Source organism: Punica granatum, chromosome 2 (assembly GCF_007655135.1).
Source record: "Punica granatum isolate Tunisia-2019 chromosome 2, ASM765513v2, whole genome shotgun sequence".
NCBI classification, from domain to species: domain Eukaryota; kingdom Viridiplantae; phylum Streptophyta; class Magnoliopsida; order Myrtales; family Lythraceae; genus Punica; species Punica granatum.
In genome coordinates, this window is record NC_045128.1 from 11397047 (window position 1) to 11469135 (window position 72089).

Below are 72089 nucleotides of genomic sequence, written 5' to 3' on the forward strand. Positions count from 1 at the left end.
TATACGGGTTGGGGCTCACCGAGGTGCTCTTGGAATAGGTTTGAATCGAAGTGTCGAGGATTTGGATTCGAGTGGAGCCTGGAAATTCGAGAGAGTTGTCTTAGAAAAAGAATTCATAACGCCGCGAAATAGAGAATAAAAGGAAGGGATGAAACGCATGGGAATTCAAAAAAAATGCGTGGGAGATTTCATTGATAAGGTAAGCATGAAGTCATAATAGAAACCCCTCTCCCGTCGTGTGGCGTATGACTTATGCCAACACGCGGGCACATCTTATACATGGATAAGCCTTACACATCGGCAATCACAGCCGAGTAGCGCGGGACTGAGGTCCAGTTGTCAAGCTCCTCATTTTCCTGCGGCAAGTGGATGTGAACCCCTGAAGGAAGCTCCTCGGTGACGGCGTACACGGCTGACGGAGCGGCAGGAGTGTCGTCGGAATCCGAGGAAGGGCCGTCAAGGGTGCCCCGATGGTGTGTGAAGGCCCGGGGAAGGAGTGCGATAGCGGGGGGACTGGAGAGCCCCTGTTGAGCCTCCCGTAGTGTGCGGCGAGGCGATGAAGGTGGTGGCCCCTGCGAGCTTCGATCATCTCATGACAGGAAGAGCGAAAGCCAAGTCCCCTCCTGTGCTTGTACTCTTCGACTTCGATAGGGCGGCTGATCCCTTGTCCGCGCGCCCTGAGGCCGGTGCCGGGGATGTAATGGTTGCGCAGGAGAACCTTTCCTATCATGCGTAGTCCCGGATGACGGAGATGGTTTCGAATGAGTAGAATGGGAGGTTTTCATCGTCCCCGACGCTAATATAGGGCACCGCCGTCTCCTTGTAGATGGCGTAGTCCTCTTCTCCCTTCACTGTAATGAGCCTCTCCTCGACGATGAACTTCAGCCTTTGGTGCAAAGAAGAGGAGACAGCGCCGGCCAAGTGGTCCAGGGCCTCCCGAGCAACAGGCTGAACGCATTCGGGATGTCGAGCACCTGGAATGTGATGCTGAACGAGCACGGGCCAACATCTATGAGGAGGTCGATCTCCCCGTTCACCTCCCTGCGTGAACCGTCGAAGGCTCGGACATCTGTTTTGCTTCGGCGGACTCGATTTAGGTCCACGTTCATCTGTTTCAGGGTGGTCATCGGGCAAACGTTCAGGGCAGGCCCATTGTCAATGATGTAGTTGTTGCACTTGCAGACAATGTGCAACGCCCGCGAATGTGACCAACCTTCGGACGGGAGCTCGTCGTCCGAGAACGAGATGGTGTTGGCGAAGATGGACCCGACAGTCTCCTCTATCCTGTTCGGGGACATCCCTTTGGGAACTTGTGCAGCAGTCAGGACCCGCAGGAGGGCTTCCCGATGAGGTTCCGAGCAGAGGAGGAGGGCGAGCAATGAGATATGGGCCGGGGACTTGGCTATTTGGTCGACCACTTTGTATTCGCTCGCCTTCACGATCTTCATGAAAGCTTCGGCTTCCTCCTCGGTCACCTTCTTAGACGGAAAAGGTTAGCTTTCGGGCGTTGCCCCAACTTCGGCGGCGGGCGCCTTCCCTTTGTCGTTGGCTACCGGGTTCTCATATATTCGCCCCGAACGTGTCACCCCCATGACACTGAATTGTTGTTCGACACTCCCGATACTCCTTTCATAGGTCCAGGGGACCTTGCTGTTGAGTACAGTTCCCGAGCAGGGATGTCTACGAAAAGTGGGGCCGGCGAGGGCACATGTCCTGTGAATTCGACTATGGGTTCCCCGGGAGTGTAGTCGATCACAAAGGGAAGGAGGTCATCCTGTGCATTTTCGTCCCTCCTTGAGACGCACACGGCGATCATGTTGATGGAAGGCCCCGAACTCGGCCTATGGTCCGGGAGGGGGTTGGCCTGCACATTCGGGGGCCTGACGGCGTTGAAGGTGAGCCTGTTGCTGTCAATCCTCCTCTGGATCTCGTCACGCAACCTCCAACAATTGTCGAGAGTATGCCCCGGCGCGCCCTGATGATACTCGCAGTGCTTAGACTGATCTTGAGTGGACGGGTCGAAATTCGAGCCTGGGGATATCGGCTGAATTTGGTTTCCCGCCAAGAGTTGCCGATATATATGAGAGAGAGGAGCAAGCAGTGGCGTGTATTGTTTGCGGGGTCGGCTCTGCGTGCCGCCGGCTTGCGGTCCCTGCGCAGTGGGGTTCTGTTGCGTCGGTGGAAGAGCTCTCGACACCGGGGGCCTAGGTTGAGAGGGTTGAGCTGTCGCGGGTGCGTAATGGTCGTATGATTATGAGGTTGCCGGCGGCGGGACCGGCGGGATCGGCAGGGTCGAGTAGTAAATCGGCTGAGGTTGGTGTTGCGGGCGGAGGGTAATAAGTAGGAGCGGCAGTTGGTGCGGTAGTAAGATTCACCGAATATGGCTGGGGTGTCTGATGTGCCGTATTGACGGCGTTAACGGAGACTTCCTTCCCTCTTTTTCCGCCGGAAGATGACAGCGTCGTAGGGGTCTTCTTTGACGACTCCTCTCCCTTGCTGGCGGGGTCTTCCATCCTTCCGAGCTTAATACCCAAATCCAGCTTTTTCCCGGCCTCAATGAGGTCGGAAAACGACGAAGTGTGGGCCAATAGGTGTGAATAGTACACTCCCCTCAATGTGGAGTGAAACAACTGGATCTGATGCGCTTCACTGATCGGAGGGATGTGTTTTGCCGCTTGGGCACGCCACTTGGTAGCGTATTTCTCGAACCTTTGACCCCACGCCATTTCTTTCGTGCTCAGTTCCAGGAGGGTGGGAGGTGCTTCCGCGCAATATCGGTATTGGTCGATAAACTTCCGGGAGAGGTCTTCCCATGTCGGGATGTCCTCGGCCTTCAGCGACATGAACCAATCGAGGGCCGATCCCGATAGGCTATCCTGGAAGGAGTGGATGACGAACTCCTCGTACTCCCAATACTATAGCATCTTCCCTCAGTAGTGGCGGAGGTGGTGGCGTGGATCCGTCGTGCCCTCATAGGTCTTGAACTCCGGGACCTTGAACTTCGGAGGTAGCCGCATGCCCGGGAATAGGCTGCAGTCGCCGTAGCGCGTGTCGGGTCGAGCATCACCCGCTTGTAGGGCTTGTATCGTCAGCCTACGTTCCTGTTCGGCATCGGCCTCGGGGAAGAAATGCGTCAGTGAGGCGAACGGGGCCGCATGAGTCGGCGTGCCTGGTTCATGGAAGGTGGTGTTTATAGGGGGCGGTTCCTGGTAAGAGAGGCCGACGTGGGGTTGTAGAGACGGGTATGGAGGAAGCTCCATGGCTTGAAGATGAGTCGGAACGGGCGCACTGGGCGCCGGGAAAACCATCTGTGGAGGTGTCATGTAGGCCGTCGCTAGGACCGGTATAGAGATAGGAGGAGGCGCGGGCAAGACCTGCTCCGAGGACAGGAATCTCGCCGGTGGGAGAGGGACGGCCGTGGGGGCCGGTGGTGGCGGATATGAGATGGTGAAAAGGTGAGCTACGGACGTATGCAGTGTTGGTGGCACGGGCACCTCCATGTTCTCCGGGGCTTGAGTCGGCCGGACCCAAGGAGTCGGGTCGGCTGTTGGTCCTTGTCCCGGCGGAGGCGTGGAGCTCGAGGATGTGCGGTTTGGTCCCTTGAGTAGGGCAAGCAGCTCCGCCATGTTGGTGGCCATTTGGTTGACCGTGCCCTCGAGTGCCGCGATGCGGGCTTGGTCGTCGGAGGCGGAGGACGTCTGTGAGGCCCGTGCAAGGGGTGCTCCTAAAGACGTCGGGGGCTAGAGATGCGTAGGAGGGGCACCCGAGTACGCCGAGAGCATGCCTGCAGGAGTCGGAGGCGGCGGAGCGTGCGTTGGAGGTGGTTGAGAAAGGGCCAGAGCCGGCGGGTTGACTTCCTCGGAGATGTCGACTTGATCTTCTTCCGCCATTCTGAGACGTTGACGAGTCGGATAACGGTGCGACGCCAGTTGTGATCACCTAAATTCCAAGAATGTGTAAGGGCAAACATCGACATCTCGGACGATAAGTAAGATGTATGAGATGCATGAGTTTTCAAAACACTAATGTCATTATATTGATTAGATTCAAGTTTCATAGTTTTACAAAATAGAACGTACGAAAAGAAAAGGAACATAAACGTAAAGCCGACATCCCTTTACACTCGGTGGCCGGTTGAGAACGGCGCAGGTCCGAGCGAGGGCAAAAAATGGGTTCGTCCGCTAATCCTAGGGGTGGGCAATCTCGCTCGCCCTTGCCCGAACTCGGTCCAACCTCGCGCTCAAACGAGCCATCTCCCTGTCTAGTTGCGCGACTCGAGCACGTGCTCAACCCAATTCCTTCTGAAGCTCCCTGTAGTCCGCGACCTCTGCGCGGGAATCAACAAGCTCGCAACGGAGCCTATCTCGTTCCTCCCTGATGGCCCGTAGCTCCGCATGCATGGCTGCTTGGATGGAGCTTTCGGCTTCGGGAGCGAGGCTAGATGTAGCTCGAGGAGTCTGGGTGGCCTGGGACCGTTGTGGTGGTGTCGACCCCTGCGGGTAGAACCGGGCCACGTATGCTGATGTGGCGGAGAATGCTCGCTCTTCGTCGGTGGGGTGCTCGGGGGAGTACAGACGCTGTATGGTGCTAACGTCTTGCTGGCGGCGGATCTCCCTAATCTGCAGGAATCTTGCGGGGGCCATGGATGTAGAGTCGGCCCATTGGATGCGGAAAGGTAGGCGGTCCGCCTCGGCGGGAATGTCCTGTAGGCTGCCGAGTTGTCTGATTACCCGGCCGGGGAATATGAGCGTGCTCCCCAAATGGCTAAGAAGGGGGACTCCCACAATCTCGGGACATCCTGTGATCATGGGGCCGCCGGGGTTCCATCGAGCGACCCATAGGAACCGTGAGGGCGTCAGCTCGCGCCAAAAACGCCTCTATTCCGAGAAGCTGTGCTCGGGAGGTAGGATAACCAGCGTTAGGCGCTCGATCAGTGAGCGCTCGTCGGTGATGTAGGAGAACGGATGTGATGAGCAAAAGGGGCGAACATGGGCGAGAAGCCAAATCTGCAGTAGGTACGGGGATCCCCTTATCCTGCCGTGTCGAACCTCTCTAACATAGTCTAGAGACCGAACGGTCTCGGCTAGTAAAGCCTCCACGTAACTATGGCTTCCCACCGCTTGGAGGACGACTTGGGCTATAGCCCCGTCAATGAGGTTCGGCGAATACGGGAACAGGAGAGTGCCAAAGACTAAGAGTAGGAATCCATGACATGCGTCGCGCTGATAGGATGCCAACGAGGGTGTCAATGCGCAGAGGAGCGTCTAATCGGAGAGCCACGCGATCCTGATGCCGTGATCCCATCCTTGGTGAAGCTCTTCGTGGATGTCTTGGGTAGGTATGCCGAGGAGGCTGGAGAGCTGACCCCGAATGGTTGCGAACGGGTTAGGCACGAAGATGCCTTGGGTGGTGGGCGTAGGCCTCTGGATGAGTGCCGTGTACTCCTCGATCGTAGGGGCTAACTCCGTCCCCTGGAAGCTGAATACTGCGTGCTCGGGGTCCCAAAACTCCGTGGCGGCCCTCAAGAAGATCCAATCCACCGGAGTTTCCGCGAACATAACCATATCTCCGATGATTCCCCGGATGAAAGCGTGATCCACCGGCCGGAGAGTCCTCCAAGTGCGCATGATATCTTGTCTTGGCGATGTGATTGCTTCGAGCTGAGACCGGGAGTCGGGCGGTCCATCCTTACCTAGATGAAGGAGATGTCGGCTTAACACCTTAAGAATCAAATCAGTGTATTGTCCTAAGTTTTTTCGAAAAATAATGCATGCAGTGCGGAAAGATAAGCTATAGTTAAGTTTTTTACAGTATAAATCACTCGTTCTTACAGAAAAACACAAAATGCCTGTCCTAAGGAAAAAAAACTACGGGCCGACTCAAAGACTCGACTTTTTGGGTCGGTTGTCGGCATGGAGGTAAGAATGGGTCCAGCATGACGGTCCCTGTGTATGCATGGTTTTCGGTGTTCCCGGGAGAACCACTAACTAGGGATGGGGGCCCCCGATACAAGGGTGTGAATTCCTTGAAATCGAGCGAGGATCTTTGGGGGCCGATTCGGTGGCATAGCCGACTCGATCCGTTCCCTTACTCGGAACCTCTGACTAACCTAGCTTCCTATCTTGGTGCCCGCGGGATTTCGGACAAGGTACCTAGAAACCCGCTAGAATGATGCGATGCAAATGCGCGAAGTAAATGCGAGAAATAAATGTGCTTAAAATAAATGTACGGAAAGCGATAAGTAAACATGCAAACAAGCAAACGGAATTGAGCCCGAACCCACTAAGTATGTCCCCAGTGGGGCGAAATGGCACGCGTAGAGGTCCGGCGTGACTCGGGTGACCCACGGGACCCGATCCTCCTTTTGGTTGGAATGTGACGTTGAAGGCTTCAAATCGAAAATCTAAGCCCGGAAATGGACTTAAGGGGTGGGAAATATGTAGGCTAGGGAGTTTGATGATTTTTGACTTAAGTCGGATCGGGTGGTTACCGGAATACCGGGTGGTTTCCCGGTGATTTTGGCCGGTTTTGGCCTTGGCACGGGCTGGACGAGGGTGTGGGGATGGGTTGGAGTTTGAGAGGATTTTGGAGAGAGATTGGCTTGAGAGAGAATGAGAATGAAGAAGTGATTAAGTCTAATGATGAATGGGAACTTATAGGGGGCTCTAATGGTTCGGTTAAGTGGAACTAATTGCGGTTTAAGGGCTTAAACATGGGCTGCCGAAAATTGATAGAGGTTAGGGAGGGGTTTGGGTCATGTTGAGTGTGGGGAAAGCAAAAGAGAAGTGATAGGAGTGATGGATGGATGATAGGAAGTGATGGATGTGTAGGAGAAATTTGAATTTGTGGTGGGAGAAGCCTTGAGCCGCCGGCCATGGGGGGAAAGCCGCGGCTAATTGCGGCCAGCCGAGCTTGAGGGGTTGAGCCGTGGCTCGGGGTTGAGCCGCGGCTTGACGGCTTGGCTTGGCTGAGCTGTGGGTCCCATTTGATTGAGAGAAAAGCCGGAAAAAGCTTGAGACTTGATTGAACGCGTGTCCGATCTCCAATGTCCGATTAATTTATATATTTGGAATGCTTGAACGAAGAGGATTTGAATGAGCCTAATATCGCCATGCGTCGTGTGAACGAATGTTCGGGTGACTCGGCGCCTCGAGAGTCGGTTTTGCCCTATTTGGACGTTCGGAGTGGAGTTGAATGCCCCCGGTCTCCGATTGCTCTTTGTGCATCTTGACATTCGTTTCGGTGACCCTTTTGCCCCGTGGGGGATCATTGGCTCGTCCCCTCCGACCGAAGACCGTTAGACCAAGAAGGCCTAGCTATTTGTGACTAGGGTTTTCTCAACGCTCGCTGGATGTCTCGAGGTGTGCGGGAATCGTTGCGATCTCTGTTTTCCGTTAATGTACCCCGAAGATTCACCGGGAGGCGTTGGCTACCACTGAAACGTCATTTGAGGAGCCCCGTAGAGTTCCAAAAGGTCGTTTGAGACTCGTTCCACGACCCTGGTGGTCCCCGAGTGCCTGTAGGTCAGTTTTGGGGTGCCGTTTACTTGTCAGTGGGTCGGGCCTCCCGGAGCCTCGTCAGAAAAGGCGTTCGTGAGAGATTGGAGGCGTCCCAACTTAAGCGGTATGCCCCCGAAATGGGCCCGGACGTGTCGTTGGTCACTTTGGCACTGAGAGGGATTTTTAGAGTCCCATATTGGGCACCTTTCGGTGCTTCAGTGATTCGGTGATGAATAGTGCCACAGTGCCAGCTCGCTGTTTTCGAGGTTCTTTGCCTATAAGTTCTTCCGACTGCTCTCTTCTGCTTTTCTAATGGACCCAGCTCTTCTCCTGTCGTTCATGACTCTGTGACCGCACGTTCGCCTTCGATTGCCGGGCGATGAATAGTAACCCGGGCCTTGATCGGGGATTCTCATATAGGAAGCCGGTGGGCCAAAATGGGGTGCTGACAAATAGGCTACCTATTCAGGTGCAGGTTCATCTGCAAAGCCTTTTCTTATCTAACTGATGAGTTTCTGTCATCCTATCATAGACTCGGGTAACTAGAACAATTATCTCTGTCACAAAACATTGAAAATGTTGATTAACCTTTCACTCGACTTAACCAAATACTAGATAATGATTAGGGGAACTCTAAATTCCAAATCTAGAGTCAAAACACAAGTTTGGCTAATTCAGTGGTGATTCAGTGTCACAATACATAATAATTTGTAAAAGCAATCCACATACAAAGGACTTGACTACAGACACCATGTCTGTCAAGTCCATGAAATAAAGCCGAATGCAAAATGTTTTACATGTGTTTGCTTGTTTAACATATGACATTTGCTTGCAAAGTTATCCATGGGTTAATAATCTGTTAATCCATGTACATTTGGCAATAACAAACACATTGCCTGCAATCTGCATGTTGTTTGTTACTTTTCTACTATTGTTTGTCCATGTGAGTCGAGCCCTACCCATAAGACACATTGCACTCAGGATTCAACGCCCTAACCATCAGTCACGGGGTTCAACGCCCTATTCACTGAGAGCGTATTTGAATTTCAGTTTTTGTATTTCCCTGAACTCACGGTGAGTTTAAGCGGAATAATAAATTAACAATAACTTACTGGGATTCAATCATTTGTAATTCGTATTTATTGTTTTTCTAAGAGTATTGTAAGGATTTTATAGGATTTTACTTTGTACATTTATTCTGTAAAAATCCCAGTCGGTGAGCGAACGGTTCGAGAGTCGAACTAATCGAATCGGTCCAATGCTTGCCCAAACAAGAGTAATCCTAAGATTTTGCGGTTCTAGTTCACACAGGAATTTAAACATCATAGTTTGATGAACTGTAACGCCAGATTGCGAACCAATTCCCCGACATACGAGTTTACTTCTCTCTCAGCTTCCCAACCGACACCGTTTAGTTCACCGAATTTACGGTGTCAAAACGTGTAAGCCGAGCGCAACCTAATTCACGCGGTAAATGAAATAAAACTGCAAGCCTAGTAAGCTAGAGTACTAAAAGGGCATGCGGGATATAGGCCCACACGTAACGTGAACCCCCGAACTCAAATTGTCTAGTTCCGCATAGACCAATGCCTTAGCAAAACTAGGTGTATCATTACGCCTAGACCCAGGTAACTTACCGGCCCTCGACCTTCAGGTCGTAAATAAGCAAATGGCGACTCATTCTCACGAGTATCCGTCACGCATCCCCAGGAAGGTGGACTTTCCCAAGCCGCGAGATCCAAAAGCGCGCATGCGGGCCCTGACGAGAGTCCACATTCGGGTCCGTACACTGACGTATGTCGCTTCTCTCTTCGTGTTGCCATCCAGTCGTCCAGGTTCTCCCCTATTGCCGTTGTGTTGAAGTTCTTGCTCAGCTCCTCCCGTTACCCTTCTTGATGAACTGCCCCCAAGCTTCCTAAGTTACTCACGTTTGCTGCCTCTCGGTTGAAGCTGCTGTGGAGGTTACTGCCGCTTGTTCCAATTTGTTGCTGTTGTTGAAGAGCTAGTGCATCCCGAGCTGTTGCTGTCCTTATTCTCGGGGACCCGCTTTTATTGTTTTGTTGTCTTCCCCGTCTTCCTTGGCTGCTGAACACTCCTGAGATCGCGGTGGCTGCTGTCCAGCCCTTTCCCGAGCTTCTCCAAGTCGCTATGACCATCCCGAGCTCCCTGAGCTCGCTGTGCTTGTTGCGAGATGCTTAGTCGCTTGTTCTTTTTAGACTTTTGCAAGTTGCTGCCCTTGGGCTCAGCCATCGATGCTGCCAGTCTCAAGCCTAGTCGCCGCTGTTATTGTTGGTCACTGCTATGCAAATCGCCGGTCACCGTCGGGCTGTTGCTCGTCACCGTCGTGCTGTGGCTGGTGACCATCATGCAAGTTACTGGTCACCGTCGGGCTACCTTTGGCTCTCAACATTCTAGCTGGTCACTGCTGCTGCTGACGCTCAACGTCCTGGCTGGTCACCGCTGCTGCCGGCACTCATGCTGTTGCTGGTCACCGCTGCTGCTGATCGTGGTTGCCATTGTCCAGCCCTTTCCTGGGCTTCTCCTAGTCCTCAAGACCTCAAATCATACCTTAGGGTGTAGGTATACCATCTATAAACTTAGAGAAGTTAGATCTTTTTAATATCGTTGCAAACCGAACATTAAAACACTTGTTAAAGAGCTATTTTTCAAACGAAATGCATGGATTCATGTATCGGTGACTTTTGCGAGCCCACTAGAATTCGAGGGTATTTCGGTCATTTTGACCGAATTTCTCTCGATCTTCGAGGACTTGTCTTGGCCGTCGTGTCACGGGTCGTTTTCATAGAATTAAGCTTTTTGGGTATTTAGCCTCTACTTAGGCAAGTAATCTATGATCTACTTGATTGTCTGAAACCTATTCATTTAATGTATTCGGCGATAACCTATAATCGCTAATTCCACCAACGGAGTAATTGGGACGTTCATGAGACTAATTAACTCACTCAACCCTAATAATTTTGCACAAATCGGTAATTAATCGGTAACACGCGTTGATGAGTTGCAAACATACGTTGGTCCCTTTTCAAAATTCGTAATTTGCAAAACTCGAGACGTGCGGTCCAATGTGGTAAGGACATCTCGGAAGGACTTGCGCGTCCCGGCTTGAGCTCTTACTTGATTTCAAGTAACTTAAGTCGGGGCACGAAAGTTCTTTCTAGATCACTTCCGATTAGATCGACTGGTCCTTTGACTCTTTCGGGGTTCTTACATAACCTTGGAAGATCCAGGGAATTGGCCGGCTTCGGCTACAGGCCGAGGTGGCCCGCATCTCGTAGTCTCTCTTTTCGGAAAATAATTTTCACTGTAAGGGCAAAATCGTCTGTTTGCAATTTAGCGACACCCCTAGGGTTAGGATAACAGAAACACTATGGTTCTTGGGTACGGACGGGCTACCTGTCTAGGCAAATATTCATTTGCATAGCCCTTCTTATCCGACTGATGAGTTTCTCTTATCCTAGCATAGCTTCGGGTATTTAGGTCGGGTATTCTGGTTCAAAATACAAATACCGGACTAATCGTGAACTTGGCTTAAAACATAAATGGGGCAGTAGCGGGTTAGGTTATTAGGTTTTAGGGTTTTCCGAGCAAGGAAGACATGTTTTGTAATAATATGTAAAAGCCACAGTATCACAATAGAGAACAATTCTAAAAGTAACCCACAAACATGAGACTTGACTACAGACATCATGTCTGTCAGTCCTTGAAAACAATGCCGAATACGAAACACCTTCCCGAGGCGATCCTCGATCGATTTACACCTTACGCGCATTTGTCTGTTTAGGGTAGGATTTGCATGCCAAGATACCCGGTTAATAATCAGTTAACTCATGTAAACTTGGCAATAACAAACCCCTTGCGTGCTTATCTGTATTTGTTTGTTACTTTTCTGCACATGTTTGTTATACAGGTTGAGCCCTAGTCCTTAGGTCATAATGCACACGGGGTCCAATGCCACTAACCATCGATTATGGGGTCCAACGGCCCACACATCGAGCTTGCATCTTATCAACTTTCGATCTTTCCAAATACACGGTGAGCCCTGAGTGAAATAATAACCGAATGCAAACTGACTGGGATTTAGGCAATGTAATTTGTATATTTATTATTTGAGAGAACAGTGCAAGGCTTTTATTCTGTACATTCATTCATGTAAGAATCCCGGTCGGTGAGTGAACGATTTGAGCGTTGAACCATTTGACTCGGTCTTTGCTACCTAGAGAAGAGTAAACCCGAGGCTTCGCGGTCTTGGTTAGCGGGGAGTCAACCATCACGGTCCGATGAACTGTAATGCAAAGATAGCAAGCCGATTCCTCGATGAGTTGGCCTACTCTTCTCTCGGGTTCTTGGCCCACATCAGTTAGTTCATCGACTTTACAGTGTCAAATCGTGTGAGATGAGCAAAGCCTAATTCACTTGGTAAGTAAATAAAATGGCAAGCATAGCAAGTTAGAGTACCAAAAGGGCGTGCGAGATATAAGCCCGCACATAACAGAACCCTCTAATCAGAATCTTCGGTTCCGCAAAGACCATTGCCTTAGCAAACTGGGTATATCCCATACCCCTAGACCCGGGCAACTTACTGGCCTTCGACGTTCGGGTCGTAAATAAGTAAGTGGCGACTACTTCTCACGCGTGTTCGTCACGTGTCCCTGGGAAGGTGGACACTCTCAAGCTGCTCCCGGCGCATGCATACAGGCCCCGACGAGAGTACATTTGGGTCCGCACAGGGATCATATGACTAGTTTATTCAAAAAAACAAGCAGGGCTTTTATGTCGTACATTGTTGAAGTGCTTTATGACTTATGGTTTAGTGTTTTGTCTAAAAATTCTATGATATACACACTACAGCGAGTTGAATTTTGCCAACATTTTTTTTGTTTTTTTTACATTAGTCAAAGCAAAAAAAAGTTTGAGAAAAACTGTCCCGACATTTCTCTTAATGTTTCAAACAATGTTGGCCTTGATGCACCCTTAGGCCTCGACGTTTTTCAAAAAACATAGGGAAAACACACTCCTAGGCCGACGTTTTAGAAACGTTAGTTAAAAATCAAGTCTAGGCGGACGTTTCAAATGTCAGCAAAAACCTTACCTAGGCTGACATTTGTTGCATTGGGCAGCAGCTGTTTTAAGCCGACCTTTGAAACGTCGGCCAAAATCAGGCCTATGCCAACGATTTTAGAGTTGGCCAAAAAAAATGCCTACGCCGACACAAAAGACATTGCCTTAAACATGCCAAGGCAGATGCTAGAAACTTGACATAGACCATTTTCAATCAAAAAAATAAAAAAGGCAACAGGTTGTCCACAAATTTGACAACCAATTCTCAGTTGTCAAATTTGTTGACAAACCCATTGTCAATAATTGATACTCAAAGAAATGAAGTATTGCCACTTGATATCAAATAAATATCACTCTCTAACATCATCCATAACTCAGCCACATGTACATATCCAAACATAATTACAAGTTATGATAATAATAACCATTAACGAACTGACAACATGTTTTCGATTTTATGACAACCTGTTGCCATGCCCTAGAAATTTCAAAAACTCTCATTACACTCAAGTATAACTCATAATCATCATAAAAGTATGAAAAAAAGAATCAGATACGATGATAATAGATTATCTCCAGAACAAAAGAAGGAAAACCCATTCACTCGGTGTCAATACTTCTAACACTCTTAGAGGTAGTTCTGGCCGATTTGGAGATGATGGGATGCAGAAGCGAGCAGCAGCGTGCAATAGTGAGCAGTAGAGTGCATCGGTAGTAGTTGTGGTAGGTGTGAGCACCAGCAGCGGTAGCAAGGCGAAGCAACAAAGGGAGCAACAAGAGAAGAATCTAGCAGTAGAGGAGAACGATGGATAGGGTGAGGATGATCGAAGAAATGGAAGAAGAGCCGATGCGAAGGAAGAGGATGAGGGCAAAGGAGGAGAGGAGATGGAGGACGAAAGTAGAAGTGACGACAGAAGTAAATGAGGAGTGGACTGAAGGAAGGAGACGAGAGATGATAGGAATAGGAGGGAACAAGATGGGAGGGGGCATTTAAGAAGAAGAAGAAGAAGAAGGGAGGTAGAATTTTGAATTTTTGAAATATTTTACTTTTTTAAAATTTTAATGAAAATTTTTTAAATGCCGACGCTTTTGAAACGTCGGCATAAAAAACTTTGGTTGACATTTTGAGAAGCGTCGGCCCATACAACCTTTAGTCAACATTTAAAGTGTTGGCCCATGTCGATCTCAGGTGACAACATATTATCCCCTAAAATCTACATGGTGCTTTAAATGTCGGCCCAAGGTTATTTGGATTGAGAAAGTAGATAGGACAATGAGTTGCCTTATCTGTTGTCATATATGGAGATCAAGTTTCTGAGAGCTCTCGTTCTAAAATTATTATAGAATCATATGGAACTCATCAAAAGTTTTTTAGGGTCTTGTTTCCTAAGTTATTAGAAGAGATGTTATTATCATAATTTTCAATTAAATAAAAGTACATCATAGCTTGAAAGAGCAGCTAGTATGGATATTCGCCCGAGATTCGGAACTAAAGAGATACTAGATTCAAATCTTACCAGTAATAACTCTGTACATCACGTTTTTTTTTTCGGTAGAATTACGTCACGTTTTCTCTTCCTCCATATATTAGCATTAATTCTAAATCTATATACATTGCACGGTTTTAATGTCATAAATTAAGGGTTGACTCGTAAGAACACTACATAGGCCTTTCAATTGAAACCAAGTTGTGTGTTTAAGTCCCTTTCATGAAATCAAGTTGTGTGTTTCAAGTAAGGTATTAATATAACATGCACATTCAATTGTTTAATTGGTCTCTTATAATATATAGTCATGCTTTTGAGAATGTTAGTTTGGTTTCGAGGAAATCCATGCAACAAGGAATTTAAAAATTATTTTGTATAATCGAAATGCTGCCAATGAATACTTTGCCCTGCTTTTAATTTTAGGTGCGATCTAGTCAAGCTTAGGAGAAACAAGTATCTTATAAATCAATTCTAATTATTGAAAATTGGGTTTCGATTAGTTTCATACTTTCTAAACAAGTCTCTTGAAGCTTGTACTCCAATAGTCCAAATTGTGATCCCATAAAAGGTTCAAAACCATATATTTTCCTCAATATAGCATATTCAAAATTTATTTGAAAGAGTTTTCATAAGTAAATCTGTCTTTTGATAAAGAGCGACTATGAATTTGGGTCGATCAATGTCTATTGAAGGCCATCGTAAATTTAATCTCAAAAGATTTGTTTCATCAACATTATCTTTGATAACATCTTGTATTATATGGAACATATTTTCATAAGAAAACAACACGTTACTGTTTCTATTATGAGTTATGAATACCAATACTAATAGATTGTCATAAGGTGATAACGTTTTACCCCTTACACTTTCGACAACATCCAGTATCAAAATGATAATATGTGTCAACAATTTAACAACATTAATGACAAAGGTTGATGTTTCAAAAGCTAGAAAAAGTTCCAAAAGCGTCGGAATAGCGTAAAAAAGAGACAACGTTTTTTTCTTTTCCGTCTGCTTAACAAAAGTCGACATTTTCCAAAAAGTCAACTAAAAGTTGCTCAATCCCAATGTTCTCCAAAACATCGAGATTGACCAGTTCCAGTCAAATTTTCCCGACATTTTGCATCGCGTCGAGCCAAATACATCGGGATTGGCCATTTTTTCTGTAGTGACAAACACCTATGTGTGATACATGCAAGCATTTACCTAAAAATGTTCAAGTAAATTATTGACCAAAAATTTTCAAGTAAATCACTTATAGCTTTGTTTTACTTGCAATTTGCAATCCACTCTCCGCCTGTCGCGCGACAGTTAGGTTGCTAGGCATGCCAAGGCGCAGTTCCAAGATGTGAGAGAGGGTGAAATCACCATCCATCCTCAACAGGCTAAAGCATTGCACCACAGTCCGATAGTCCATATGGTTAGCCGGTGACTGGGCTTTTGATGTGATGATGTATGATGATGTCGGTCAGTAGGTTGTAGAAGTGTTACAGATGATGTCACGGCTTCAAGGGTTAAGTCGTTTAAGTTCTCCCAGACGTGTGCATGATGTTTAACCCAATTATTGTATGAGATGGCCTGGAAGATGGTCTCAATGAATAAGGGTCACGGCCTAAGGAAGGCTTGTGGAGGGGAGTCTCGGCTAGAGGCAACCGAAATGGACGGGTATTGGCTAGGAGCCTTGACTCGAATGGATTAACTCCTTGTAGGTGGGTGTCAACACCCCATTTAGGTCCACTGACTCAAGGAGAGGACATCAATTGGGCGCCCAGCTACAACTCCTAGAACTCTAATAGTAGATGGCCTAGTAGACCACGGGTTACTATTAATAGTCGGGTCAACTGGGTCGACCGGACAACCTTGAAGCATAAAGACAAAGAAGAACTCAGGGTTCCTCCGCAGATCACAGAGAGAAGTCAGAGAGCCCAGACGACGTGAGATCTCGGGCTAGAAAAATCGACTCTTGCAGCACTATTCACCATTCGCTCACCGGGCCATCAGAAGGTATCCAGTATGGAGCTCTAAAAATCCCTCATTGTGTCAAACTGATGAAGATCGCCTCTGAGCACACTCTGCAAATCATCTGCTTGAGCTGGAGCGCTCTTAGTAATCGCAAACAGATCTTCCAGTGAGACTCCCGAGTCACCGATTCGTCAGGCAAATCGTGGACGCCCGAGGACAGGTCTAGCCAGATCTAGGGGTTCTTAGGTCCATGGAGCACTCTTCAAACTGCTCTCTGAAAATCATTTTCCCCTCCTGAGTGGAAAAAAGGGCCATTTCGATGAGATTCTCAAGCCGGTGGCTCGTTTGGCGAAATGTTAACACCCGAGATCAAGCCCGGCCTGTTCTAGTGACCCCAAGGGCCTGGGAGAACATTTTAGTTCGGACTGCACAAATCATACAGGCTTCCCGGGTAGCTCTAGAAAGGTCTCAAACGCCACCCGGCAAATCTTTGGGATCTGTTTCCGACAAGCGAAGAACACAGTAGTCTCCGGGCACTTTGAGACACTTGGAAATAGTTAGAGAAGTTTGACTACAAATCCTCGGGTCGTCTTCGGTTTGCCGTTTGCAGCGAAGGCCGCGTTGTCAATTGTTCAGCCCCCAACGACAAAGCATATCAAAACAACCGATGTCGAACGCAGACACACAAAAGGTCAACAGAAATAGTTAATTTTTCTCGAATCGCTCGAATCAAGCAAAAGCGACTTTCGAGCCTTCGGGTCCTCAAGTTATTGGTCTACGCGAAACATGTCGATATTAGGCTCGTTGGAATACTCTCATTTCCAATATCGACAATATGCCATCCATTCAGGTTAAAAAACTCGAACGCACAATCGACTGAGACCCGAGCTTCTCCGACTTCCCTCAATGGCCGACCACCTTCTCATCTCTCTTTCCCTTGATTTGAGGAGCCTTGTTCCCTATCTTGAACACAAGAGGACTACTTCACATCCATCTCTTCTCCTTTCTAATCTTGCCCCACCTCTAATCCTCTCAATTCAGTAACCACCCTCCCTAATCCTTTTCTAATCTTAATTTGCTTTGCTTCTTAACACCTATATATAAGCATAAATGCAAAACAAGTACTTTACTCTTTACAATTCCTTCTCTCTCTAAGCCTTTAGCTTTCAAAAATCCTCTCAAGCATTCTTACTTCCTCCCAATCTCCATAATTCGGCCAGCCCCACTCCAAGGCCAAAATCGGCCTCACTTTATCAAGAAACTATCTGATTTACTAGCGACTGCTCCCTGACCTGGCCCAAACTCGAAACAAACCACACATCCTACATGCATTCGACCTCCTGAATCCATTGGCAAGGTCCGTCTTTCCATTTGAAGTCTCAATCAACCCCCCCAACCTAGGTCAGTAGCGGTCTTCTTTGAGTTTTCCCACTTTCAGCGAGTTTCCTTCTTCCATGACTAAGGTGAGTCGTGCCTACATCCTTGGACGGGCCACCCACGGCCTTCTCTCTTCCCCATGACAAGGAGGTCATGGTCCAAGAGCCGTTCTACCAAGTACAACCACCGCTCGAGCCTTCCTCTTCTTTTCAAGTCACTCTTCCTCTATCTCGGGTTTCTACCCATGAGGGTCAACCCACTGCCCAACGACCCAGGCGCCAACCCTAGTCCTCATCAGGGACCTCTCAGCCACCATGAACCACTGAACACAGCCATGACAATAGTCCCGACTCAGCCTTCCAACCAAACAACCCTAGGGTGTCCTTCTTGCACTTCTTAGGTCACCCAACTCCACCAAGGGCAACGCCCTTCCTCCCTCTCTTTATCTCTTTATTTTATCTTGTTTTGTAGGTCGGGAACCTCTCGGAAGACCCCTGACCAGTCACAACATCCCAGCAACGGTTCCAGCCCCTTCCAGCCCTTCCCTCCACTTATTTCCACCCCCATGGCCTAGATATTATCATCAAGCCTTTTAGAGAAGCTAGGACTTCGAGATTTGCATGTGTATGGGGTAATAAGGCGGTCCCCGACCAACTTAATGCATGTTTTGGTTTAAAACGTCCTAAGTTTGTTTGCATGACCGTTTAATGATATATTTTGTGCTAGCATGACGGGAAAGGTTGAGAATCGGGCCTAAGGAAACTTATCTCGACCCGAGGCGGTCCATGGGGGCCTCTCGGCCGCTTCCTCGTGGAGGAGGCCGAGAGCTCCCTTAGACTTGCTTGGGCCCTTGGAAGGTTCCTTCTCTCCGATTTTAATAGTTTCCCGTTTTGCTCTGTTTTCTCGTTTTCCGTACTAGTGTCGTTTTATCAATTCCATTTAATATCATGTTTTATGTATGTTTGTGTCGTTGCATGTATTTTTCGCTATCATGGCGGCATCGACCTTGTATATGTTTGCTATTATCGTATTTAATGAGTGATGCATGCAGAAAACGGTCAAAATTGGGGTTGAGGACACCTCGACCCAAGTCAGGTCAAAGGACCTCTCGGTCACACCCGTGAGGGTGGGGTTGAGAGCCCCTTGACCCATCTCGGGTCTATGATGCCCTCCCCCTCCTTGATTTAGCTTATTTCCGGATTTTTGTGCAATCTTGTTTCCCATACCGATGTTAATTTGATGGTTAATCACTCTTTTAGCGCGTTAAATATGAGGACCGTCGTGGGCCCACAAGTGCCCAAGGGGCTCTTGGCCATCCCTGGCCAAGCCTCCTTAGCCCATGATAACCCGTCACGGTTCTCGTGTCGCGAGTCGTTCTCAAAGCTTAAAACGATCGGAGATTAGAATTCCATTCGGACAGTCCACCCATGATCGACTCGATAATTTGAAACCCAAAAATTCAAAGCATTCGGCAAATTCACTCAATTTAATTGATCTCACTCGAGTAGTAATTGGGACGATCAATTCAGCAAATTAATTCACACGATACTTTTAATATATTGCACAAACCGGCTAATAATCTGTAATTGCGTCGATAGATCCTGAACCGATAGCCATGCCCTTTTCAAAACCCATAATTTTCAACAAAATACCGAGACACGTAGTACGCATAGCATGGAAATCTAGGGAGGACTTGAGCGTCCTGACTCGAGTTTGGGCCAGATTTGAGGCGGCTCGAGCCGGAATGTCGGAGTTCTTCTTAGACCACTTTCGGACGGAGCGACTAGTCTCCGACTCCTTCGAGGTCCACATGACCTTGATGAGTCCAAGGGTTTGGTCGACACCGGCTACTAACCTCAACAATCCGTATTATACAGTCTCGGCTTTCTCTTCACATAGACACATTTTTCGACTTAAGGACACGACGATCGGTTCATGACTTGCCGACAATCCTAGGGTTAGAGTAGTCGAAACACTCTGAGCCACAGGAAAAGGTAGGCAGCCCGTGCGGGAGTAAGTTTCACTGCACAGCCCTCTTTTTCTGACCGAAGTGTTTTGAGCATTCTAGCATAGATCGGACACTTATGAACGTGGACCAGAGATGCGAGTGGGGGAGGCCCGTGAAAGGTTGTCCGGTCCTTCGTAGGACATGAGCAGAAATCTTAGCAACCCCATAGTGTTTCACATTCCCATTTTTCTAAGTTTGTGTTTAGACCTGGTTTATCCATCATAAAACACAAAACTGGGCTAATCACACACCCGACATAATCAAACACAGGGAAATGGTTAGGCAAAACCTTAGGTTTTAGGATCTCGACAAAACATACTTTGTCATAATCTGTTAACTTGTCAGTGTCACAAAATAGAAGGATATAAAGCAAACACACACATTCGAGATTTGACAACATACATCATGTCTATCAAGTCTTTTCTTAATCAAAGCCAAATGCTACATGCCATTTCAGGGCGACCGGAAGCCCTGACTTGACGAAACCATGCTTAGCCCGGAAGCGTTGGAACGGGTATAAAGGATAAAACCGATGGGATCGGCAGGGTGCTCCGGAAAGCTATTGGATTATAGGCAAAGGTGTGTGAAAGATAAAGTATGTACGTGCACGACGGAAAAGGTAAGTACGGTAAGGACAGATATTGAGGTGCGGGAGTGGGTAAAGATACACATAGAGTGCGTGAGTGGAATTGAAGGTAAGAAAAGAAGTAAAGATAGATTGGCATTGAGCCGTTAAAAATGCTTAAATGTATTCATATTGAAAGGTAAAGATATATCGACGTAGAATCGAGGCATTAAGTCGGCTGTGTGTTTGTTGCGGGGAGAGCTTACAGTGAATGCCCTTGTTTACTCTTATAGGGCCGGACCTAGGAGACCTCGAACAGAGCAAGTTTCAGCCTTATTGGAACAAAGTAAAGATAATAAGCAACAATTTAAGAGTTTCCCAACTTAATAGCTAAAACTAGGAAACTATATCTTTCTAGCTAGAGAGAGGGAAATTGCCTAACATGAACAAATACTCTTGTCAATCTTCAAGTAATCTCCAAAACTGTGACATCTAACCAAGGAAATGTTCGTTGGTTGCCCAAATCAAGACACCAATTGTATCCCTTGCCTTTGGACGCACATATCAGCTCGCATAGTAAAGAAATCAACGCAAAGTCCTTACGTGAGCTCCATTCTCTTGCGTGTCCGGTTATTCCCATGTTCAGTGTGATTCGCTAAGGAAATGATCCCTAGCAGCCATGTAAAAATGCCAAATTTCCTGCGTGTATGTCCAGGTTCGCGTGTCATTGTTATCTTGGAAAGAAACGAAATTCTTCCATAATGAGAGTTGTTCAGCTGATATCCTCAGCTAATCCAAACAAATCAGCCTAACTAGAAGTTGCCATAACCTCTCGAATACCTAACCCATCAATGGTTGTCCGAATTGGGTAGTGCCGTGGATCTTTGAATTGGGTCATCGAGTGCTTGATCATGGACCACTCCTTCACACGGGCCTCCTTGAGCGTCCAATGTCTTGTGCCACGGGCCTCAAATTATACCCAAATTCAACCAATTAAGTTGGATCTTGATCACATACCTCATGGGCTCTGTAAGGTCCGCTAGATGCAAAAAATGAGTGTAAACAACTCAAATAAATTATTTGACATCAGGTAATTTACTTGTAAAAATACAAGTAATTTATTATTAGGATAGGTTCGATCGGGTCTACGAGTTTTGTTCAGGGAATTGCGTAAAACTTTTCCTCTAATCGGTTTTTTTATATTTATTTTTTGGGTTAATTTTATACTTATTATTTAGGAAGTATATTCTTGGGGGCCAAACATACAATAATTTTTTAAATGAATAATGCAGAATAGTATTTTAATATAGCTGACAACTTATAGGTAAATTACATGCGTAAAACATGGAACAGAAAAGTCAGAGATTCCTCTCAGGCACAAGACAGAAAAAAACGACGACTCTCTCATCAGCACACAGGTTGTGAATTTATGACATAATTAATCTTACAAACAATGTATATTAGCGTTTTAAGAATTATGTGAGAATCGGGGAAGGCTCTTCCGATTGATTTAGAAGGTGAAATGAAGATCGAAGTTCATGCTGTTTAATTGACAAAGTATGGTATGGAAAAGAGGTAAGTGTGGGGACAAATTAAAGAGAACTAGAATAATTCTAATCATCGGGTAGTAAGATCCTCGGGATCATGCAACACAAAGCTGGTCAAGATATCGGGGCTATTCCACTATTGGATCTGATCCAAAGAGCGGTCGTTGAAGACTCTATATAGTCCAGATTAGGGAAGCCTTGAGATGAGGATTTACAGGGCCATGGGATCGGGTTTCGGCTTTGTCGTGTTAATTACGTCCAGGGGGCCCTGACGCGAGCTAGAGCTTTGCTCCCTATTAGCAAACCACTGAACTGTTCTTCTTGCAATTGGGAGCCAAAGCTTCCTCCTCCTCTCCTCCTTCCTATTCCCTTTACTGTATCTCCCGCTCCTCCCAATATTCAAATCTCTGAACCTCGAGACTGCCGTGATCTCAGACTGCGACCTCGTTTCCACATCCAAAACGATATTTGAGCCATTTGTTTGCGATAATTGGTTCTCGGTGTTAGCTACTGGCCTTATGGAAGGACCCGAGACCAGGCCGGTTTTATTGATTGAGCTCAGCTTGCTCTCAAACAGCCTCTTCCTGTCCATCCGCTCCTTAATAATCATCCCTATTTGGTCGTTATCAACCCTGCAATGGGCTGCCATGGTACTTCCCTTGTACGGTTCCAGGGCCGAGAACCGGTCGCTCAAGAGTGCATTAAGCATCTCAGAGTTTAAGAACATCAAGTCAGAGGAGCTCACGTTGCTCCATCGATTCTGGAACACGACATTGGACACAACAATCCTATGATTCAACTTGTGCAACATCTTTTGATTGCCTTCTTCTTGGATGATCAAGCTCTCCTCATCCTTGCCATTGCTACTGCTGTTGTTGTTTGAACCCCTGAAGACTTTCCGGAAGCTGCTACCTATCCCGATGTTGAATCTTGATGATGACCCATTACCGTCAGAGCTTTCCTCCTCCCGTTCAATGAAGATCTCAAGGCTGTTAGGATCCTGAATCCTCTCCGACACGCTCGAGTTAAGCAGTCGCATGCTATTGGAGTAACCAAAGATGCTTGGGTCATCGGTGCTGACCCGATGGCGGCAGAGCGGGCAGGTAGAGTGCCGCTTGAGCCAATGGTCGATGCAGTCAATGTGAAATGCATGCTTGCACTTGGGCAGGAGCCGGAGGATCTCTATGTCCTCGAACTTTGACAGGCAGACGGAGCACTCAAGCCCGGCACGGGAACCCCGGAGGGAGGAGTACCGGAAGAAAGGAAGGGACTCGATCACGGTCCTGTCAATCCCCGAAAATTGCCGGGACCTTGTGACAGCGTTGTTGTTGTTGTTGTTAACTGTCCCGCTCCAGTGGCAGTACTTGAGGCACATGAGGAGGATCAAGGTGAGGGCGAACATGATGGTGAGAATCCCTATAACAACCACCAAGCTCGGTTGGAAGTTGGACACTGCATCGTTCGACGTCAGATCATACCCGTACTGAGCTTGAACAAGAACACCATTATCAAGTAAACCAAGACTAAGGATGATCAATAGAACTAGAGGAGTGAGAGGGAGAATATGTGTAATTTGCTCCATCTCTTGAGACAGCATAGAAACCTTAAAATGTGGGTCTTGTTGGGAAGGCGACAGTAACTCAGTTTTCAAAGGGAGGTTAGTTAAATGGATGTACTCTTTATATATAGAAGAAGCATGAGAGAACTTCACAACATGTCTTTGTTTTATTCCTTATTCGTCAAGTTACGAGCTATTCTCATCTTATTGATCAAGATAATCACCTTTAGGGACTTGAAAATAACTATGAAGTGCTTTACAATAGGTTTTGAATTCCGACATTAAAAGTAAAATCCGTCAATTGATAACTTAATTTGCAATTGAACCACATTATCGTGATTATCACATATTTTTCTTTCCGTGAAAGATCTTGAAAATTATTGGCACTAAAAATAATCTTCAAAGCTTATCGCCTGTTTATTCTTTGGGGTTTTTGTGTCCACAGACAAAGGATTAATCAAAGAAATTAATTACATTTAAAAATGTTTTTCTATTGTCTAATTGCATTGTTTTTCTCTTTCTTGTGTCATGGTTTATATTCTTTAGATTAATTTGGAGGTGAGGAGTGGCGTAGAGGTGGAGCCGTGGAGGTGCTTAATTGAGTTTTGGAACTCAATTTTCTGAGTATTATTAGAAAAATTTTCGTTTTTATTTGATGATAATAATAATAATGTTGTCACTTTGAATTATGGTAGACCTATCAAAAGGTTTTGAATTCCTACATTAAAAGTAAAATCCATCAACCGATAACTTAATTTACTGTTGAACCACATTGTCGTGATTATCACATACTTTTCTTTCCGTGAAAGATTTTGAAAATTATTGGCACTAAAAAATAATCTTCAAAGGTTTTCGCCTGTTTATTCTTTGGGGTTTTTGTGTCCACAGACAAAGGATTAATCAAAGAAATTAATTACATTTAAAAATGTTTTTCTATTGTCTAATTGCATTGTTTTTCTCTTTCTTGTGTCATGGTTTATATTATTTAGATTAATTTCGAGGTAAGGAGTGGCGTAGAGGTGGAGCCGTGGAGGTGCTTAATTGAGTTTTGGACGTCAATTTTCTGAGTATTATTAGAAAAATTTCGATTTTATTTGATGATGATAATAATGTCATCATTCTGAATTATGGTAGACCTATCAAAAAAAAATGATAGACCCAAAATATTAAAAAGCAGCTCTATCATCATGTCCTCTCGTCTTTGCCAGTTGCTATATAAATATATATCCTTTTCCTGAGGTCATGAACATTATTAGCTTTCTTTCGGTGAACCATGAAGACAAGCTTTGTTAATATGCAAAATCAGATGTTTCATGGAACCGCCCCCTAATGAAAACTTAATTAATTCAACACATATAAGTTATTAAAAAAATAAATGAAGCTCCATCACCATCGTTAGAGAAAATATGAATTACCCGATTTAGACGTGTATTTGAACTTCTTTTATATCATTCAGTGTGATTAAAGAGTCGGTAATTTTTGATGGACTATTGAAGGTTCCGACTAAGATTCTCATGTTAGAAAATTAATAGAAGAATCCAAAAATTATTAGTCAACTTAACTTTTTCGATTGGACATGGATCCTTCTAATTGCAAGTCCAGAAGAATCATAGAAAGATAAGAGAGCAAGATCTATGAGTTCGTATAGTATCGAACCGTACCCTAAATCCAGACTCCAGAACTACAAAGATAAGCACGCCATGTTGGTTAGTCGACCTAGTTTGAGAGAGTGGGAGGTTTGGTTCACTCCACTTACATGATTAAACTTTTGGAATTCGATACAGTCTCATTCATGTGTAGACGGAGCGATAATTTTAGAAATTTATGTTATATGAATTCTCGACTGGTTTTAATATAATTTATGGTAGTCTCCTAGCAAAAGTAGTTCAACTTCAGAGTAGTATTATCGTCCTGCAAGAAAATGAAAAACTATGCGACTATTTGCCGTTGTATTTTAAAATTTCTCTTATCACTTTCGTCATGTTATTAAATACGGAACATCAAAGAATCAGAACTAATTGTGAACTGTCAAAACCTTAATAATTGACAAGGCAATTAAAAAGTCAAACTTTGATGTCATTTAAATTAAGCAAAAAGAAAGTCAAAGCTTGGATCAATTCTAGCTTTGGCACGAAGGTGATCCTGCTCCACAACCCATTTGAGGAATTATATGATACCTGTTCGGAAGTCTGTTTTTTATTTTTTATGAATAATTATATACGAGTCAGACTTCTCTACCTTTCCTCCAGTTTGGTCGCTAATAGATAACAATCAAATCAACATCTACTAACAATAATTTTAACCTATGTCTACTATCCAACTTGCATCATCTGCGCGATACATGATTTCGAACAATAAGATATACGAGTTAAGAGTCTGACCTCATGGTTAAGTAAAAGTGACACTTCATGCACCACAACTAAAACTACAGGAATGGCCTCAGTGATGCGGGAATCGACCATGGCCAACTGCAGCTAATTTCTCGACCCGGGCGATCTCTGAGCATTACATGGTTGGATTGGCTTCCCATAAAATCCACTAAATGATCAGCTTCAATTAGGAAAGATTTTGCGCAAAAAGAAAATTGTAAAGGCACTCGGAAAGTCATATTGGAGAGAATCGAGTTTGAAACCTCTTGATTTCATAAATGAGAGTGTATTATTGTATTACAAATTTATAGCAAGTTATAACGAAAGATTAAGAAGATTCCTATAATTAAAAAAATGGCACCCTAATCAAATTATTAATTGCATATTCTATCTTTCGTTGGTTCTTTCTCACGTAACACAGTAAGCAAAGATTTTCTAAGTAAATATTGCCCATTCTACTGTAATTAATATTATAGCTAAATAGCTTACGGATCCCTCTTATAACCCCTAAAAAATATATTATAGCTAAATAAGTTAATTAATGTATGAATTTATAGACCTCTCTTATAATAAAAAAAAAACGTTGCCTGATTTTGCAGTAAATATAATGGGATTATATTAGGGCGTTGTCCTATGCCTTTTTTTTTTTTTAGTTTTCCTGATTGCGAGATTTAGCTCCTAATGTTAGGATTTAACTAGGGTAGCAATTCGTGTCATGTCAGGTTTATATTGTCGTGTGTCAGCACCCCATTTTGGTCCACAAGTCAAACAATGCCCATCAATAGCAAACAATTCCACGACTTGAGTGTTATCACATAAAAAAGGCTCGACATAGCGAAAAATCCCTATTCATCCTCAAGTTAGCAAAAACAAGCAGATGACATGTTCATACGACAGAAGAACTTCATTGGTCATCAAAAGCCAACAGAGAAACTAGAGAGGTCAACAACTTCCAAAACCGGCGTTTTTAGAGTACACTGCGAACAATGCTATTTTCTGATGGTTCACTCAACCATAAGAAAATATCCAATATTAGACTTCAAAAATCCACATCAGTGCCAAACAGATGAAAAGTGTCTTCAAACACATTTTGCAGATCATCTGCTCTATACAGAACAACTTTCTGTATATAGACAACTTTTCAATGGAAGTCCAAAAATGCCGGGTTATCAGAGAAAAGTTAATTCCTAATGTCAGCTGCAGCCACGTCCCCCAAGCATACAGAGCATTAGCATTGCTTTAGACTGTCTCCCGAAAGCCATACAGACACCTCGAATGACTTCCGAGCGATGGAACAAGCATACCCTTATTTGGAAAGGGATAACCGGAGATTGGTCTGACAGAATAACGGAAAACCAAGTAGACCCTGCATTGCCCTGAAAACTCCAACAGACAGATGCAATTAGGCAAAACAGACAGCAAAACCCTTTTCAGTTTCCCGAGTAATCTCCGAAGAGTAGAAAATGTCATTTTCAGTGGAAATCCATATCCGGAGGTCCTTTTTGCGGAAACTTGACACCGGACGATTAGCCTACACTGTGCTAGCCATCCTAAAGCTCAGTGTGGAATCATCAAACTGAACTGCACAACTCATCTTGACCTCCCAAACAATGCCTTAAAGGTCTCAGATGCGTTTTTCAAGTCCTTAGAGGTTTGTTTTTGACAAACAGAGATCACAGTGATCTCCGGATCGCTCGAGCAACTCAGAAAGCAATATGAGAAATCCAGTTTCGGCCTCCTAGGACGTCTCCGGCTTCACATTTTCAATACTGGCTTAAGGGTCAACTATTCATTCCAACTGACAATGCATATTAAAATGACCAACGCAGAACACAGATGCGAGATATGCCATCAGAAATGGTTAACTTCGCTCTGATTACTTAAAATGAGCAAAACCGGCTTTCGAATCTCATGACCACACAAGGCATTTTTTCATGGAAAATGGCAATCTTGGGCTCATTTGAACCGTTTTATCGCGTACATCACCGATTCGATGTTCAATTTGAAACAAGGGCCTCGAACGCACGATCAATCAAGACTCGAGCTTTCTCCTGAATCAACTCCAACCCAAGTAGGACCCACGGCATCTTCTTCCCCTTTTGCTCAAGACAAAGCTAGCCAAATTGCATACAAAATATCTAGCTTTCTTCTTCATGAAGAATAGTTGGTGGAGATTCATCCATATCTTCATTAAGCTAACCGAATTTTGCTAAGCTAGCCTCTAATTGCACTTTGCTTTCACTAATTGCTCATTAACTTTGCCTATATATTGCTCAAGGATCATTAAGCTAATCACTTTTGCTCTTGCATACTCTCACTAGCTTTCTCCTTCTAAGAATGCTCTCAATTCTCCCTTAGCTCCAGTAGCAATACAACAACCCAATCCAAGCAAAAACCCTTAGAGATTAAGTCGGAATCCATGGCGTTCACTATTCCGACTTATATCCAAAATTTTCCAAACTTCATGGCTCACATGTTTTGGACCCAAGGAGTTCATTTCTGAACTCAGTTTTTTTTTTTTTATTTGAAGTGGTTTTCTCATTATTTGGGATCGATTTCAACATTTCAGGTTAAGATCGTGCTCTCGGGTGAACAGTGCACCCGTCACCACGAGCGCCAACACCCGTCACCGTGCGTGCGCCAACGCCCGTCACTGCTAGCGCCAGCGCCTACCACCGCGAGCTCATGCGCCCGTGCGCCCCAGATGTCCCCTACATGCATGCACGTTCGCACTTCCTCGACGTCCCAACTCACCCGAACGTGCTACCTTCGCACCCAAAATCCTTTTAAGGATTCCACCGAGTCACCCGACTTTCAAACCCTTCCCGACTCTTTCCTCATATCCCGAGGCTAGGTATAACATTCCCGACTGTCAACACCCCCATTTTGGTCCATCCAGCAAATGAAGCTCATTGACAGCATACAAGCTATGACTTGAGCAAAGTACAGAAAAACGACTCAACAGAGCGAAAAATCATTATTCATCCTCAAGTCGGCGAAATCGGGCAAATGACACATACACCTGACAGAAGGGCTCTAGGGGTCACCAAAAGGCAACAGAGCGACCAGAGAGCTCAACAATGTCCAAAACCGGCATTTTCAGTAAATCACACGGACGGTACTATTTTCCGATAGTTCGCTCGATCGTCGGAAGATAGCCAATATTGGACTTCAAAAATCCACTTCAATGCCAAACAGATGAAAAGTGTCCCCAAAGGCATTTTGCAAATCATCTGCTCTATACAGAACAACTTTCTATATACAGACAACTTTTCAGTGGAAGTCCAAAAATGCCGGTTTCCTGGAGAAAAGTTAATTCCAAATGTCATATTCGGCTATGCCCTACTAGTACACAGAGCATGAACAATGCTTCAGATTGTCTCTTGGAAGTCACACAGACACTTGAAATGACTTCCAAGCGACGAAACAAGCATACCCCTCTTCGGAAGAGCATAGCCGGAGACTGGTCTGATGGAATTACGGCAAACGAATTTCGTATTGCATTACCCTGAAAACTTTAGCAGACATTCACAATTGGGCAAAACAGATAGCAGAACCCTTCTCAGTTTCCCAAGTAACCTCCGAGGAGCAGAAATAGTCATTTTCAGTGGAAAGGCATATCCGGAGGTCCTTTTTACGGAAACTTGACGCCGGAAGCCTGCGCTACACAGTGGTACACACTCCAAGGCTTAATGTGAAATCGTCGGACTGAACTGCACAACGTGTCTAGGCCTCCTGAGCATTGCTTTAAAAGTCTCAGATACACTTTTCAAGTCCTTAGAGATCCAGTCTTGACAAACGAAGATCACATTGATTTCCGGAACACCCAAGCAACTCAGAAAGAATCTGAGAAATCCAACTTCAGACTCCTAGGACGTCTCCGGCTTCACATTTGCATTACCGGCTTAAGGGTCAATTGTTCACGTTGTCTGACAATTCATGTCAAAATGACCAACGTGGGATGTAGATACAAGATATGTTGTTAGAAGCGGTTAACTTCGCTCCGGTCACCCGGAACGGGCAAAAACGGCTTCCGAGTCTCGTACGCACCCGAAGCATTCTTCCACGAAAATTGACAATATTGGGTTTATCGGGATCGTTTTCTCGCGCACATTATCGATACAACGTTCTTTCAAGTCACAGAACTCGAACACGTACCGATCGACATCCGAGCATTCCCGATTCACCTCCAATCTCGTGTGGGACTCACGGGACCTTCTCGCCCTTGCCAAAGACAAGAAGAACCACCCCTCTCTTGTCATCTTCTTCTTCAAGCTAAGAAGACAACTTGCCTTTGTCTTCCTTTTGCAAAATATCTAAGTGTTTCAATTCAACACTCCAACTTCCCATCCAAGCCATCAATGCTCTTATCTCTTCTCCATTAATGCAATGGATGAGGATTGAGCTTGATATTTCCTTAAGAAATTCGGATTCTACTAATCCATGGCCCTAATTGCACTTTTCTTCACTAATCTTGCATTTAAGCTTTCCTATATATTGTCCAAATGTTATTAACTTAATCATACACCTTCAAGCACTCTCTCTCTAGCATTTCTCACTCAAACAAAAGCCCTCAACCTCCCAAGAACTTCAGCAAAATCGCAGCAAGCAAGAACCACCCAAAAACCAAGCAAAACACTCAAGACTTAAGTCGGAATCCATCCCGACTTAAATCCAAACTTCACCAAACTTCATATCCTACATGTTTTCGACCCCCTCTATCCGTTTCCGAGCTTAGATTTCAAGTTTGAAGCCTCTAAGTTAGAGAATCAGCTCAGTACAGAATCGAGCACAGTTTTGGCCCAGCCGGGTCAAAACTTCCAACCCTGTTTTCTCACCTTTTCGAGTCGGTCTGAACTTTCAAAACCTATCAAACACCTCCGGGGGTTCGTTAGGAGTCACCGACCTTGCTCAAATATTCCATCGGAATCCACCGTTACGAATTCCGACCCAAAAACTGCTCAGTCGGGCCGGCGTTTCTGACTGTCTGTTCGGTTTTCTTGTAGATCGGATCGATTCATGACCCTTTTCGACAAAAGACCCCTTCTATAACCTCCAGGGGTCAGTTAGGAGTCAGGAGCCGTTGGTCTTGCTCACAAATTCCATCGGAATCCATCGTTATGAATTCCGACCCGAAAACTGCCCAGTCCGGCCAGTTTCCAGACGTGCTCTGTTTTCGGTGATTTTTGCAGGACTCTACGGGTCGACTCGGAAACTCTGGGAACAAACGACCACCACGGTCACCTAGAGGGGTCCCTTGGCTACCCAAGGCCGCAGACCTTGCCTCAAAAGTCCATCAGGAGCCTCCGTGGCGACGTCCGACCCGACTTGTGCCAGTCGGGTCTGTTGCTACCATTCGAGTCTGTTCAAGCCAAAACAGCCCAAACCCGACCCACCAACTGTCCAACCCGACTCTTGAAAGTCCCATCCCGCCTCTCGGGACTAGGTATGACCAGTCCCGACTTAGAGGAGCTAGGACTTTTACATTATTGTTGTGTTTATGGAGTTTTAAGGGGTTTTAAGCATGATTTTAATTTCGAACTTTAATATTATGCAATTTCCTTATTACACCATGCATGTTTATCATAGTTTAACGTGCTAGTATGTCGGAAAATATTTAAATCGAAGTCGAGGAAACCATCCCGACCCGGAAAAGCCGAGATCGTTCTGGTTAACCTCTCCATGAGGTAACCAAGAGCATTCTTGACCTTTTTGGGTCAAGACCGGATTCCTTTGCCCCGATTTAAATTGTTTCCCGAGTTTTATTGTTTTTCTCACATCCATGAAGTCGGTATTGTTTTATCGATTCCTTAAATAATATGTTTGTGCATGTTTGCATGTTTGAATGTGTTATTTAAATCATGATAATACCGACTTTTGTTTAATCGTGTTATTTAACATGTTTGATGTTTGAGCATGCGAGAAACGATTCAAAACAAGACGGGGAAAACTCGTGAAACCAAATAAAAGCCATGAGACCTCTCGGTTTTCTCCAAGGAGAATAGGCCGAGAGTCTCATGGAGTTATTCGGGTTCCATGAGGCTTTCTCTTCCCGTTTTAAATCCGTTCTCGGATTTCGTGTAATTTGCAAGTTCAATTACATCGAGAATTTCACATGAAATGTCTTTCCAAACCAAAATATGCATGGATTCACAATTCGGAGACCCTTTCGGGCCTATTAGGACCAAAGGGTGTTTTGGCCATCGTTGGTCGAATCATCCTCGGTCTTTCTTGACCCGTCTTGGTCGCCGAATCACAAATCGTTTTCACAATTAATGCATTCGGCACAACCCTTAAGCATTAATTTCATAAACAGGTAAATCGGGACACTCACATGATTAAACCCACTTCATACTGATAAAGTTTACACGAATTGGCCATTAACTGATAACTCGCGTCGATGAGTTGTCAAATGACGTTTGTGCCCTTTTCAAACTTATCAATTTCAAAACCCGAAACGCGCGGTCCGACGTAGCATGGACGTCTGAAAAGGGCTTATGTGTCTCAATTTGAGTTTTTACCTTATTCCAAGTAACTCAGGTCAGAATACATAAGATTTTTCTAGATCTCTTCCGGGCAGATCGACCGATTCTTTGGCTTTTTCAGGGTTCTTGCATAACCCTGGACGATCCAGGGAATTGGTTGACATCGGCTACAGGCCGAGGTGGTCCACACTACGATGTTTCCCCTTTTCTGAAAATAATTTTCAAATAAAGGGCAAAATCGTCTTTTCACAATTCAGCGACACCCCTAGGGTTAGCATGACAAGAACACTACAGTACGAGATAAGAACGGGCTACCTGTTCAGGTGTAGGTTCATCTGCATAGCTTTTTCTTATCTAATTGATGAGTTTCTGTCATCCTAATATGGACTCGAGTAACTAGAACAGTTATCTCTGTCAGAAAACATGCAAAATGCTGATTAACCTTTCACTCGACCTAACCAAACACTAGATAATGGTTAGGAGGAATTCTAGATTCCAAATCTAGAGTCAAAATACGAGTTTGGCTAATTCAGTGGAAATTCAGTGTCACAATACATTACAACTGTAAAAGCAATCCACATACAGGAAACTTGACTACAGACATCCGATATGTCAAGTTCTCAAACCAAAGCCGAATGCTAAAACATTAGCACTCGTTTGTTTGTCTAGGGTAGGATTTGCATGCCAAAGTACCCCGGATTAACAATTTGCTAAAACACATACATTTGATAGTAACAAACACTTTGTCTATTATTAACATGTTGTGTGTTATCTTTCCGCACCTGTTTGCCATGCGGGTTGAGCCTGATTCCTAGGCCGAATAATATTAGGGTTCAAAGCCCTAATCATCGATCACAGGGTCCAACACCCTAACCATCACTCACAAAGTCCAATGCCCTATTCAATGAGAGCGTGCATTGAATTTCAGTTCTTCGGTATTTCCCTAAACTCACGGTGAGTTAGAGCGGAATAATAAGCGAATGCGAGTCGACTGGAATTCAGCCATTTGTAATTTATATTTTTTGTTTTCGAGAGTATTGTAAAGACTTTTATTTTGTACATTCATTCTGTGAGAATTCCAGTCGGTGAGCGGACGGTTCGAGAGTCGAATCATTCAAATCGGTCCCATGCTTGCCCAGACAAAAGTAAATCCAAGATCTCGTGGTTTTGGTTCACGCAAGAATTCAACCTCCGCGATTTGATGAACTGTAATGCAAGATTGTGAATCAATTCTCCGACACGCAAGTTTACTTCTCTCTCGGCTTCTCAACCGACATCATTTAATTCATCGAATATTAGGTGTCAAAACGTGCGAGCCGAGTGCAACTTAATCCATGCGGTAAATAATAAAACATGCAAGCCTAGCAAACCAGAGTATCGAAAGGGCGTGCGGGATATAGGCCCGCACGTAACATGAACCCCCAAACTCGGACTTTCCGTTCCGCACAGATCAATGCCTTAACAACAACTAGGTGTTTCATACCCCTAGACCTGGGTAACTTATCCGCCCTCGGCCTACGGGTTGTAAAATGATAAGTGGCGACTCCTTCTCTCATGCGTGTCCGTCAAGTGTCCCCACGGGAAGGTGGACACTCCCAAGCCGCGCGATCCAAAAGCGCGCATGCGGGCCCCGACGAGAGTCCACATTCAAGTCCGTACACCGACTTAGAGGAGTTAGGGTTTTTTCCATTTATTGCATGTTTATGGAGTAATATGGTATATTAAGCATGTTTCATTAGCAAACTTGTATTTTTATGCATTTTCACGTAATATTATACATGTTCATCCTCAAATAATGTGCTAACATGTCAGGAAATGTTTGGATCGTCATCTAGAAGACCATCCCGACCCGGGAAAAGCAAAGAAAGCCCTCGGCTTCCTCTCTAAGTGAGGTGACCGAGAGTTACTTTGCTCTTTTTGGGTTATGGTGTGTCTTCTTGACCCGATTCAAGTTCAATTCTAGAGTTTTTATTGTGTTTTCCCACATGCATGAAGTTGGTATTGTTTTATCGATTCCTTAAATAACATGATTGTGCATGTTTGCATGTTTGAATGTGCTATTCAACTCATGGCAATACCGACTTTTGTTAAAATATGTGTTATTTATCGTGTTTGTTATTTGAGCACGCGAGAAATGATTGAAAACGAGACGGGGAAACCTCGTGGAACCCGATTTGGGCCATGGGACCTCTCGGCTTTCTCCAATGAGAAGTGGTCGAGAGCCTCATGGACTTATTGGGGTCCCATGAGGCTTCATCTCCCCATTTTAAGTCCGTTCTCAGATTTTGTGTAAATTGTAATTTCCTTTACATCGCAAATCTCGCATAAAATGTCTTTTTAAGCAACATGCATGGATTCGAGTATCGATGACTCTTTCGGGTCCATTTGGTTATGAGGGTGTTTTCTTGGTCATTTGACCGAATTGTCCTCGATCCTTATGGAACTGTCTTGGTCACTGAGTCACGAATCGTTTTCAACAAATTAATACATTCAGCAATAACCCTTAAGCATTAATTTCACGAACGGGTTAATCGGGACGCTCACACGGTTAATTCATTCAACTTTAATAACTTTGCACAAATTAGATATTAATTTGTAACTTGCGTCGATGATTTACAAAATGATGTTAATGCCCTTTTCAAAATTCCCATACTTTAAAATCTGAGATATGCAATACGATGAAAAAGGACATCTAGGAGAAACTTGTGTGTTTTGACTTGAGCTTTACTTGATTTCAGGTAATTCAGGTCGGAATACAGAAGTTCCTTTCAGATCACTTCCGAATAGATCGACCAAATCTTCGGTTTTTATGGGGTTCTCACATAACCCTAAAAAACCCAAGGAATTGGTCGGCGCCGGTAGGTCGAATTGGTCCGTATTGCGCTGTTTCCCTTTTCTAAAAACAAATTTTCAAGTCAAGGGCAAGAGTGTCATTTTGTAATTTGGCGACATCCTAGGGTTAGTTTGACAGAAACACGACGGTATCGGAATAGGGACGGGCTACTTGTTCAGGTGCAGGTTCATCTTCATAGCCCTTTTTGTTCCCACTGATGAGTTTCTGTCCTCATAATGTAGTTTATGGTGCTAGTCGGGTATTTTATATCAAAATATAATTACATGACTAATCTTCTCACTCGATCTAACCAAACGCTAGAAATGATTAGGAGGAATTCTAGGTTCCAAATCTAGAGTCAAAACACAAGTTGGATGAATTCAGTGTAATTCAGTGTCACAACACCGAATCGTTGTAAAAACAATCCACACACACGAGACTTGACTACGAACATATGATATGTCAAGTTTTCAAACCAAAGCCGAATGCTAAAAAATTAGCACACATTTGTTTGTCTAGGGTAGGATTTACATGCCAAAATACCCCGGACTAATAACTTGCTAATCCACGTAAATTCGGTGAATACAAACACATTGTCTGTTATTCACATGCCACTTGTTACCTTTTTGTACTTGTTTATCATGCGGGTCGAGCTCAATCCCTAGGACGAATAGCACTTGGGTTCAACGCCCTAATCACCACTCACAGGGTCCAACGCCCTATTCAGTGAGAGCATATTCGAATTTCAATTTTTCGATTTTTTCCCTAAACTCACAGTGAGTTAGAGCGGAATAATAACCAAATGCGAGCTGACTGAGATTTGATCATTTGTAATTATAATTTTGTTGTATTATTTTCGAGAGCTCATTGTAAGGATTTTATCTTGTACATTCAGTTTGTAAGAATCTTAGTCGGTGAGCAAACGGTCCGAGAGTCGAATCATTTGAATCGGTTTCATGCTTGCCCAAAGGAAAGTAAATCCAAGATCTCACGGTTCTGGTTCACGTAGGGATTCAACTGTCATGGTTTGATGAACTGTAACACAAGATTGTGAACCAATTCCCCGACATGCAGATTTACTTCTCTCTCGGCTTCTCAATCGACATCGTTTAATTCACCGAATTTACGGTGTCAAAACGTTTGAGCTGAGCACAGCTTAATTCACATGATGAATTATTAAAATATGCAACCCTAGCAAACCAGAGAACCGAAAGGGCGTGCAGGATATAGGCCCACATGTAACATGAACCCCAGAACTAGGACTTTTCGGTTCCGCACAGATCAATGCCTTAGCAAAAACTAGATGTTCCATACCCCTAGACCGAGGTAACTTATCCGCCTTCGATCTTCGGATCGTAAAATGATAAGTGGCGACTCCTTCTCACGTGTGTCTATCACACATTCCCGGAAAGGTGGACACTCCCAAGCCGCGCGATCCAAAAGCGCACATGCGAGCCTCGACGAGAGTCCACATTCGGCTCCGTACATCGTGTCTATATAGATTCGTGTCATCAAAGTCATAACCCGTACACGACACGATTATTAAACGGGTTTGATTTTGAAAACACGAACACGACCTATTTATATCCGTGTCAACCCGGACGAGACCTGTTGAACCTGTTTATCAAAACGTGTCATAATAGGTACAAGTATCCATACATGACACGATTATTAAACGGTTTAGATTTTGAAAACACGAACACGACCTGTTTATATCTATGTTAAACCGGACACGACATCGAACACAGACTGAGTAGAGAGAGAGAATCAATTAGGTTAAGGCTTAGTTGACAATCGAGAACTCAATCGGGGCTTCCCTTGACTGAGAGTCAGGAGAGAGATTCAAATCGAAATTAGGGTTAAAGTTGTGCAATTGGACTTCAATAGGGCTACAATTGACAATCGAGAACTCGCTAATTATGTCAAAGACTTGGATTAGAGTGCAGCGAGGGCTGGAGGAGTATCGGAGCATGAGCGAGACCAAAGGGACAAAGTCAGGAATCGTCTGTGCTTCAGCCTTCAGAGGGTCCGGGAGGGCAAAGACCGTCAGGGTGAGATCATAGTGACACTGCGTCGCGTCAAGGTGGGATCACCGTGGCGCCTGGAGTGGTTAAGGGCTCAAGGTCGTCTCCGTCTCATCTGAGTTGTCTTTGACTGAGTCTCTATTGTCAAGAAAGAAAGAAAGATAAGAACTGATAGAACAGAGAGAGGCGGAAGGAATGAACTGTCTGTATTAGTATTACCCTATTAGGGTTAGTAAGGATATTTTTGTAATTTTAGTATAAATGAATTAATGGGTTACACGACTGTCACTTTGTTCTGGAGCATCTACAGTAAAAAATCATCGTTGCATCTCATGTGTCTACTCGATTACGACTGACTGACATGTTTACCAAGGCACTTGGGAAGGATCGTTTTCAATTTCTCCTTGGCAAATTGGGCGTTCACGATCTTCACGCTCCAACTTGAGGGGGAGTATTAAGGAAGTCAATCCTGAATTTACTAGTAATCGATATTGTTATTTATTTCCTTGTATCTTTCCCAATTCATTGTAAGTAACTAGCTGTATATTATTTTCCTAATTTAGCTTCAAGCCTATTGATATACATAAAGCAAATGATTGTACACTAACCGATGAGAACGAGAATCCGTTTACTCTCCAAAATTGTTATTATTCATATATATAATTCAAATAATCAGTGAATCTCCTATTGACACTCAAAGTGGGGCCAACCATTCGAGTGACTTTTTCTAGTTTGAGTGAGTGCTTTACATTTTGACGTGGCGTAAATGTGGCACCGGGTGAGGCCCAAGTGACACCCAAAAGAAGCACTTTCATTAGATTTGCTCTAAGTAACCATGTCGCTGTTGTTTGTTAAGAGTGTCAAAATCGAACGTGTCAAATCATGAGTGCTACACCGAGACGTGACTGTAATTAACAACTAGCACATGAAAGGACCAAATGGACGATTTGGTCCCTGAAAGATGGTCCTCACGGCAAGTTCATCCCCGAAAGTTTTTTCCTATACTATTTGGTCCGACCGTCAGAAACGTTTGTATCAATTTGTCCTTCCGTTGGAGAAAACGTTGGTCCCTGGGCAGCCGTGAGTCCCTGCCGTCTCTCCTCTTCTCTTCGCGATTTGCCGCTCCAAATTCCCCCCTATTCCTCTTGCTGCCATCTTCAGATTCTCTGTTCGTCTTGCCCTAGCCTTCCGATTCTGTCGCCTTTCTCATCAGGCCTTGACTTTAGGAAGTTCTTTGGAATCGTTGTTAAAATTTCTTCAACCTGCTCCTGAGGAAACTGCCCCCAAGATGGGTCTTCTCCTGTTAGCATCTGAATAGCATTTGTGAGAAAGGCGAATGTTGGGGAAATTTCTTCCGAGTCAATTTCTTGTCTGGATTTTGTCGGATTCATCGATTTTCCGCGGTTGTTGCAGGTCAGTTGAAATCCCTCTTAGAATCCCGAATGTTGCGATGAAATTTCTACCAATTGTTGCGATGAAATTTCTGCCGATTGTTGCGATGAAATTGATGCCGATTGTTGCGATGAAATTTCTGCCGATTGGGTTTGATTTTGGGTTGTTATGTTGTTGAAATTGATGAAGCTGATAGTTGCCCTAATCAGCTCAAAAATGCCCCAAATCGAGCAAACCCTAAATCGTTTGGGTGGTTTGGTTTTGTTGTTTGGGTGGTTTTCTTTTGTTGTTGGGCAGTTATGATGTTGAAATTTAGAGTTGGGTTTGGTGAGGTTCTTAACTCCTTAACTTGGCTGGTTGTTCGTGATTACTAGCTTGATAGCTCATTGACCGATTTTGGTTCCTTTTAGTCGTCCTTCGTAGATTCTCGATGATGTTTGATGAATGGATGAGTTGCACGATAATATGGTATCTGATGTGAATTGTTTGGCATAGTATTGATAAGAAAAAGTCATGTTTAATGTATAGGCTGAATTGATTAATGACATATTGAGGGATTAAAGGATGTTTTGCTCGACCTTGTTAATTCGAGAATATGCTCAGCTGAAAGTGCATATCTGTGCTATTACGTGTTTGATTTGTGATGTTTTACATGAGTTTGATAATGCTTGAATGTGTGGGTGATTTGTGATGAGCTGGGTCTATTGTAATTTAAAATGAATGTTATGTCATCTCTTTAAGATTTTTTTTGCCACGCTTAATCATGGGATGCCATTTGTAGTTGAAAGAATGCAATTTCTGTCGATTTCAAGCCAATTTTACCCTCGCAACAGGCCTGATCCGAATTTACTTTCTTGAGTTCTTAGCTTTATTCTAGTGTGACTTGATCTAATAACGGGCTAGGCTGTTAGTATGATGTAGTTGGTATTTTTGCGAATTCTGCGGATGAATTGATCTACTGTGACTTGATCTAATTGTTTGGCATAGTATTGATAAGAAAAAGTCATGTGTGTTTGTTGCTGCTGAACTTGGTATCACACGGACTTGGTGTTTGTGGCTGCTCTTGTTTTTATGGCCGGTGTTGTTTGAAGAGTGTGTGTGCTTGGGACCAAATGCAACTCAGTCTAGTCTGGAGCATGGAAATCTCAGCACTGTGAAATTTGTGAATTTCGGGAATATTGCGGCTGTGAATTTATGAATTGTGCTGCTGCACTTGGTATCAAGTATTTGTATTATCAGCAATGTGTTTGTTGCTGCTGCTGAACCTGGTATCACATGGACTTGGTGTTTCTGGCTGCTCCTGTTTTCACATGAAATTTGCTGCATTTGCTTGGTGCTCTTTTTAGGTACCTGAATTATACTTGCGTGCGGTTGCTTGTTCTGTTGCCGTGCATGTGCGTGGTGCTTGTATTCTCAGCACATGTACTTGTATGTTTAATTTGATGGTCGTGCTTTTCAGATTATTAGCCCATTTGGAAGAGACATCGAACAGTGACAATACAAGCAGAGAGAGAGAATAGAGAGGGGAATCACAACAGATATGGGAGGTGAGGGAAGCCATTGGAGTGGGACAAACCAATATGTCCAAAAGTCCACTGCATATTCCGATGTTGAAAAATCAGTAAATCTCTGTGGGTGTGGAAGGAAGCTACTATTACAAACATCTACAAAGAAACAAAGTTATGGTATGCGTTTTCTTAGTTGTCCCTTATGGAAAAGAAGTGATATTACATGTGGGTATTTTGAATGGGTTGATAATGAGGAGCAACTCGAAGTGCAGAAGACTACAGAAGATAACAAGCTCATGAAGAAGATGAAGAAGAAAATTCAAATGTATGAACATGAAAACAGAATGCTTAAGATTGCATGTGGTGTATTGGTTGTCGTCATTGTTGTAGTCGTAGTTTGTGTTGTATTGAGATGACTCTGTCATTAGTAATATAATACAATGTTTGACATTGCGTGATCTGTTGTTATTGTTGCATATTCTACGTGACTTTCTATTACTGTTGCCTATTATGTATTTTTTTCAAAAGAATACATAATAGAAAGCGTTTTTTAAACAGAATATCATTCTATTTGCGATAGAATACCGAACAAAATGCATATTTCGACAGAATACAGGAAAAAATGCATTTCCAACAAAATATAGAGAAAAATGCATTTTCCGCCAGAATACAGAACAAAATGCATTTTCCGACAGAATACATAACAGAGTGCATTTTTCGATAGAATACAGAGAAAAATGCATATTCCGACAGAATACATAACAGAGTGCATTTTTCGACAGAATACAGAGAAAATACATTTTTCCGACAGAATGCAGAGAAAAATGCATTTTCCGACAGAATACAGAACAAACTGCATATTCCGACAGAATGCAGAGAAGAGTGCATTTTTGACAGAATGCAGACAAAAATGCATTTTTCGACAGAATGCAGAGAAAAATGCATTTTCCGACAGAATACAGAACAAAATGCATATTCCGACAAAATGCAGAGAAAAATGCATTTTTCCCAAAATACAGAACAAAATGCATTTTCCGACAGAATACATAACAGAGTGCATTTTTTGACAGAATACAGAATAAAATGCATATTCCGACAGAATGCAGAGAAGAGTGCATTTTTCGACAAAATGCAGACAAAAATGCATTTTTCGACAGAATGCAGAGAAAAATGCATTTTCCGCCAGAATACAGAACAAAATGCATTTTCCGACAGAATATGCAGAGTGCATTTTCCGCCAGAATACAGAACAAAATGCATTTTCCGACAGAATACATAACAGAGTGCATTTTTCGACAGAATACAGAGAAAAATGCATTTTCCGACAGAATACATAACAGAGTGCATTTTTCGACAGAATACAGAGAAAATACATTTTTCAACATAATGTAACACAGTAAACATACAACTATTTCTGAAGCTGTTTCAACTAAGCCCTCAGGATCTTCGACTCATGGTATTTGATCCTTGTGACGAGCTTGAATGGGAAGTCGACGCTGAAGCTGTTGACGCTGGTGCAAGTACTCTTGGCCTTATCGGAGGAGGCCTTAAAGGGTGACTACTCCAATTGCCTCTACCCATCATTGCTGCGGGGTACCTGAATGGAAATGTGCTTGGACATGGCGCAGGATTCAATGGTGTTGGAGGCCTCCAATTAGGACCTTGGTTTGCTGCTATCCCCATTCCCGAACTAAGAGGCCTTCGTTGAACCTATAAAAAGAATGTTTATATGTTGGCTTCCCTTCATTACAAAAAGTTTCAATACTCAATGTGAGTTCAATCAACCTGAGCAGAGGAATGTGAAGTTGATCGAATGGATCCCACTGAAACAGGTACGCTAGGCCCGAGAATGATGGAGTCTTGAGAACCTATAATAGGCCTTGAAGGGCCTGAGGGGGCTTCAACCTACGAAACAAAGTTATCGTAAAAATTTCTAAGAGAAAGCCAATAATATAAATCATAGTAAACATGATAAACAATTATTATACCTGTGCATCAGATGCATTAGGACCTCTGGATGTTCTTCTGTTTCCCCTCTTATCTGGAGCATCATTAGTGGCTTCATTCATACATCGTCTAATGTTGTGCCCAGTCTTTCCACATCTAGAACAGTGAATCTCACCATACTTTCTTGTTGCTTTGGAGGAGTTGCTAGAAGTGCTTGCCTCACCCTCAGATTGCCTTCTCCTTTGCTTAGGCCTTCCAAACGGTCTTTTAAATGCTGGTGGTTCAATTGGTGGCAGTTCAGTGCGGTGCCAGTCACTTTCACTGGTAATTGGTTCAATGTAAGGGACATAAGTGGCTCTCCATCGTTCAGTTGAATACCATGAGTGAACATACTTCTCGGGCTCCAAATTATTGTAAGCCATGCAAGCAATAGCATGTGCACATGGTATCCCAGTTAACTGCCACATTCTACAACTGCAAGTTGCATCACCTAAATCTACCACCTTACATTAGGGCCTTTTCCATACTTGAAATTTGTAACCATCAGCATCACCAACCCATTCAGGGGTCCAATATGAACTGTCTTTTCCAGACTTGTCTAGCCTACTCTGCGCTACTGGACAAATTGGACCCACAAAGCTATTTGCCCTCACTCTGTGCTTATTCATCTTCCCCATCAAATAATATCTAATCTCTTCAAGCATCGTAATGATTGGTTTACCTCTGAACTTCACAATCTTCGAGTTAAACTGCTCACAAGTATTATTTAGTAGATTATCATTCTTTGGATAATCACTAAATCCAGCTTTCGTCCAAGCGTCGGGATTAAATCTCTTCAGCCATGCCCATGCAGCCTCATTCATTCTCTTCATTACCATCATATTATGTTCAAATTCCACCATTGTGGTACTTCTTGCACATTTCCACAATTGCTTGGTTAGGTCCATGTTCTTGAAGTTACTGTAGAAGTTCCTCCATATGTGCAATACACAATTTCTATGTGGAGCACCAGGACATAATTCCTCCAAAGCCAATTTCAACCCTGCAAGAATCTTTATCGTCAAATAACATTCTACTTTTAGTCAATATTAAAATATTATAGTTAAGTGATAGGTACCTTTTGTTGATCTGATATAAAGTTTCACCCATTGTCACTGTACTGTCCAATATCACCAAGCAAATTTGTCAAAAACCAACTCCATGTATCCCTACTTTCTTGCCCAACAACAGCTACTGCAATCACATAAAAATGTTGATTGCTATCTTGAGCAACAGCAGACAGTAACTGTCCTCCGTAATATCCCTTCAGAAAACACCCATCTAGCCCAATCAAGGGCCTGCATCCTGCTTTAAACCCCTGAACATTTGCATTAAAGCAAATGTATAGCCTATCAAATGTTGGTGGCAGCTCTAGAGTAGGTCTATGTACTTTCAAACCAAATGTAGAATTAGGATTCCGCCTCCTAAGTTCCTCACAGTAGTCCCATAACTTTTGATATTGCAACTTCTCGGACCCCTCTACAATTTTTCTCGCCAACTTCATTGCTCTATATATCTGATAGTCATCTACATGAATACCTCTACACCTTTTAAACCACTCAAAAGCATCATGTGCTGACATTGTCGGGTATGATCTTAATTCATCAACAAGTTGAGCAGCCAACCACTTCTTATTAGCTTGCTTGTTTTTGAACCCCCGAGCACAAGTATGTGGCTCCACGAACTTCTTTATTTTGAAAGTTTTCACCTCATTACTCCAAGAGCAAAAGATCTCCCATTTGCACCCTTCTGATCTACACTTTGCCCTAACCCTTTCATTATCATTCTTCACAAACTTGAACACCCTTCCTATTGCAATATTATAATCTGTCACAGCTTTCTTGAACACAGTCAAGTTTGGGAATAACATGTTTAACTGTAATTGAATGTCCCCAAATATGGCCTTCTCATCAAACTCGGGGTACTTTGCCTTCTCCTCTTCACCTTTGTCGTCATCAGAAATACACTCGTCCACTAACTCTTCTGAAATATATCCTTCCTCTTCATCACTGGAGATAACCATATCCGCTGTTGTTGGTGATATTCTGACAACTACCTACTCCTCATTTTCAGAATCTGATTGATTACCAAGATGCTCTTCTTGTTCACCCAAATGACCTTCAGCATTGTCATTAAATATACGTTCTTCATCCCAATAAACTCCTGAATCAAAATGTTCAGTACCTTCATACTCAAACTGATCCTCCTGCCTATCATCATCATATACTTCAAGATTTTCCTCCTCACCAACCTCATGATCATTCCTTCATAAAACCAAACAAAGATTAAATAATAATAGTTCAAAAAAGGTAATTCAATAAATCCGCAATCCAACACTCCAAGAGGAAGTGGTTAGGAAATACTTAAGAGTAGGATCATTATCTTTCACAAAGATTGCGCTTATGTTGGAACTTATTAGGGAATACTTATGAGTAGGGTCATTATCTTTCACAGAGACAATGAGGCAACAACCATCTGCTGGTGCATATGGGCCTCACTCAGTTTCGGATGCGTGTGTTTGTATGGGGTGCTCGCCCTACCGAGGTGTGTCCATAAACTTTGAAATTATCCAAGATATTTGGATATTTTTGCTAAGCACAAACTCAGGACCCCTTGGAACTAAAAATTGCTTTTTTTAATTTGTATTCAATCTTGTATTAACAGAGATTACCGCAATATCCATTGCCTACTCACAATGTTCTGGTCAGAGGTGTAATTCCTTTGGAGTTTGAGATATGGATCTTCTGACTTCTTGTATTAATTTGAGGTTTGCGTTTCTTGGTTTAGAAGTCCACAGGATTTGAGACACATCAAATGCAGGAACACAGTAGCACGCGAGGGAAAGATCATTTATACCAATACTGACAAGATCATCTTATCGGGCAATGGAGATACCCTAAGCATTCCATTAGTTATGTATCAACGTTCCAACAAAAATACTTGTATGCATAAAAAACCCCAGATTCAGCGGGGTAAGTGCATTAAAAAGAGCTTACCTTGCCAAGGTCTAAGAACTCTACCATACTCATGAGTCGTTTTTTAAAATCCATTTAGTTTTCATTACATATACACACCTTGCACTAAGTTACTTAAGTAGCCCTACCTATCTGCTAAGAGGCAATTGTCAGCCTGTTCAGCTGACCTCAGAGGATTCCAGTCACCCGGCAAGTCGAGATGCGAGTCAAGCAGGAGGTACTTTTGGTCCACATTATATGTGCATTTTCGGTTGCATATGATGAAGGCTACTCCTTAGACCATTCGGAAAACAAACTGCTATTACAAGATGCAATCTCTGATCTCCCCAGAGTAAGTTTGAATGCATAGTCTGGATTATCTATTGCCTAATTTATGAGGTTTCACGAGTTTAAGCCTCCATAATGTTCTAGGTTGGGACATATGAGCATCGGATAAAACAAATAACAGCACAATTCGTATGATAAAGAACCACAAATAGATGAAACAATCCAAACTGACCTGCTCCCCATTTGCCAAAATCGAGCTTCTCACGGCCGGGACAGCACAGAATCGGAAGAAGAACGCAGGGAAACCTAGACGAGGAGAAGATCTAGCGAATTTTGGGCGGGAACTCGTGCAGACCTGATGAGAAGAGGTGGGCAAGCTTCCGTTTCTTAGCAGGGAAATCGCGGGGATGATACGAAGGGAAGGAAGGAAATCTCCGTTAATGGCTAATCTGTCAGGGACCTACTACTGTTTTGGACGGAAGGACCAAATTGTCCAAACGTTTCAAACGTTCGGACCAAATTGTATAGAGAATTTCTTTGGGGGACGAACTTGTCCGAAGCTTCATCTTTCAGGGACCAAATCGTCCATTTAGTCCACATGAAAGTGGAGAAGAACTTTGAAGACTATAACGGCCTTTTTACGCGTGTCAGCACTTGATTGAGTTTTATATATTTTCTCAAATCACACTGTGGAGCGAGCATGGCAGATCATCATGCCTTTTCTCTTTTTGGCTGTCTGTACGGAACATGTATCTTAGCTCATCAAAGCCTCTTCTGCTATTTTTATTTTGGGCTATCAATTAGCTCAAATTCACGGGGGCCAGAATTGGGCTCAAAGGCAGGCTGCTTGGTACTTTCCGAGAGATTCTGTCGATGAACTACACAATTCTTCATCGAACGACATAAGAAGGAAGAGAGAGACGTAGGTGACCGTTCTATAGTCGCTTTAAGCCGAGTCATGCCCCTCTAAGATCTATATGAGGCATTGTACGCACCTTGTATCAATATAAGCTTCGGCTTTCCCTCTTAATTTGGCACCAAACTAGATATATTACAAGAAAGTAATTTCCCCAAAAAATTGAATTCTTGTATTTTTTTTCTTGAAAATTTTCCCCCATACCTGGACCAAACCGACCCGTGAAGAGCCCTATAAATTTCGGTCTTCAAGTCTCGAGCTAAATATACCAAAAACCTCAACAGCGTTTGATGGCTGCGGATATCTGAGAAACATCGAAGAGATGATAAGATGCCGATGGGGATGTTCCAATGGTTGAGAACTACGCTAATGATGAGGTAAATATTTAATTAGGGCAAATTACACAAAAAAAAACCTAAGTTATGTAAAACGTCTCAGTTTTTTCATAAATTTTATTTTGTAACAAAACAAGCCATAAGTTTTCTAAATTATCTAAAAAATGACATCCGTTATAAATTTTGTCAATTTTGCAAACGTGGACTGTTAATTTCAGACATAAATTAATAACCAAATAAGATATGTTAAATAAAAAAATTCAAATTTTCAAAAAAGTCTCAATTTCATCATAAATTTAGTATGTAACGAAAAAAACAATATAGTTTATCAGATGATGTGTAAACTTTGTGGGTCCTGTGAAGTCCACGTAGGCAAATAGATGGCAAACTTAACATAATGGTAACAGAAGGTCAAATCGGAGACGATTCTCAAAACATGTGATTTTTTTTATCACAAAACAAAATTTAGGACAAAATTTAGACCTTTTACAAAACTTATATTTTTTTTGTATAATTTTCCCTATTTAATTATGGGTAAATTACAAAAAAAAACCCAAATTTTGTAAAATGTCTCAATTTTTTCCTAAATTTTGTTTTGTAACAAAAAAAACCATAAGTTTTCTAAAATGTCTCAAAAATGACCTCCGTTATAACTTCCGTCAATTTTTGCTGCCGATGGTGGGTCCCTTTAACAGTCCACGTAGGTCACACGTAGGCTAGTGGGTCCCTTTAACAGTCCACGTAGGTCACACGTAGGCAAAAATTGACGGAAGTTATAACGGAGGTCATTTTTGAGACATTTTAGAAAACTTATGGTTTTTTTTGTTACAAAACAAAATTTAGAATAAAACTGAGATATTTTACAAAACTTGGGTTTTTTTTTGTAATTTGCCCTTTAATTATTAGCATATGATTATATTGTGATTACCGCTAGCTGAAAACCTATGGATATCTCCGTGGATTTTACAATACGAGCAAATATAATCTTATTAGGACGGGGTACAGTCACTTCTAATTTGTTCTAATTTACCTGCATGGGATCTAGTGATAATCAAATCCATTCAGTAAATTAATATAATCTTATGTCTTTCTCTAGAAACATAGTAATTAATTAAAATCCTTTCTCTATTCCCCAGTGTTGACAATTCATCCTCTAGGGAAAAAAAAAACTACAACAAAAGGAAAACATATTACGATTGCATTTTGATGTTTTCACTTTTATCAACATTAGCATGAACAATTTTTCTTTGCTCAAATATTAACATAGTATCGCTTTGGTATCATCGGTAGCACGAGGTTACCATTTTCCGTTAATTTTAACGGAATTTGTTCACGTGTACTTGGCGGTGCCATTGTGCCTACTAGGTTGGACCTGAAGTGTTTTTGTAAATAAAAAAATATTCTGAAATTTTAAAAATACAAAAACTAAAAGGTAGAAAAGAAGAACCCTAATTATGGATGAAAAGGAGGGGGGTTGATGGTGGGGCCTCGCTGGCAACAACCACCACCCAATTTGGGTCGGCCCCAATCCCAATTTGGAGTAAGCTTATTCAGTTAAAATTAACAGAAACAAAGATATCGTATTATTATTGATATCAAATTTGATACAGTTGGTAAATTTTTGTGCCAAGTAAAATAATTCATACTAACATTGATAAAGGTCCAAATTTTGGATTTTTTCTAGTAATCTAAAAAAGAAAATGCCGGTTATAAGTGAAGAAAAAAAAATGTTGTGATGTCAAGTCGACAACTTCAATCTTTAGCTTAACTTTTTTCTTTATGAGTATAATACTTCATTGATCTATTTAGTATAACTATTGTTTTTATTTTATGGATAGAGAATTTTGTTAGAATTAATTTAAATTATTAGTCTACCTTTATTTGCAAGCGTAATTTAAATTAGAGAAAATGATACAGTGCATCACAATTTGAGAACAAGTATCACAGTACATTATATTTTGAAAAATTAACATGGTGCATTACGAAAAATTTGAAAATTTTCACCGTGCATCATTTCTATCAACTAATGGACGGAAAGCTGACGTGGTACAAACGGTGCCAATGTGGCCGTGCTTACTCAGCATCTGGGTCCCACCTGGCCACATAAATATGATGCACTGCGAAAATTATTTTCAGACTGTGATGCACGATATTATTTTCCTAAACTGAAAAGGCACTAACAATCGTATACAAACTGCCGTGTCATGAACAATCTTGTTCCTACATCTCTTCCATTTTTTGTAATATTTGGCATAAGTTTGTTGATCGATAAGGAGATATGGCCTCCATCGTCGGCTGAGCCACAAAACCTCATGCGGTGTGTTTCCCTTGCTTGAGTTAGGGCCATAGAAGAAACCATTCCCTTCTCTAGAGTTGACCATTCGTTTGTGGTTGAACTCTGTGTTGATGAAAGCGATGTGGAAGCCCTTGCAAGACCTGGACAAGGGAAACACACCGCCTAAGGTTTTGTGGCTCAGTCGACGATGGAGGCCATATCTCCTTATCGATCAACAAACTTGTGCTAATATTAAAAAAAATGGAAAAGAGATAAGAACAAGATTGTTCGGGACATGACAGTTTGTATACGATTGTTAGTGCCTTTTCGTTTTAGGAAAATAACACCATGCATCACAGTCTGAAAATAATTTTCACAGTGCATCATATTTCCGTGGTCAGGTGGGACCTAGATGCTGAGTAAGCACGGCCACATTGGCATCGTTTGTGCTACGTCAGCTTTCCGTCCATCAGTTGATGGAAATGATGCACGGTGAAAATTTTCAAATTTTTCGTAATACACCATGTTAATTTTTCGAAATATGATGCACTGTGATACTTGTTCTCAAACTGTGATATGTCCAGGAGTTTTCCCTTTAAATTATTAGTCTGCCTTCATCTTCATTCTTGATAATATGAGCATAGTATGATGTGAGAGCGATCAATATGATAATAATCTGCCTTTATTTGTATATTATCATAAGTTTTTAAATAAAAAATAAAATTGTAATCAAATCAAAACATAACATTACTCTAAAGAAACTATGTAAAAGTTTTTAAAATTTGTGTACTTATTTCAAAATGTGAATAGTTTACTTTGAAATAAATGTAAGTTACTTTGGAATGCAACTTACTTTCTCTATTAGTAATTTACTATAAATTTAGGTAATTTACTAGAAATTGTAGTAATTTATTAAAAATTATAGTAGTTTATTTTGATTGTTTGATGCAATCGACTACACCATAGACCGTCCCCACATTACCATGTCAACAATGCCTAGTGACGTAAGCATGCTACTTTTTCATCTAAGCGCCCTCAAAAAAAGAAAAAGAATACTCATCCCAGGTCCCAATTCTTTCTTGAGCCTCTCGTCTCTCTGAAAATAGTGGAAATGACATTTTCTAATGATTTTTTAAAATTTGATGAAATGAGCATTCTTTTAAAAAAAGATAAAAAGATAAATAATAATCATTCCTTGTTTTGGCTACTTTTTTGGGAAGATATCATATATTTTTCGTTAATTTCATATATCTTAAAATATATATTGAATGATATATTAGTAAATAAGTCCAATGTAATAACTATATTCCTTTGCATCATCAAGTCCAACAAATATATATATATATATATATATAGTTCCCTTAATACTGTTAAATTCATCCTATAAAAATCACTCAATTGTATTTCACTTCCGCTTGAAATTGGATTAATCAAGTGGTGTCCGAAATTGAGAGAATTGGATGGGATGTCGATTGGGAACAGTGGAATGGGGTACAAGAAGTGAATCGGGTTGTTCATCCACTCTCGGCCCCTCTAGTTGAAGGGGAAGGCGTGCCCTTATATAGACTTATCTTTTGACCGTTGGCTTTTGAAATGAAATTGTTCGTCTTCTTTAACTGTTCCCGCTTTCTCCCTTTTTCCGATGGCATGGGCTACGGGCCTTGGGCCTAAATAACATGGGCACCCAAATGTCGTGGGCTTTGGTTTACGTGGCCATATTCCGTGGCCCATATCATTTGCCCCCCAGTCTTGTGCATTCTGTGAAGGCGCGAGAATGAGAGTTTCGAAATTGGTGTGTTTGGTTTTAGAGTTACGTAGAGTTGAGTTTTGATTTTAATTGGGTTGTAATGATTGTGTTATTGAATTATGAGAAAAAAGTGTGAAAAAGTAATGAATAGTTGAGAAAAAGTAATGATTGTGATGTTGAATTGTAAAAAAAGTAATGGATAATTGAAAGAATTTAATATTAAAATTGAATTGAATGGTTAAAAAATTGAAGAAGAAAATAAAAGTTATAATTGTGTTGTTGATTTTTGTTGTGTAATAAGTAGAATTAAAGTTAGAGTTAAAATTTTAAAAATATGATTGTAAAACCAATCGAAGCAATATATGCAAGAATTTTGCTGGTATAGCCCGAAAACTAATTTGATGGATTACCATTCTGTGTGGCTTGCACGTGTCTTGGGTTTACGAATACAATTGTGAAGAGGTGGGTGCAGAACATAGTGTGCCTCCATTGGGAGGTCTTAATCGAACTCGAACTTTTCAATTCGCCTTCGCCTCCACTGGGAGGTCTTAGTTTAACGAACTCTCTGTGGGCGAATTTTATGATTAGCGAACTATCTTCATTTGTGACTCTATAGTGGGAGGTCTTTAGTTTGCCTCTGATGGGAAGTATTTGTGAGTGTCCCGATAGCAGGGCTTTGAATTTGCCCCCAGTGGGGGTCTTTATAAGTGCCCACGATGGGAGTTCTTGGATTTGTCTCTGATGAGAGGTCTTTGTGAGTGCCCCTAATGGGTGGTCTTTAAATCTGCCCCCTAATGGAGGTCTTTATGAGTGCCCCCAATGAGAGGTCTTGGATTTGTCTCCGACGGGATGTCTTTGTGAGCGCCCCCAATGGGAGGTCTTGAATTTGCCTGCCCCCGATAGGAGGTCTTGAATTTGCCTCAGATGGGAGGTGTTGAATTTGCCTCGGACGGGGTCTTAATTTAAAGGATTCTCAATTGGCCCCTGGTTGGGGGTTCTTATTGATTGGGCATAATAATACATATGTGCATATATAATGAACAATCCATAACAAGTAATGAACAATCATCACTTGAATAGTTTTATTCAAATGATATAATTCAAACTTACACCATATTCCTGACTGCTTCATGTCAACGACAAGCGAGGGTGAGCATTGGAGAGGACTTATTTCTCTTTAGTTTTCTTTTTTACAAGCAAAGTCTTTTAGGACATGTAGTATAGTTTTGAAGTTTTTTTTTTTAAACTTTACTCCACTTATATTAACACAATTATTATTTTTTTCTTTTTTTTCAATTTTTTTAATCATTCAATTCAATTTTTAATACTAAATTCTCTGAACTATTCATTACTTTTTCCACAATTCAACAACACAATCATTACTTTCTCTCAATTATTCATTACTTTTTCCAAAAATTCAACAACACAATCACTACAATCTCAAATAAATATAGTTGGAAACTCCACTCCAATCCCGCATGTATCAACTTTTCATTTTGATCTTTAAATTGTCGACAGTCCTCTGTATCGTGCCCCCGAGCTTGATGACATCTGCAATGCTTGTTTCTTTTTCCGGGCCTGGAGATCGCTTATATTTTCCTGCAATGTTAGGCGATCGCTCATCTTGCTGATCCTTCGCGGTATCGCCCATTTTTGCTTTTCCTTCGTTTCACGCAGCCAAGGTTTCTTCCGCTGCTATAACCCACTGTGCCCAGGTCGTCATCTCTGCAAAGTCAACAGGCGGAGTAATGATTAAACTCTTCACGAAATCTTCATTTCGTCATTTTCTTAAACGTCATTTTTTTTTATTAAACTCTAGCAATCACAAGTAAATATAATGTCATTTTTTTGCCCATATAGTGTACAAACTTTTCTCTTTTTTCCCTAGATCACTATAGGAAAAAAATTTTCCAACCACGGCATCGCGCATGTTACTTCCTAGTATCATATATATATATATATATATATATAAAAGATAAAAAAAATCATGTAATATATATAAAATTGGCCAAAAATAATGTATTATATATATATATATAAAACGACACGTAAGGAGCAAGAGATACTATAATTATATGAGTTATGGTGTAAGACAAAATTACCATTAGTAGAATGATGACATCTAAAATGAATTTTTATGTGTACTATTTATAAGATATCACATTGAACTTAAAAAGAATATTGTATATTTCAAATAGCTCTTTTAGATTATTGAGAAAATTTTTTTTTTACAAAATTATTTAATTAAATATAATTACATACAAGTAACACAGACAAACATCCGAGATAAGTTGAATATGCCACATATTAATTACTACCAAGGTTGATTTCTTTTTGGGTCATAAAGGAGGCCCATGAACATATGGTAATGATAGGAAATAAAGTGAAATAATGGGCAAATAAGTTCCACTAATGAGAATTGAATTCAGGTTCTCATGGTTCCTGATCGATTCCTTGTACTCCTACATTGAGACTCCTTCAATAAAAATTCATTTAACCCAAATTGAAAGGTCAATCAACTTGGAGTTGCATATTTATTTTTTGGCTTTTGTAGCGTAATTGCAGTCTCAATTTTTATATATTATAATGATTGTTCAGTTATATATATGCATAAAATAGTAAATTTCACTCCCCTCTCTGTACTGCTAACTGACAATCCATCCCGTTTTCACCAAAAACTAAATGCGTGGATACTGTTCTTGACAAAAATTGACAATCAATTTTATGAACCAAGTCGACCTAATAGGCAAAATTTATTTCGATCCTCAATGTTTAAATGCTCTTTTCAGTCCAATTTATTCTTTTTTAATATTTTCCTGTGTGATACGATTAGTCCACTTTGATATTGCCAGTGAACTTTGTTTTTATTATTGACATGTATAGTATTTGCAAAAGAAAAATAATTTGTGATAGAAGCCTCGTTGGCAGTCGCACTCACACCGCCATCCGAGATAATTAACCACCCGCTAAGGGGTCGTTGCAACTCGTTGGAGTGATGGTGGCCATTGACATAAGACCACAAATTCTCAATATAAATTTGCTAATGTGAAATTTTTCTCGGATAATGAAATAAACTCTAAAAATTAATGAAGAAAAGAAAAAGGAATGAAGACAAGAAGGAACGGGAGAAGGGACATAACTTCACCTCAACAAGGTCTGGGGAACAATTGCTGGCAAAATGAGTAGTGAAGGGTACGTGTGTGAAGGGGAAGGGGTAGGGTGGGACTCACTCGCCACCAACCCACCGTAGATCACCAAGGGACTTATTGAATAGTTGTGCTCATCAAGTTTGGGCAAACTCCTTAGATATTGGTCCTTTCCTATTATAAAATTATTTTAACAAAAATATTAGGCAGCAGTAGGATTTTCTCTAGATAAACATGTCAAATATAAAAGTTTGGCTATGTTCGACTGTCAGGTTAGGGATAGGGGTGGAGATGGGATGAGTTAGCATATGAAATCCAATGGATAATTGATGTCTTAATATAGTGTTTGGGGTATTTAAGGTTTGAGATTGGGATATTAGAAGGAAAATGACTAAGGTGTCCTCTACGATATTTAAGTACAAATTAAATAATTTTTAAAATTCTAAAATTAAAAAATAATTTCAGAATTTTTTTTTAAAAAAGAGGAAAATAGTAACGAAGAGTAAACGGGCAATGGCTCCCCGATTCCGGCGACCACTGCCCCTACGAGTTCGCAGACTATCGTCGCCCCAGCGAGGTTACGGATGACCTCTGGTCATCTGGTGACCTCGTTGGGGTGTCGGCGACCACTGCAGTGGAACTGCCCCCTTCTCTCTCTTTCGTCAGAGAGAGAGAGAGAGAGGCAAAAGGACATTGTGGTGGCCCGATTCCAGGCTACCACCGTGTCAATACGAGTTTGCCGGCAAACTCTTGGGATGCCAGAGACCTCGATTGACACTATGGTGATCGGAATCGGACCACAACCATGCCACTTTGCCTCCCTTCCCACGTCAGAGAAGAGCTTCAGCATCGGTGACCAATGAATTCAAACAATAGTAACTGATACGATATTTTCAGGGGAGATACGTTTTTTTTTTTTAGGATTCAGCAAAAAAAAGATACAATATTTTTAGGAGGTAGAACCAAACCTAATATTTCTCAAAATCCTAAATATAGATCCATTTAGTTTTGCCCAATATGAATGTTAGGTCAAACCTGTAAAATTCTTATTTGAGCCTACACAGACTTGAACTCATCTGCAATTCAAAAGTTAAAGCTGATAAGCTGTTGAACTCAAACCTCATATAAGCTTATGGTTTCTTTCTCATTTTTTTCCGTGTGAGACAACATATCTCAACACTTGCCCTCACATGGTAGCGTGCGATCCTTGAGAATATTAGTCCAACATTGGAAAATCAAAGAGAAAACATAGATTTATATGTGGCATGGGTTTCACCACTTATCAGCTTGGACTTTTAAGATGAGCCCAAATCCGTATGAGCCCGATAGAGATACAATATGGTGTCAGAGCAATTTACGCTTCCGTGTGCTCACATGGGCTTACACTACGCCGACCCAATGTTAAGTGCTAGCCAAAATGTGCCTCGTGTTAGTCCCCCTCGCCCGAGCACAGAAGAAGAGCTTGACTCGAGGTCAATTGTTGAGTGCGGATATTTAAGGGCACGTGACAATATAGGCAAAATACGTTGTATGTGAGAGCAAATGAGAATATTAATTCCACATTGAAAAATTAAAGAGAAAACCGGGAATTTATATGTGTCTTAGATTCCACCACTTATCAACTTGACATTTTAAGTAGAAATAAGTACAAGCCCGTATGAACCCGATGGAGATACAATAAAACCAATTAATAAAATGATGAATTATCTCTATATATCATATTGCTCTGAACCAATATATATATTCTAAGTTAGAGCTAATATGTTCCATTATAGTATCTATCAATCACTTTTAACTTTATAATTGTAATGTAAAATAACCAAATAGCATCGCAAGACCATAATGTCAATTTGCATGTGACAATTCACCCTTAAAACAAAACCATTTTTTATTGGTTACAAGTTAACACTCTATTTCATCATTGGCTCGATCTAACTCACTGATTGGGTTGAGCCACCATGTGAATCTAGAAAATAATATGCACTTTATGGGTTGGTCGACCCCGTTCATTATTAAGGCTGAACTAACATCATCATCTTTAATATTACGGTTAATTTTTTATAAACAAAAACAGAATAATTGATTGCATGTATCCTATAATTATAGGGAGGTCGGTTTTCAATTAAATTATGGGAAGTTAAAATCACTTAATTTACTGAAATATATTCCGGGAAATTATCATCCGACCCAAAAAACAATTTGCAATTTACTTATGGGAAGTTAAAATCCCTTAATTTACATAAATTTATTATGTAAGTTAAGAACCAACTGGAAAAATAAAAAATAAAAATCGCAAGCACTGAGAGGGATGGAAGGACGACTCCAGTAGCAGGTAGAGTCAGGTTGTCGTCACCGTCGCATCGAACTTCAACGAAAACTAGTGGCCGCTGATACCTTGGGGGCGATCTTACATTGAAAACGATTAACCAGATATATGAACCCATCAATTAATGCGTTAATCAAAATGAAAACTAAATGTTGCAAAAGTTTGTCGAACAATTTATGGCAAAAACAAAGTGGCTGCCCCGCCACCGCTAGCCTTGGCGTCGGACTTACCTTGAAAATAATTAAATCGGTCATATGAACCAATTGATTAAATCATAAATCAAGATGAATGTTGTAAAAGTAAACCGAACAATCTATGCGGCGAAAGCCAGTGGCTACCGTCACCACTAGCCTTGCCGGCGGTCTTGAAAACGATGAAATCAATTCTATGAACCATTCTATTAAATCATAAATCGATTCTATAAAACCGAATGTTGCAAAAGTAAACCGACTTGTATAAATCGGTTTTTTTCATCTAAATCAGTCCACTATAATAACGGCCACATTATCAACAAATCATCCATATGTCCACGTCATCAATATTTCTTTTAACTCCAAAGCAGCCCTCCAAACTTATTTTACTATATATGCACATCGATGAATTTGAGATGAAATTGAAAATTATATGGGCGAAACTGTTATCTTACAAAATAAATGGACTAAGAAAAATAGTGCTCCACCATGAAACATAAATCAATGTTCCATCCTATGCGCACCCGAATTTCGTCTCGTCGGGGCACGTATATTTGCCTTTAAAAATATTATTAGAGTCATTCTTTAACCGCCATTAAGTTTCTTTATTAATTCTTCAAGAAAACCCAAAACTTTTATTTCTCTTCTTCCTCATCCCCTCTCTCCTTCACTCCACTCACGTTCTCGTAGCCCCTAACCACGGATGGAACCCAAAATTTTACTCAGCGGGGGCAACATATTTATATACTTATATTACATTAATATATTATTTAATAGGATTAAATATCATTTGGAAATTTTCGATCAACTAAATATGAAAAATAAAATAAGAAAATAGAAGGAATATATAAATATCATTCGGAAATTTTGTGTCTTGTTTAAAAAGATCATTTGGTTCACAGCCAAAGGTTTAAACTCCTTATTCTTTTAACAGACAAAAAAAGAAATTTTGGAAATTCATATTCTTCATAAAGAATTTAAACCTGGTCCATCAGCTTGTGGGGGAGAATGGCGTGATTTTTCCAACTCTCGGGGCCACCCTCTCTTCCCTTTTTTATAATTTTTTTGTTTAATTTAAGTATATATATACTTTTTTTCAATATGCATTGCTTGATATTCGGAAGACCAACAAGTCCAATTAATTTAGATTAGGAAAAAAGACAAAAACCTCCCTTGCAGTTTGAGGTCGGGACAAAGTATGTTCTTTTGTTTGGGACAATTAGCCCCCATGTGATTTGCTCCGTTAGACATAGGGGGTTACGGCTTTAATTTTTTTCATTTTCAGTCCTCAATCTTTAGCCTTTTAATCATTTTGGTTCTAAATATTTTTCTTTTATCATTCCTATCCTCAACTTTTCATTTCATTTCATTTTAATCGTATAAAGAAAATCGAAAGGGAAGGAGGGGTTGGGGTCGCCAATCGATGACCCCGACCCCTTCACCGAGGTCACCGGCGGCCTTGGTAGAAGGGTTGGGGCCGCCGATCGGGAACCCCGACCCCTCCACCGAGGTCGCTGGCGTCCTCCGTGGGTACTAGCAACCTCGGTGGAGGGGTTGGGGTCGACAATTGTCTGTCCCAACCCGAATCGATCGTGGACTCCGAAGCAGTGGCCCCAACCTTGAATTGACCGAGGATCTCCAAGTCGGAGTCCACGAATCGATTCGAGGTTGGGGCCGCTGCTTCCGAGTCCACAGTCGATTCGGGGTTGGGATAGACAATTGTCGACCCCGACCCCTCTATCGAGGTCGCTGGCGTCCTCTGTAGGTACAGGAGACCTCGGTGGAGGGGTCGGCGGCCTCGACCCCTCTTCTCTTTCAATTTTCTTTATAGGACTAAAATGAAATAAAATGAAAAGTTAAGGATAGGAATGATAAAAGAAAAAGACTTAGAACCAAAATGATTAAAAGGCTAAAGATTGAGGACTGAAAATGGAAAAAAAAAATTAACGCCGTAACCCTCTGTGTCTAACGGAGCAAACCACAGGGGGGGCTAATTGTCTCAAACAAAAGAACATGGGGCGTTTTGTCCCAACCCCAAATCACAAGTGGGGTTTTTGTCTTTTCCCATTTAGATTCGTGTGAAGTCAGCTCATTAAATGATAAAACTCTTCCAATTGTATTTTTCATAATCACAAGATTCGCACTCAGACTTCTTCCGAATGGTATAATTGCCCAATTTCTTCCTCGATCTTCAAAGAAGACCGACTCCTCCTAAGAATTCATGTTGGAACGACTAGCTGGAAAGGCGCTATAACTTTGCCAAGACCTTGCTTAATAGTGCATACATAATTTTTTCGGTGTAAACTGCCTGATATATGGAAATTCATTGGATTATCTAGGGTCAAGTAAGGTCAGTTCACTAAGTGATAAAACTTTCCCTATCATGATTCTTTCCCAATCATAAAACACACTCGAGATTTTACTTATTGAGAATAAGCGTTGAATCACTGAAATCAATTCACATTGGTAAAAAGTATATTTCAATTTATCACTAATTTAAGAAATTTCTTCTTATTTGTGACATTAAAAATGTCCTTTTTTTTGTGAATCGTAGCAAGATTATGCCATCCTATTGACTAAGACTAGGCAACTTCGCTGCGACAATGAGATACTTTTAATGAAGTTTGAACTTGAACCCTTATTACAAGTAAAATTCATCCATTTAAAAACCAGCTAGCCACTTAAGGCCAACTATATTATTATCATGATTTTCTAATTTGAAATATTAAAGTTAAAATTTTACATGTAATTTGCTATTACATTAAGGTTGAAATTAAAATTAGTTTGGAGAATGTTGACTTTTTTATAGTATCATCTTTTGGAAAATTTGAATCGTTTATGATCAGTTGAGAGTTCAATTTTTATACAAAATGATTTTTTATTAGTTTTAAAATATACAATATATTAATTATTATACAAATTACTATGATAAATCAAAATTTTGAAGAATAATATTTTCGACCTGCTGCATCGTGCGGGTATGCACTTTAGTTAATGTAATTTGGGGAGTGTCAGGGTGGCGACTGCCCGCCTTAAGCATATGTCCATCCGTCCCTGCCCCTAAGTCTCGGAGGCCTGTCCGATGATCTATTGTTGTCTGGCTCATCTTCCCTCTTTCACATACAATCTCAATTCTATTTCAATTTGTCTCTCCTTTCATTTCCGCTCCTCTCCTCTCCTATCCTCTCCTCTCCTCTCCTCTCCTCTTCCTCCCTAAAGCACTCCCAAACGTATAAATTTGGTGCATGTAGGTTGAGAAGATTATGTTGGATTTTAGCTCTAGAAAACCTGGCCATCAAACTCAAAGAAATAATAGGAAGGTTGTTAAGCGGTCCTAAAAGTCCTAAATGGAGCATGTCGGAGGTGAAATCTGGCCAGATGAGGGACTTCCAAATCGGGTTTGGGTATCAAAAGGAGTCACTATTGATCCATTAAGGTCGATTGGACACCTATGCCGCCTAAGGGAACATGACACCATTAACCTAGTCTTTAATTTGTCGGTCTACAATACAAAGATTAAGTCCGGAGGTTTTATTACGGTTCCAAAGCTCACAAGCCAAGGTTTCGCCCTTTCGGTACTTAAATCGTCTAAACTTGTCAATGTTATTGTTTCCTGAGTTTATTACCTAGGAATCATGGTCACACTTCCATCTACTCGAATCACGACTCGAATCACGAATCGTGGACTCAAACCCCGCAACGTGCAATCAATTGGTTTTCCATCTAGAAGCTCGGGGATTGAATTGAAAATGAGTCAAACCGTTCAGGAACTCAGTTGGATAAGTCCGAAAAGTTTTGTCTGGCCTTGAAAACTTTGGTAAAAGTCCAGGGGCAGATCTGGAACAGTTGAGAAAGTCAGGGCTGATTCTGAAATTCGGGAAAAGCTCCAGGGTCTGGTTTGGGACAGTCAAGAAGTTCAGTTATTGTTTGAAAAACAACAAAGCTAGCCCAGGGACGAAACTGTACTTAATAAAAAAAGTCTGGGATTGATTTTAAAACCTGTAAAAAGTTCCAGGACTGATCTGATCAGCCTGAAAAGTTTAGTGACTTAACTGAACACGTAAAAATCGATCCAGGATCAAACTGGAACAAATCAGGAAATTCTGGCCTGATCTGAAAACAGAGGATAACCTCCAGTGACTGAACTGAAAAAGTTTGAAAACTTTATAAACCGAGTTTTAAATGGTCCCGCTCATCGTCACGGTTTTGCCGACTTGTGTTCTAATCATTCCCCATATTATTAATTGAACTTTGTAACCAAAACCTCTTGATCATTTTCAAATGTGTGCAAAAATGCACTATTAGTCGTTTTCTTCGAAAAAGTTCATTGAGCCGAGTTCATACCACGCTCACAAACTTACCAAACGCACTCATCAAGCATGCAAGCACGTCATCGATAAGCATATCATCCTCATCAACCAACGTCTAGAAGATCCTAACTCGGTTTAGTAGTCTCACCTCTCCCGAGCTATTGTCGGGAGATCGTTCAGGATGATATGTGAATCGAGCTTATCCCTTCAAGCTCCACGATCCTTCCTGTCACTTGCAAAACAAAGGAAACACACCGGAAGAGGTCCCTGGAGGTGAGCAGGATGTCTATGAATTCGGAGGAGCTGTGGTGAGCTCGAATGGTGGTGAAGCAGCAAGCTGAGGCGGGGGTGCAGCAGCAGCAGTAAGCTGCGGGAGGCTCGTAAGAGCACCATCAAGTTCGGGCTGCAAGGGAAGGGAACGGAGACGAAGACAGAGGCTTAGGGACGAAAAAAGACGTATAGATAGAGAGAATGATGGAGAGGACACTTAGAAAGAGAGACACAAACATAGAGGCGGAAAGAAAGAGAGGGAGAGAGAGCACTTAGCTTTGAGAGTTTGGCAAGGCTGCGGCTTTCGGTGGAAGAAGAGCACGCACCAAGCAGCAGCAGCAGCTGAAGATGAGCTGCAGCAAAGCAGCGGGAAGGAGTCCAGGAAGGAGCGACCAGCAGCACAGCAGCTTCAGCCTTCAGGAAGTCGAGGAAGGGGCGACCAGCAACACAGCAGCTTCAGGACATCGGGGGCAGTGAGCGAGCAGCAGCACAACAGCAACTCCGGGAGGCCGAGGAAGCAACCAGCAGCAGCAGCAGCAGCAAGGAGAGGTGAACGGATGGAGGAGGCGTCCAAAATGCCAGAGGAAGGAGGGGAAGAGACGGAATGATGGAGATGAGGTGATGGATGGGAGTTGTTGCTGCAGCCGTGTCTTGCACTTCACTCCATCTTGCTTAGCCAACAAACGAAATAAATGAAGAAGAAGAAGCAAAGGGTGGTTGGATTGTGATGGAGTGATGGATGGGAAGTTGCAGAGGGCAAAGAAGTGAGTGGCTTGCACTCCTATTTGCTTAGCCATAAAACAAGAAGGAGGTGGCAGGGCTGTGACTAGTGGTCCATAAGGGCGGCCTTGTCATCCGAATTTCTAGAGAACTGGTCATGAATCTTCTCCGGTTCTAATTTACCTGTTAATGTGAAAGTATGCGAGGTTATTAGCTCACCATGGGGCAAGATTATTGCGGATGAGGTGCGGCGATACTTCAGGGGGCTCTGATTTCCTTCAAAATGGCAATCGAGGCCGCTGAGGAAGCTGTGGGAGTGAGGGTGAATTGCCTAGTGATTGATGCTTTCTTTCACGTTTGCGTGCGCCATTGCCGAGAAGAAGGTGAAATGGGTCCCGTTGTGGGTGGGCGCACCATATGTTCTCTCGGGTTACATGTATGCAGATGTCATGATTCGGAAGTTCCTCCATGATGAGAAGGCGAGGTCTCGACCGCACAGGACCCTAGAGGGCATTCCTAGATTATCCAACAGTGCGCATCAAGGATTTGCCGAAAGCGTTCCACTCCACCAGACCAACCAGGACAAAATGTTCATATTGTTCAACTTCTTCCGTGAGCTCGGGAGCGTGCTGCCACGAGCTGATGCTGTTGTGCTGACCTCTTATAGGGAAGCGGGTCCTGCGCCCTTGACGGTGCACCTTAGGTCGAAGTTCCAAGAACTGCTCCTCGTGGGCTCCCTCACAGTGTCGTTTGCTCCACCACCTCAAGAATCGGGATCAGATAGGACAGGGTGCCTTTCATGGCTAGATGAGCAGGAGCACCAAACAGTGGCATACATAAGGTCCGGTTCTATCGCAGGGATGCCGTCGGAAGAGTTGTTCATCCTAACTGAAGCTCTTGAGACAAGCAGGACCCCACACCTGTGGTCACTCAAGGACCACCTAAAGGTGCACTAGCCACCAGGTTTCGAAGAGAGAATGCGCTCTCACGGGAAAGTTGTCCCTTGGGACCCCCAAAGTCCAGTCTAATGGCATCCATCAATTGGCGCTCCATGACTCATTGTGGATAACTCAGTATTTGAGAGTGTGGCCAGAGAGGTTCCCATGATCTGTAGGCCGCTCTGGGCGGATAACAAGATCAACGAGGTAGTGCTGGAGAAGGAATGGGGCATTGGGGTGACAGTCGACAGGGGGATCATGATGGAAAAACGGGATCCTGAAGTGGCTAGAGATGGTTATGGGAGGTGGTGAACTAGGGAAGGAGATGAATGCTGCTAGCCCTAGGGGGAGTGCTTCAAGGGACCTAAAGATTTTGCTGGACATTAATTTATAATTATCGAAAAAAAAATTAGTTTGGTAAATGGAGCTCACTAAGACTTCCATGGCCTTGGGGTTCTCATTTCAAACCAGCCTCCACCAACTGGTTTCAGAACATGTACTTAGTACAATAAAATGATAGTTGTTGTGCGAATTCGTTTCGCTCAATTATGTAGATTTGATCCCCCTCGTAGGTGTGAATTGAAGAAGCTTGTTGATTTACGTTAATTTTCTCAGATATGTCTTCCTCAGTTTAGTTTTCTTCATCACTCTGTGTTCTATCATTTGATCATGTTTGTTCTTCATTTGATCGTTGTTCTATCATTGTTATAGATCTGATCATGGACTTATCTGTCTGATTTTGCTTTAAGTTATGTAGATTTGGTTCACACATATCCAATCGAGCGCCGATCGTCACATCCTGTCTAGAGATTGGTAGGAGTTTGGGACAGCCACACGGGTACTTATTTTTCTGAAAACCAAGATAAACACGTTGATCTTTGTCTCGATATATATTGGGCAAAACCATCATGATACCACATTGTTTTTTCATCGACTCTGTAGGGACATCATAAGCATCGATTTCATATTAATAAAAAATGTTTTCTGATTATAAGGAAATCCCATCAAACTAATAGCCACATTAACCATACTTTCCTAATTACAACTCCATGGATTTGTTTAATTCAATAGACCTGTGGAGAATGCATAGCCGGAAATTGACTCCAGGAATTTACTCATTCAAGTGTGTCTAACCTAAGTTAGTAATTTAGCAAGTTCATCCACTCTTAAGCTTCCATGAGGCACCACATTCGAATACTGTTCTTCTCCGAAATTGTTCTTCTTCCTAGCTTTAGAATCTTTCCGCTGGTTCTTCCTCTTATCCTCCGAAGCTGTTTCAGTTTCATTAATTACACTAGGATTCACCTCTCCCTCATCCGTGTCCGCCTTCTTAACAGCGACCCTCTTTGGCCGGTGCCTGAACACGGGTCCTGCTGGAGCTGTCTTTGCAAAAGAAACCACTCTTTTATGCACGATATCGGCATCCAACGGACTTTCTTTCAAAATAAGAGCACTTCCATTCTCGATCGCTTTCCTTACAAGTAGCATGACTCCCTCGGTTGAAGGGGAAACAACTCTTTCCAATTCTCTCGTAGCTTCTGTTGTATCCACTGGTTTCTCAGGCCTTTCTAGAGTTTTACCTTCTTCTGAGTCAGAACTCGCTATTTCAGGTACATTATCTCCTTTCTCGGCATAGGACCCATCCTCAGAAATGTCGGAAATGTCGGAAAGAGTAGTAGCTGCATTTATGTTCCTCACATCTCCTGACTCATTTCTGTCGAAAACACTGTTATCTGAAGCAGTTTCTTCTTCAGCAGTACTGTACTCGAACGAGAATTTTTGTTCACTGTCTCCCAAATCCACATCTCTACAGATGGCTGGAACAGAGTCTGCCTCAGAAGATTCGACTTTTTCATTCTCAACAGAGGTCAATTGATCAGAAGACAACACTTCATTGCCTTCTAAATCCAAATCTCTAGAAATGGCTGGAACAGAGTCTGCCTTCAAAGTTTCGACTTCTTCATTCTCAATAGAGGTCAACTGAGCAGAAGACGACACTCCATTGTCTTCAGAGTCGTGTTCTGACATTGGAAGTGAAGACTTCCAATCCCGGCCTCTCCACATCAGTATATGCTCATTTTCGAATGAGATCAGCACACAAGGGACCAAATCCTGGTAGCAGGGAAGGAGGAACATTCCTGATATATCTCCATACTAATGTACAATGACCGCTTGGTAAAATTAAATTAAAGTATGTACTAACCTTGAGTTTGGCTCCGATTTTCCTGTAATCACTGCCATTCAACCCTTGGCAGTTTATTCTCACCAATTCGCATTCTTCAAAGGCCTCCTGAACATTCTTCACAAGGTCACAGTAGACTCCATTTTTAGCTGTTCAAAAATATATACAAACAGTAAGAGTTAGTAGCCATCACATGAACAAAAGGCAGTGGGTTTCTTTCCTTATTCAGTTTCTTTTTGTCCATCTTTTTGACACAGTAATATAAAAATTGCAGCCAAGGAACATACCCAGTTTGCATATGGGTATTAGTTTCCGCCCCTTCTTACGCATCTCGGTGGCTTCTTCCAGAGTCAGACCTTCCGGAACCCTCTTGATCAGCCTGGGGTAAACTGGAGTAACAGGTCTCCACAGCATGAGTGGAAATCGCGGACGGGTTCTGTAGTTGTAGTTTCTTCCTCGAAAGAGGTAAATCACCCCTCCGTTACTATAGATGATCTTGCCTCCTGTTCGTTCCTGTCCAAATCACGAGAATGTGAATGCAAAATCATCTAAATACAGCATCGAAGCTTCTAAGTAGTAACTACCTACATCAACTGTTATTGTAGCTATTTCTCCTTATGAACTAAAAGAATCCACACACAAAGAGAGATTCCTTCATCACATGATGCCGTGGCAAGAAATCAGTCAGATCCTTACACGCAAGTAACAAAATGGTCGAATGTGCGATAGATCCACTCGAGAGTCACTCTCACTTGATAACTCCTCAAAACCCAAGCGAAATGAATTTTTGCATGGCTTACGAATAGCGAGAAAAACTAACCTCCAGTTGTTGCTTCACATTGTCCATGTCAACTGTGCAGACACCCTTACATTTGATCTTGCAGACTCGGCGCCGCTTCCAGTGGGCATGTATGTTCTCAAGCATGTTGTGCGTTAAACCATCTCTGCCTAGAATACAAACATCCGAATGCCAGAGGAATCCGTTAATAGGCTTCATATTGTATTGACAACTTATGATAGAATTGTCTATAAGAAGATTCCACAAGCACAATCATCCCAAGTCTATGTCCTTATATCGAACAAGCAACTCTTCATTCATCTCTTCTAAAACATTCGCCACTATTAATTTACCCTGTCGTGCAGTTCAACTCCAGATTACGGCATGCTAAAGCATATAAGATTTCAAATCTTTACCGTACCATTGCTAAGGAATCGTTGCTAATCTTCCGAAAACACATGAACCAATCGAAACCCCAAAGAAATACTTATAAACACGAAAGCCCGACATTAGCAAACAGCAAGATAAATTTTCGCACCCAAGTTCATCTGCCTCTGCGACTTCATACACCCTCTAATTAATTCCTTCACCTCCTCTTTGCTCAAGGGCTCCCCCAATATCTCCTCCCTCGACCTCACATACCTCGGACCTCTGCCGGGCAAGTACGGTCCTGGGGCCTGCACGGGCTTAACCCCCTTCTTCCCTGGCGGGGGCAGCTTGAACGAGTCAAACTCCTTCAGCTTCTTCTTGCTCGGCGGCAGTGGGGCCCGCCCTGTCCACGGCCTCCCCATAGTGGTAGGCCCAAACGGGGCGTAGGGGGCCTCTCGGAGCCTCAGAGGCTTTACCTTCGGGGTCTCAGTGTAGCTGTACTTGAACTCGAACGGAGCCCCGTCTATGATGTAAGAGACCCCATCATCGGTCAGGGCCACGCTGGCGGTTCTGTCGACCGGAGCTTGGTTGTCGGTGTCCGTGCCGCCGTCTATCTGTGTCTTCTGGACTCTGGAAATCTTCTTGAAGGCTGGGTGGGGTTTGGAGTATTTCGACTTCCTGCCCGGGATTGAGGGGCTCGAGGGAGAGGACGGAGTACCGGCGGACTTGAAGGTGGCTTCAGAGGAGGGTTGGGCGGCGGCAGGGTCGTCGATTTGGGCGATTCTGGTGGCGGAGTCGAAGCGGCGCCCGCGGCGGATGTCGTTCTCGATCTCCTGCTGGGCGCGGCGGCGCTCGTTGAAGCGCTCGGCGTTGGCGTTATTCCACCGGGAGAAGCGGATTTCCGTCGGTGGCCGGTGGCGGGTGGCGCCGAGGTGGGGCAGCTGGGGGTTGGAATTGAGCTTCTGCGGGGCGAAGATGGGGAATGGGAGGGCGAACTTCAGCGCCATTGGAAGCTGTCCAGTGGAGCTTCCGGCGAGGAAGGACCAGATGTCCTGCTCCTTTCCAGGATATCCACCGAAGACGAAGAAACCAAACGCTGCCGTTTCGATAGCAAATGAAACATATAGATAAAAAGATTTGGGTTTTTATCGCACGATTTCCACAAACCCAAAGAAATTACTAATCCAAATTCTGGCCGAATTGGCCAACTATAGATAAAACTGAATCATGAATCTTTTACAGTCACGATATTCTTATAAAAAAAGAATTCGACTCAAATTTATCAAAACATATGAATTAATAAATAACGAGATTTATCGTACCCTCATCTTAATTTAAAATCTCACTTACAATGGGTCACTACTATATAAATGTAAGGGAGATTTTGAGTTAGGAGTATTTTTGGTGGGTGGCTAAGTATTTTTAATAAATATGGTATAATATATTTAGTAAAATAATAAAAAATAGAGATTCACTCTATTTTGGGGCAATAATTATCAGAGCACTCTTCTCCTACTCTGCTTTGAGTCCCTCCATGACTGTTTCTTGACGAAGCTCCCACTCTCAGTCCACTCCACGTCCAGATAGTAAAGCCGACAGCAGCCCTGCCTGAACTCCAAATCCTTCTTCCCTGTCTTCAGAGGACCGCCACACCGACAGGTACTCAGCTTCCGACACAGAATAACAGACAAAAGCAGTCATTTGATGATGCTTGTGTAGCTTTTTCTTTCCTCCGGCCATGTTCACTTCTTGCAAGATAATCCTTCTTGTAAGGTCCGAATCACTGCAAAATGAGCAAAAGGGTTTGTTTCATTTCATTTGAGCTGTTACCATGGGGGAGGATAAGAATTGGCTAATCCGGCATATGAATGAACAAGCTAGCTTGATGGGTCTTGCTCTCTCAGTCCTGTTTGATGCGCCGTATGATTTACCCGGTTTCTGAATTTGTCTATTTCAAATTTTCAAGTTCGGGTGCAACTGACTAGGGGATTTCGTAATCTTCTGTTTATCAGCTGTACATATGATGGAGTTCCTTGCCCTTGTCACGAGGCTTTGTCTCGTGGAGACCAAGAGGCTGCTGTTAGTCGTGACGATCGCCATCACCGTCATCATCATCTTCCAGGGTTTTACAGTTCCTCACGAGCAGGCATTCTCACTATCACGAGCTCATCGAGAAAGGGGTTCGATTATTGCGGTGCGCAGCAATCTCACTGTCTTAAACGACACGGGAGCAGCCGTAAATGTCATTGTTCGACCAGATGTTGACAATGGTAATGGTTCTGATGTGGATGAAGAGGTTGGGGAAGAAGGTGAAGTAATGGAAGATTCCATCATGGACTATGATATGAAATCAGATGATCCGAGAGGCACTGAATACTCGGACAAAGGGTCAGATGCCACTAAGAATGTTGGGATGAATGGTAATACAAGTGCTGGTAGTGCCCCCATGGGAGGATTGGAACAAAGCGTGGCTTCTTCTGCTGCCGAAGCTGATGGCAACATGTCTCAAGGAAGCAGTATAAATGAAATCAATCAGAATAAAAGGATTAATGTGGGAAAACGGGAAACTGTCTTCATCAGGATAAATATGAGTTCAACTGTGGATAGTGGATCGGCATTAAGGAGGTTAAATGGTCGGGCAATGTCAATTTCCGAAATGAATTCATTATTGGTACATGGTTCTGTTTCATCAGATCCCACGGTACGATTCTCGCCTGCATTGTCGATTCGACAAATTTTGAAGGCATTTTTTGCTTATGAGGTGCTTTGCTTTGTTTCATTTTCGATATCTGGTAGTAGAGGCGAAAGAAGTGGTCTTCAGTTCGTGATCGAGAACTTCTATCTGCAAAACTGGGGATTGAGAAAGCTCTTCCTATAGCAAAAGATGCCCAAGGACTTCAGAACTTTGTCTATCGAAATATTTCCCAATTTATAAGGTCTTCTGTCTTTCTCTTTTCAATTCTATAAGTAGAATTGCAATGATGAATTTGGTAAAGATTCTTCTGCCGCTGCCACAAAGATAAGAGCATTGTTGCATCCATCTATGGTTATCTCTTAAGATCTTCCCTTTTATCTGCTAAACATACAGAAATGGCCCCAAAAATTACAGATCGGAGGGTCTCATCTTTCTCATATGCTAGTAAATTCTTTTATTTCTACTTGGGGAAAGGCCATTGTAGTGGCTATGCCTTCAGGATCTTGTATTGTATCCGCAGGAGCTACGAGTCAATGGAGCGAATCCTTAAAGTCTATGTCTACAAAGAAGGAGAGAAGCCCATATTTCACCAACCAAAGATGAGAGGAATTTATGCCTCCGAAGGATGGTTCATGAAGTTGATGGAAGGAAATAAGAAGTTCTTGGTGCGGGACCCGAGAAAAGCTCACTTGTTTTACTTACCCTTCAGTTCACGGATGCTAAGGATGGCAATTGACGATCGCAACTTCAAGAGTCATGGGGACCTTAAGAAGTACCTCAAGAGCTACATCGATCTTATTTCCCATAAATATCGATTCTGGAATAGAACAAGAGGAGCAGATCATTTTCTTGTTGCTTGTCATGATTGGGTATGATTTCTACACCCTGATAAAGATGAAATTTCCAACTTTTCTCGTTCATGAATGTTTGTTTACTGCCCTATTGAATGATCATGTTTCTTTGATGGAATTTTGAGTTTTGATCATGATGAGGTAGATTGAGTATAGGACTAGGTGGCCACATTGTTTTCTTCAAGAGTAGCAGACGCTTCATGACAGGATATTACGAATATAGGGTCGAATCAATATACATGTTTTGCAGGAAGAGTAATAGGAAACTACAATCAAACAGAACATGTCCTGTTAGTTGCAGAAAATTGTTCCTGCTTGCTGCTTTTATCTGTGAATAGATGATTGATAATCGTTTTTCTTTGACTCTTATCGGTAACTAGTAAAAGTCTGTCGTTTGATATATTTGAAGACGAGCCAGAGGCTTTGACCTGACAGGTTTTGCTTTAATATATTAGGCGACCCGAATTACACATCAGGATATAACTGGAAACTCCATCAGATCACTCTGCAACTCCAATGCTGTGAAAGGATTTCAAATAGGCAAGGACACAGCTCTACCGGTCACCTATGTCCGCTCGATGGAGGAACCTACAAGAGATATTGGAGGTAAACCGCCATCAGAGCGGCTCAACTTGGCCTTCTTCGCCGGGAGCATGCATGGGTACCTCCGCCCAATCCTCTTCCAGTATTGGGAGAACAAACAACCCGACATGAAAATCTTCAGTATGTTGCCTCGTGATCTCGAGGGCAAGAAGACCTACAGAGAATTCATGAAGAGCAGCAAGTTTTGTATTTGCGCCCGAGGATACGAGGTCCACACTCCTCGGGTGGTCGAGGCAATTTTCTATGAGTGTGTCCCTGTGATCATTTCGGACAACTATGTCCCGCCATTCCTTGAGATCTTGAAATGGGAGGAGTTTGCGGTGTTTGTGAAAGAGAGGGACGTGCCGAACTTGGGGAAGATTCTGGGCTCAATCTCGGAAGAGAAGTACTTGAACATGCAGCTTGGGGTCAAGGCAGTCCAGAGGCACTTTATTTGGCATAAGAAGCCGATCAGATACGATTTGTTTCACATGGTTCTCCACTCCGTGTGGCACCAAAGGATTCTTCAGATGAAACAAAGTTGAAAATTTTGGACTTCTTTTCCCTTTTTTGCCTTTGTATGAGTAAATGTAAATAGGTTTGTATGCTGCTTTTTACGGAGAGAACATTGTCGAAGAATGTACTCGTGTTTGCCGAAGAACTTGTACTGGAACCACAACGACTAGTGACAAATTATGGAATATTATAGGTGTGGCCTATACATATTTGCACTAAATATGTGGATCTCACATGTATACGTATAATGATCCCGTAAGTGTTGTCTTGAAGCAAGGAAAGTGGGTATGGCCTAGGTGCAATGACCACAATCCGACTTCATACAGGTAGCTGCACAAGGTATCCAAATTGGACAGGAAGATTCAGTTCATTTGCTCCCTAACTGGTCGGGTCTGTTCTCCACATCTAGTGCATGGACTAGAATCAGATCTGCAGGAGCTCAGGTGCCATGGTGCAAGACAATCTGGTTCCCTGGAAGTACTCCAACAGTTTCCTTTGTTGTCTGGCTTTGTATGAGGAATCGGTTGCACACTAAATACAAGATCCGATCTTGGGGGAATTCAGCTTGATGTGGTTGAATGTGAATTGGTTGGGAATATGGAGGAGGGCAGGGAGCATTTGCATTTTACATGTCCAGTTTCAGGAGCTCTTTGGCGAAGCATTTTGAGGAAAGTTGGACTGCGCCGAGCGAGCATGGATTGGGCATCAATGATCAAGTGGGTCTGTTCCTTAAAAGGGAGAAGTTTGGATATCACTATTCCGAAGTTGTTGTGGACGTCCTATATCTATCGTCAGTACTCCTCTCGGCTCACATATGGCGACACCTATTGCTCCCTTGTAGGGCTGCTCTCCTCCATAGCGAGGGTTGCTCGGCTGCTGTTGAGCGTCTCTTACCTGTACTTATTCTTCATCTTACAGGTTCAGTTCTCGCTTTCAATCTATTGTTTGTCATGTCGAGTTCTTGTGATTATTTGTTGGAGAATTAGGGTGTTAATGAGGCAGATAGGCCATTAGCTAGACAGACCGACTGTGTAGAATCGAGAGCTATGTTCATATGCGATAGGTGAAGCAACGATGTATATATGATGACATAATTCGAGACTTGGGCAACCTTGGTTTTGCTTAAGCCTAGTCGTCCCTCGATGACATGATAATTGAGAGGAAAGGGGAATTGACACTATATAGAGAGGCTATAGTAGCGGAGTTAGGCCGCCTCTTCGTGAAACTATCACGGAGTTTTGTCATTTTTATGGAGTTAGGCCAATGCCATCATAGTTAATGATAACAAATGTAATGGAAATTTTAGTTCTCTATTGAGTGATAATGACGGGATGCTGGGCATAGTAAGATGATTAGAATTGTAATCAATAGAAGTATCTGCCCGATCAACGGAATTTTTTTTTTTTTGGACAAGTTGTACCCAAACAACGGATTGTTCTTCAAGCACCCCGGGGTAGATTTGATTTTGAAAGGGCATCAACTAGGCATGACCTGAAAATTTGGCAAGACGGCTTATTACCACGATTAGACTATGATGCGAACAATTAGAAGTAATTATTAGTATGCTACTTATTGTCGATGTGGCCTAGCGAATGCTTCCTCACGACTGCTTTGATTCCAATTGTAACAATAATAATATTGTAGCAAAAATCAGAACTTGCTACGGGTCATGAATGCCCCTACCGATGTGCGACAGCACGCTGATGGAACAGGGAGTAAGAAGAAATATAGCTGCCATGTTTTCTCAATAGATAATTGTGGTTTAATTTTAAACTAATGAAGCATGTGGCATCTCAATAAATCATCATAACTATGTTATGACTTTTATAGATTTGCTTGTCATCATTAGTAAGAAACTAGAAGCGGCACACCAGTGCTACGCCCGGAAATTTCCAAAAAAAAAAACAAAATCATAGCAGACAAATAATGAAAAAATGCGTTTTTTTTTGAACTTTTTCGGTAGAATTTTTACTCCTTTGCTGGATTATATTTTCCGAATTATTACTTCTATTACGGGGCAG

The 72089-nt window shown here is 42.5% G+C and overlaps 4 protein-coding genes across 4 annotated transcripts; 1 reads left to right on the plus strand and 3 right to left on the minus strand.

Moving 5' to 3' along the window:
* Nucleotides 1–21366: 21366 nt before the first annotated feature.
* On the minus strand, nucleotides 21367–23150 carry LOC116197346 (E3 ubiquitin-protein ligase ATL42-like). The gene has a single exon (XM_031527463.1). The coding sequence runs from the start codon at nucleotides 23119–23121 to the stop codon at nucleotides 21736–21738; it is 1386 nt and encodes a 461-aa protein (XP_031383323.1). The 5' UTR covers nucleotides 23122–23150; the 3' UTR covers nucleotides 21367–21735.
* A 19631-nt stretch (nucleotides 23151–42781) lies between these two features.
* LOC116193651 lies at nucleotides 42782–43702 on the minus strand. The gene has a single exon (XM_031522392.1). It carries the CDS (start codon nucleotides 43700–43702, stop codon nucleotides 42782–42784), a length of 921 nt encoding a protein of 306 aa, XP_031378252.1.
* A 19334-nt stretch (nucleotides 43703–63036) lies between these two features.
* On the minus strand, nucleotides 63037–66534 carry LOC116194772 (CRS2-associated factor 1, chloroplastic). Its single transcript, XM_031523659.1, has 5 exons — nucleotides 65594–66534; nucleotides 65098–65225; nucleotides 64565–64790; nucleotides 64299–64426; nucleotides 63037–64207 (listed from the first exon to the last, which is right to left on the minus strand). Exons 1-5 carry the CDS (start codon nucleotides 66429–66431, stop codon nucleotides 63230–63232), a joined length of 2298 nt encoding a protein of 765 aa, XP_031379519.1. The 5' UTR covers nucleotides 66432–66534; the 3' UTR covers nucleotides 63037–63229.
* A 364-nt stretch (nucleotides 66535–66898) lies between these two features.
* On the plus strand, nucleotides 66899–70288 carry LOC116194773 (probable glycosyltransferase At3g07620). Its single transcript, XM_031523660.1, has 5 exons — nucleotides 66899–67083; nucleotides 67437–68125; nucleotides 68224–68360; nucleotides 68640–68988; nucleotides 69426–70288. The coding sequence occupies exons 2-5, from the start codon at nucleotides 67445–67447 to the stop codon at nucleotides 70095–70097; spliced, it is 1839 nt and encodes a 612-aa protein (XP_031379520.1). The 5' UTR covers nucleotides 66899–67083; nucleotides 67437–67444; the 3' UTR covers nucleotides 70098–70288.
* Nucleotides 70289–72089: the final 1801 nt, after the last annotated feature.

Coding starts and splice junctions, on each gene's coding strand:
- LOC116193651 (XM_031522392.1), bottom strand. CDS start 43,702: ATGGTTATCTCCAGTGATGAAGAGGAAGGATATATTTCAGAAGAGTTA.
- LOC116197346 (XM_031527463.1), bottom strand. CDS start 23,121: ATGCTGTCTCAAGAGATGGAGCAAATTACACATATTCTCCCTCTCACT.
- LOC116194773 (XM_031523660.1), top strand. CDS start 67,445: ATGATGGAGTTCCTTGCCCTTGTCACGAGGCTTTGTCTCGTGGAGACC. Junction 68,126..68,223: donor CTGTTTCATCAGATCCCACG/GTACGATTCTCG, acceptor ATCTGGTAGTAG/AGGCGAAAGAAGTGGTCTTC. Junction 68,989..69,425: donor TTGTTGCTTGTCATGATTGG/GTATGATTTCTA, acceptor TTAATATATTAG/GCGACCCGAATTACACATCA.
- LOC116194772 (XM_031523659.1), bottom strand. CDS start 66,431: ATGGCGCTGAAGTTCGCCCTCCCATTCCCCATCTTCGCCCCGCAGAAG. Junction 65,226..65,593: donor GCAGAGGCAGATGAACTTGG/GTGCGAAAATTT, acceptor TTTGTATTCTAG/GCAGAGATGGTTTAACGCAC. Junction 64,427..64,564: donor AATACCCATATGCAAACTGG/GTATGTTCCTTG, acceptor ATTTTTGAACAG/CTAAAAATGGAGTCTACTGT.